The sequence below is a fragment of the Anser anser genome (genome assembly GCF_964211835.1).
Source record: "Anser anser genome assembly, contig: HAP1_SCAFFOLD_187, whole genome shotgun sequence".
In the NCBI taxonomy this organism is placed as follows: Eukaryota; Metazoa; Chordata; class Aves; order Anseriformes; family Anatidae; genus Anser; species Anser anser.
The window spans coordinates 1-69,288 of record NW_028154127.1 but is presented as its reverse complement, the minus strand read 5'-3'; the positions used below and the strand labels follow the sequence as shown (position 1 = coordinate 69,288).

General features: G+C 45.6%; 4 protein-coding genes across 9 annotated transcripts; 3 read left to right on the top strand and 1 right to left on the bottom strand.

Annotated features, from left to right (window-relative positions):
• The first annotated feature begins 28,091 nt into the window (after positions 1-28,091).
• On the top strand, positions 28,092-36,631 carry LOC310890756 (adhesion G-protein coupled receptor V1-like). Its single transcript, XM_083853085.1, has 5 exons — positions 28,092-28,937; positions 30,555-30,635; positions 31,959-32,098; positions 34,486-35,095; positions 36,042-36,631. Exons 2-5 carry the CDS (start codon positions 30,602-30,604, stop codon positions 36,272-36,274), a joined length of 1,017 nt encoding a protein of 338 aa, XP_083709211.1. The 5' UTR covers positions 28,092-28,937; positions 30,555-30,601; the 3' UTR covers positions 36,275-36,631.
• Positions 36,632-45,610: 8,979 nt separating this feature from the next.
• LOC310890761 (uncharacterized protein) lies at positions 45,611-52,160 on the top strand. Of its 2 annotated transcripts, none has more exons than XM_083853093.1 (8): positions 45,611-46,916; positions 47,795-49,538; positions 49,895-50,048; positions 50,245-50,501; positions 50,646-50,731; positions 50,908-51,032; positions 51,339-51,453; positions 51,685-52,160. In XM_083853093.1, exons 2-8 carry the CDS (start codon positions 48,912-48,914, stop codon positions 52,142-52,144), a joined length of 1,824 nt encoding a protein of 607 aa, XP_083709219.1. In that variant the 5' UTR covers positions 45,611-46,916; positions 47,795-48,911; the 3' UTR covers positions 52,145-52,160. The 2 variants fall into 2 exon arrangements, with proteins under 2 accessions (XP_083709219.1, XP_083709220.1); XM_083853094.1 differs by lacking the exon at positions 45,611-46,916 and having other exon boundaries at positions 49,083-49,216; positions 49,477-49,538.
• A 5,530-nt stretch (positions 52,161-57,690) lies between these two features.
• Positions 57,691-62,267, top strand: LOC310890760 (cellular tumor antigen p53-like). Of its 3 annotated transcripts, none has more exons than XM_083853091.1 (6): positions 57,691-57,845; positions 58,959-59,067; positions 59,162-59,213; positions 60,191-60,387; positions 61,222-61,408; positions 62,090-62,267. In XM_083853091.1, exons 4-6 carry the CDS (start codon positions 60,298-60,300, stop codon positions 62,158-62,160), a joined length of 348 nt encoding a protein of 115 aa, XP_083709217.1. In that variant the 5' UTR covers positions 57,691-57,845; positions 58,959-59,067; positions 59,162-59,213; positions 60,191-60,297; the 3' UTR covers positions 62,161-62,267. The 3 variants fall into 3 exon arrangements, with proteins under 3 accessions (XP_083709217.1, XP_083709216.1, XP_083709218.1); XM_083853090.1 differs by having other exon boundaries at positions 60,188-60,387; XM_083853092.1 differs by having other exon boundaries at positions 57,692-57,845; positions 60,188-60,387; positions 62,228-62,267.
• Positions 61,909-64,891, bottom strand: LOC310890759 (snRNA-activating protein complex subunit 2-like). Of its 3 annotated transcripts, none has more exons than XM_083853087.1 (4): positions 64,400-64,891; positions 63,536-63,601; positions 62,656-62,826; positions 61,909-62,118 (listed from the first exon to the last, which is right to left on the bottom strand). In XM_083853087.1, exons 1-4 carry the CDS (start codon positions 64,595-64,597, stop codon positions 61,924-61,926), a joined length of 630 nt encoding a protein of 209 aa, XP_083709213.1. In that variant the 5' UTR covers positions 64,598-64,891; the 3' UTR covers positions 61,909-61,923. The 3 variants fall into 3 exon arrangements, with proteins under 3 accessions (XP_083709213.1, XP_083709214.1, XP_083709215.1); XM_083853088.1 differs by lacking the exon at positions 61,909-62,118 and adding an exon at positions 62,202-62,585 and having other exon boundaries at positions 64,400-64,667; XM_083853089.1 differs by lacking the exon at positions 61,909-62,118 and adding an exon at positions 62,202-62,325 and having other exon boundaries at positions 64,400-64,658.
• Positions 64,892-69,288: the final 4,397 nt, after the last annotated feature.

Genomic DNA, 69,288 nt, shown 5'->3' with positions numbered 1-69,288 from the left:
TGATATGTGTCTGAAGAAATAGTGGGCCCTTGTTTCAGACTGTGTATGGGTTCTTTGACTGGAGATCAATGTAAGAAACCATTTTGCATTTATTATCTAATGACTTAACTGTTTATATTTTCATGAAAATTCTGTATGCTATTTAGAAAGTTCTTTCAGTTTTGATCTTTTTTATAGCTCTTGGTTTTAACACTTTTTTTTTCGGAAAAATAATATTTAGTAAGATAATGGGAAAAACTAAAGTGAGAACTAAAAAGCAATGCAGAACTTTTTCTGTCAGAAAAAACATTTATAACTTGGGTGTCACTGTAGAATTAGACTTGCAGTTTATTTGTTTGATCTGCATGTTCAATATTCCTTGATAATTAGATACTTCTGTCAGCTCATAGCCCCCAGAATATCCCAGTGTGACTATTATTGCAGTCTTCTGCTAATGAGAATGCAGTGGGGTTTCTGAAGCACAGTGTTCTGGTCTCCCTTCTCATCTAGTGGAGGATTTTAGGATAACAGGCTGTAAGGGCCCTCAGGTGATACTATTATCTGCATGTGAACACTGTTCAGAAAACTTAAATTAGTTTATAATCAGGAGTCTTTTCCCTCTTTGAGTTACTAACAAGAGTGTCTTGGCTATATCGTCTGTCCTGCTTCCCACAGCTCAGTTACATAAGTAAATACAGAAATACCACCACACGTGCTCTTGTATTACCTCCTATTTGTCTAAGGTACATTTTCCACTTTTACTGAAAACATACTACAGTGGTCTGCCAGCACCAGCTTCCACACTGAACATCTACTACTTACATAGTCCTTACCTTATGCAGAAGAAGTATTTTTATTCTGTACAGGAAGCGTAGGCTAGCTCTTAGATATCCACAACAGATATCCACAGTGATTCCACATTAGCAAACAATAGGCAAGAAGCTCCTCACGCTGTTGTTGATCACTAGAAGATCCCATTTCAGAAAACATGGTTTTCGAACATCTTTATGGCACACAGGGAAGATGTTATTCCTTTGCGGGATTGGCTTGCTTGATTAAAAGGTGGCTGGTTAATGCATGTAGTTCAGAACTAGTTATTTTATTCTACCTTGGCTACTCATTACATTAAAAAGGCAATCCTTTTCAGAATAAAAACAGAGACTATTGCAAGCAGTTCTCCGCTTTCTTTCTGTGGGAGAAACTGGTTTGTCTCAAGGAATTTTTTTAGAGTCTCTGGCACAAAGGGGGAAACTAGGATTAGAAATGATGGTTCAAGTTTTGAGTGTAAGGTGGCCAAGAATGCAGAGTGGTATTGAGGTAAACAAGTAAGTAGATAGAAGTAAGCAGCATGAAAGGGTAACTTTTTTGATTCACGTGTGTGAAAGTACAGTTTTCTGCCATTTATCCTGAGTTACAACTGTAGGCTATACCTTGAAAATGGTGGCTGCAACAGGGATTGAACTGGCAGCTGAACAAATACAACCAGTGTTCTGCTTTTGCTGTGTATGGTGCAAGCCGTAGGCTCTGTTGATCATGAAGTGGATGGTGAAAAGTGTGCCAACAGTAAGCAGCTTTCCCACACTTGGCAGGGTCAGAGAGTGAACCGAGGAACAGGTGGTCTGTCCTGGAAAAAGAAGTAAGCAAGGAGGAGATAGAATCTGAACTTTTCTCTAGACCTTGGTAGCATCCCTCACTTCAACTAATTAGCAGAAGCCAAGAATGAAATGACTGCAGAGATCATCCTTTCAGTACTAGACATGACTCTTCAAATTAGGGTTGAAGGATACTGGCAGGGTTACGTGTACGCCCGTGCTATTGCTTTCAGCCTGGTTGGTATTTTGTGGACAAATAGAAGATTTCAGTTTCCGAGGCTGGCAGCCAGCACCTCACAGCAGTAGTGAATGAGCATGAAAACAAAGACGCACTGTGCTGTAGATGTGCTTGTACTGTTCCGTAAATTGTAGCATAAGTCAGCGAGAAAAGAAAGCATGTAAGAACTTTAATGAAACTACAGACATAGACATATGTTCATAAGCATTCAATGTATTGCAATTATTAATAGCACGGGTAAAATAATCAAAATAATTAGTTCTAACAAGGATGTATTATTTACGGCTTAGTGGTATTGTCAAGGCAGTTCAATTTTAAATAAGCTTTAAGTGCATCCATAACTATATTTTTTCCAAGCCATTAAAAACAATGTTATCCTTTCTTGCTTTATGCTCTCTATACTTAGACCACAGATATTAAAACTAGCTCTGAATTTTGTCCACAAACTGGAGGAAAATGTATAACATGAAAAATATGATTCCAAAGAACACAGATGAGTAATGATGAGTAATGAAGGAGCAAGAGAGTCTTGTATCTGCTGAAGCTTCTTTATATTTTCTTTTTTTAGGAGCAGATTCAGGTTGAATGCCTGCCCTATCTGAATAGGCCTGAATTGAGACCAAGCATAAATAAAACCAGATGTCTGTAGTGAAATCTATGTGAGAAAGGAAAGACCTTGGTCTTCTTGATGAATGTAGGTGGAACAGGCCATGGAAATTGTGTGTGTGCTTTGTGAGAGCATATATGCATACTAGGGCTGTTCATTTTACCTGGTAAGCACAAACAGAAATCAGTTTTTTTTAAATCTGATTGCTGTTTTTTCCTTCTACACAACGTAATCTCTCACTGGCAGTTATCAGCCCCCCAGTTAAGGTGCAGACAGCTATCAGTTTGGCACCTGGCACAACCAGAGGGCCAGAACCTGCAGGGTATGTGGGCTGGGGACGTGGCCTGTGTTTGTGCTCATGAGTGAGTGGTGGTGAGACTGAGAACTTGGAGACTTTGGGATCTGGGGATAAATCACTTTTATTTTGTGGAAGTGATAATCAACAAACAGACAACTGTTTAGGCAGTCCTTATGCTCCAGCATTTTTTGAGTCTTAACTCATGGAAGTTAGGATGCCAGAACAGATCCATATGCATATGTTACGACATAAATCTCATTTACTATATATAATAAACTGAAGCAACGTTATTTGAAGATTTTTATTGTTCTAGTGATTTCTGTGATGGGATACAGATTTCCATAGGCTGACATTCTGTCATCAGTTTATGTGGAAAATGATTAGACCTATGAGTTATGAAGTAATTTTTTGAAAATTACAAATGTAAAATACAGACTTGACTATTTCACTGTGAAATATCTGGCAGTTTTTAAACATTTTTGGGTTTTAGAGGTTGCTACATGTCAAAAAGTTAGAAAAGCATAGGAGGGCCATTTAAATCACTGTGTAGTGTTGATGGACAGGGCTTAAGGGTTTATGTGTTGTGGGTTACTCACTGCCATACTGCTTAATGGAGCTAGGATTTTCTCCTTACTTGGTAATTCCCTTTGGTTAGTGTCTGTTTCAAAACCATATCTATCTTACTTATGTAAATTTTCATAGAATCACAGAATAGCTTGGGTTGGAAGGGACCTTAAAGATCATCAGTTTCCAACCCCAGTGCCATGGGCAGGGATGCCACCCATTAGATCAGGTCGGCCCACAGCCTAGTCCAACCTGGCCTTGAAAACCTCCAGGGATGCCTCAAGGGTTTGATCAGACTGCGTTTTAACGGGGAAAAAGTCATTTGAAAATAGTAGAATGTTGAAATGAGTGCGCTGGACACCTACTGCTTGTTTTCATTACTTCTCAAAATAACAACATATCTCTCCTGCTATGACTCAGAAAAATTAAAATAGCCTCAAAAATCAAATAAATGATGGATTAAACCTGGAGAGAAGGTGTTTCCTCTGATGAGAGGCACTATGGAAAGTCTAATGTGGCAAATCCTACTTTAATGCAGTTCTTTAGAGCTAGAGCCTGCCTCTAATTAAATCAGTAGATAATCCTGAAAAAATTGAAGAGGGGGTGAACACTGAATGCAAGCAAATTGAGTAATGTTCCACAAGCAATTTCACTTCCCCCTTTTTGAGATACCCTGATAGAAAAGAAAGTCTTTTAGAGAAGTGTGGTTTAATAATGACAGCCATGTAGATTCACAGTGGAAATTAAGTTTCTCATGTGTCTTTCAGAACACTCAGGTTCTGCAGAAATTCCAGATTTTGTCAAAAGTTATTAACTTCAAAGCTATTTTTCATTTATTTATTTAATTATTTTGTGGTTCTAGTTAGTTCTTAACATTGAAATTCTCATGGTACCTTAAACTTAGTCAAAACTCTAATTTCTCCTATTTTCTTGTACTGCATGTTTAAAAAAGTGTAAGAAACATTTTGAAGCTCCTGTCAGTTGTCCTAATTCATCTGTAGTTCTTGCTACATAATAATTATGATTTTTTTTACTGAAAGAATTTCCCTAATGATCAGTCATTTCACATTAGTCTTGTTGTATAAGAAATGCTTTACACACTTTGAGGTTGTATTTCTTTTGGCAGCATCATAAGCATTGCCAGGGTTTACTGTCTGTGACGATATGAAACTTCATGTCCATACATAGCCATTTTACAGGAAAAAACAAGCTGAGGATAAAAACAGGGAAGTGGCTTTCCCAGTGATTGGTATCACCTTATTCCTGGTCAAGAGTTCTTTTCACTAGCTGGAGGAGCTGCTGGCCACGGTTAAGCCACCATGTCAAAGCAGCTGTTTTAACTTTTATTGCTGCTTCTGAATAGCCCTCTTTGTCCTGTTTCCATACTGCTGTCAGAGGAACACCTAAAGAGCTGGTTTCACATACCACGAGGAGTGAAACGGGACTGAACTGGACCCGTGTAGTGTCAGGCAGTCTGGGAGCATCTCCTCCGTGGTGTAAGGGTGGTATATGAACGCCCCTCTGTTCTTCGAGGTTGGAAGTGCACGTGGCAGGGGATGGGGCTGGTGTCCTGGCAGCTCTCTGGTGGCACGGACCCTGTGTCCAGCCCCGTAGCTCCTCCGGGTCGATCTGAGCTGGCTGCTGGAAGTATTATGCAGCTATTTGCTGAACGCTTCACCTTGCCTGGTTTAGCCCTGTATGGACTTAGGTTTAGCACATGAAGAGTACACTGAACCGAAAAGCAAGCATTTGGATTAAAAGGATAAAAGTTTGCAGGATGTGAGTATGATAATTGCATTACAATGTAATTGTTCAAAACAATAGAATTGGGATTTTTTTTTTTTTATTATTCCTAGAAAAAAGTAAACCTGTGAGAATACTTTACAACAAACATTTTGGATTTAAATTTAAAATGTACTTTCCTAATTTATCTTTGTTCTCTTAATTCTTCTTTTTTTTTTCAATACTATTTTTTAAAAATTTCTTGTTAGGGATATGCATTCTATGTTATGAAAAGTTACATGTATATGCCTTAGAGTATAGATATAAAGAATACTACTGAGTGCACCATTCTTCGAATCACAGAATGGCTCAGGTTGGAAGGGACCTTAAAGATCATCCACTTCCAACCCCTCTGCCATGGGCAGGGATGGCACCTACTAGATCAGGTTGGCCACAGCCTCATCCAACCTGGTCTTGAATACCTCCAGGGATGGGGCAGCCACAGCTTCGTTCATTCATTGTTTGCTTAACAGCATCTTGGAGCTGGAAACCTAAACCTAGCTGCTTCTATTAAGTTTCTGCATAGGATGTTTTATGACTTTTTGGAGAAGTAACTAACATTACTGTGCCAGGGCAGTGATAGCGGTCTGACCACTCATGATATCAGCCAGAGAAAAAAAATGACCAGATAATAAATAAATAAACAAACAAACAAACAAATAAGTAAATAAATAAAAGGATCCAGGTGTTCAAGATGGGGTTTGTATGGAGAAACCACCTGAACAATGTTCTTTTTTACCAGTTGATGGACTGAATTTTACTGGTTGCTTCCTGACCTGAAAGCTGTCTAGGTTTAATACATATCAAAAGCTCACTTGATATAGTGATTCATTTTTATTTTCTGTTGTAAATTATTTTACTAACAGCTTAGCGATATAATTAAATTTTAGCATTACCAACTCTGGAATCTTCTCCTTGATCTTTTCATTGTGTTAATATTTTGCTGTTTTTTGAATGCTTTTGCATGTTTCTGAGGGAAGGGAGAATGTCTCAATATATACCTAGCTTCAGTGAATATCAATAACAAATTTCAATTAATTCAGACTTCCTATTCGAAAGAACGTCTGTGAATGTATTTACTTCTCAGAATTTAGAGTGAACTCTTGTCTGTATTGAATTCCAAATTTAAATTATTTTTGAGATTAGTGGAGCCCAATTATCACCTTACAAACACTGTTTTAATCTGTTTTTGGTGCTTTGATAGACGATACAGTTTTTGTATTTAATGTATTTTTGATTAAGAAAGCCAAAATACATGATTACTATTGCAGAATAATGCTGCCCTTTTGACTGACTTCATGTGGCAGTTTTGTTATAAATGCTTGGTTGAAACTTGATTTAATTTTTTAACCTTTTGATTAGCAAATACCTTTTCCTTTCCCCTTTTTCTTTTTTTTTTTTTGTCCCTTTATTTCCTTGTCCCCTCTTTTTCCCCTTTTTCTCCTTCTGCTTCTCTTTCTTATATTTGTATTTATGTTATACATGTATATATACTACTTTGGTAATCTGATTAACTAAAAAATTGTTGTAAATGAGGTTTGCTGTGATTTTGTGCCTAATTACTTTTCCTTGTGTACCCATCAGTACTCTTTCTGTGCTTATCTGTTTTTATCATTACTTTGTCAGACTGATGAAACACCATATCACAGAGGCACGTAGATGTATTTCCCTAATAAAGGGTTATAATCGTGGATGGCTGCTGCAGTTGTGATCACGCAGTCAGTAATCAAGCTCTTTGAGGAGGGCTTGGTAGGGAACACCTTGAGTGGCTCTTGACATGCTGAATTGGTCATGGGGTCACTCCTCCTAAGTGGGAACTGCCCACTTGCTGGCCTTTGTCAACAGGAAAATGCCAAGCAAGCAGGGTTCCCATAAAAAGAACATTATAAACTTTTGGAAAGTAAAAAGAAAGCCTTCTTTTTTTTCTTTTTCTTTTTTTTTTTTTTGTCCCTTTTGTTAGTTTTTTGTTCTTTTATAAGATGGGTAGTATTGAAATTTTAGTAAGTGGCACTTTCATTACTTTCTACATCCTCTTTTTTTTTTTTTTTTTTCCTCTGTGTTGACAGGGTAGAGACAGAAAGGTTTGTCGTGTTCTTTGGGTAAGTGCGGTGAACTGTTTTCTGTCCTCAGTGAATCAATGCTTTGTTTTAGAAGTGGTTGGTTTGGACAGAAACTGTCTTTATCATTTCTTTCCCCCCCAAGAATCACGTCTCTGCATCTCTTCAGACAACGCATGCTTCCCCTTTGGTGTTCCGTTTGATGGCATGGGGTTCTTGCTTGAAGGCATTTCTTTATGTAGGATCTGTGAATGATGAAAGTTATGAATGCATGGCTCAGTGTTTGATATTTGAGTGTTTCATGGAATAATGAATTAATTGTTTTAAACTGCTACAAATACAGTTTGCCCCAACTAAATGGCTGAACTGATTAGAGTTACAGAGTAATTTTCTCTAGTCAAAGACAAGGAAAGTTATCTTGATTTAGACTAACATGCATATAATTTATATAACACAGGTTATTTTTTCTACCGACTTTTTTTTTTTTTTTAAACATGTAACAAACATGAGCACGTTACTCTATTAAATAGGTATTACCTATTTTGCATCCTGTACCCTGTCCTGTAGACTGTGCTACAACAACGCTAAGTTGTTTTTGTGTGTGTAGGTTCCAGTTACTTAAAACGTGCTTCTGGACACAGTTCTGGGCCTGATTTCAAAAACTGGATATAATAGATCACATTTCTTCATGAAATAGTGTTTGATAAAGTCTAGGTTGTAGCACAGTGAAAGCACAAAAATATGTACAGTATGCAGGACCACGATTTCATTGAAAAATACAATACTGACAGGAAACGTGAAAGATGCAAAGGAATCTAAGTACCTAAAACTACATGTAATAAATCATATGCAGACCATCAATCTGAAGGTGTATTCTTGATGCATCCTGCAATAGTGCTTCTCTGGAATTTTTAATATAAGAAATTTAAAATGATGAAAATTACTGCTTCTGAGGAAAGGCAAGCAAGTAATATGCAAGGTTCATTACTGTTATCAGATACTGCCCATTCCTGTCACAGAGTACGATCAAGATGGTGTAGGAGAAGCCCAGAGAGAGAAATCCTTTACTGAGAGGAATCTGAAGTATGCGTATTTGGTCAACGTACTTCATTCTTGCACCATTCAGCATGTGCTTTAAAGGAGTAATGAGAAAGGGGAATGAGTCTGAGCTACTGAGAGCAGGTCCAACATTTTGTAGAGTCAGACAGGGATCCTACAGGTAGTCTCCACATCTACAGAAGGCAGGCTAACACAGAGCTGAGGATGAAATCCATGGTATCGAGGGTCAAATTTCTGCCTCTTTATGTCAGTAGTAAACTTTGACAAACAAAGCAATAATGGAAATTTATGCTTTTCAGTGTAATCTCAGCATAGGTGATTTTGGAATTTCCTTTATACCTTGATCCAAGTACAAAGTAGTTCTGAATTTAACTAACTTTTTTTTTTTTTTTTTCCTGGCACTATTCTGTTTCTTTTCCTGTGTGTTGTGTGCATGTGTTATCAAAAACAGACAAACAAACAACAGAGTTACTAGCTATAAAAAGCTAATCAGAAACAAACAAACAAAAAGTTACTTCAGAGGCAATTATTTATTTTATTTATTTATTTATTTATTTTTTACGAATGGATAAAACATTCTGATGTTGTATCATTCTTAACTTGTTTTAATCCTTGTAGGTAACTGTTGGCTTTCATAATTTATTCATAAAATTTGTCAATATCCTGATCTCCTCTGTATGGATTTGCTAAACAGAGTTGCAAGTTGAAAAAAACCTCTTACCTTCCTTTCTCAGGGTCAGTGTGGAAAATCAGATACTGAAATACGGGTTTACTACTTGTGAAATTACAATTTTGGAAAACGATGATCCTGGAGGAGTGTTCGAATTTTCTTCCTCTTCCAGAGGTCCCTACAGCATCAAGGTAGCTATCCGAGTAACGTCACTTAAACATTACAGACGACTTAGTTCTAACAGAGTGCTAGAAAAAGATTAATTTTATTTTTTTGCAGGAAGGGGAGTCTGTTGAGCTGCAGATTGTTCGCACTAGAGGAAGCCTCATCAGACAGTTTCTGCGCTACACTGTAGAACCAAGAGATAATAATGAGTTTTATGGAAGCACAGGAATTCTGGAGTTTAAGCCTGGTGAAAGAGAGATCATAATTACTCTACTGACAAGGATGGATGGGATTCCAGAGGTAAGAATTAATATTTTTCTCTCTTTAAATTGCATTCACATACATATTTGTTTGTCACTTACTAAAATATAGATGGTTTCACCTGTAAATACCAGCAATTTTTCTGTAACATTTGAAGGCTTTCTTTTTCTTAAGTGTGAGAAATAGATAGAGGAGGAGTGACTGAAAGGCCTATAAGATAGTCAAGCACCATATGAAAGCACTTTATATCAATACAAATCAGGTCTTGTCAGTCTTGCCTGAATATTCATTTCTCTGATATCTCTATTGTTTTGTAATCCCAGAAATCTGCACAATTTGAGGCATGTGTCTGTTGCTTTTCTCTTTGCTTTCTGCTTTTCTGTAGCTTGTTCCCTTTCCTGTGCATCAGCCATCCTGGATTCCATCAGGAAGTTTGCAAGGGTTTGATTTTACCACATTTATGTTAACATAAATTTTAGCTGCTGTGATTCAGCATTTTTTGCTGCCTTTACATGCACATTCCTATGCTGTATTTTGCATAAGCAGTTAGTTGTGTTTGTCTGATCCTGCTAATGAGCTGATCTAGGAGTAAGATGTCAGAAAGCCAGCTTTACAAAACATAAAGGTTTTAGGAAGGTTAATAATCTTTTTGTAGGGCCAGGTGGTCATCAGTCATGGATTGAAGGAGGGATGGAGGACCATATGATGAGGAAATCAGGGGATCACAGCAACTCCAACTTCAATTGCATAGGCTGCTGTAGAAATTCAGGTTTCTTTTCCCTACATACTCCAAAGAAAGGAGACATAAGAAGTCTGAACTCCACTACAGAAGCCAGGAACATAAGTTAATCTAGTAAAACTTAGGCACTAAAACAGCGGGTTATTTAATAGTTCCATTCCCAGTTTTTACTAGTTCATCAGCAGGCTGAGATAAAAGTATTTCCCTGCTTACAGCAGTATTATTAGACTAGGTAAGTCATCCTGCTGAAATGCTCAGGCAAAAACATACGAATTGTAGTGTCAGGACTAAAAAATAAGGAGGTCCTTTTATACTCTTCTATCTCCAAGAGTGGCCAAAAGCCACATACATGAGCAGGACATATATAATCACTTTCCTCCAGAATGCCATCCCAGCCTCCAATGGTGGGCAGTCCAAGGATGTCTGGAGTAATGGATGGTATCTTTGGGTGCCTTCAGATTTTCTTTCTGTTAATTGAAGCAGTTACGCTTTGAACGCAGGTAAGGTTTTAGCATCCATGACATTCTGTAGTACTGAACACCATTGTTTAATTGAATTGTATGTGAAGAACCAGTTCATGTGTGTTTCTTTACTGCTAACCACCAGCCAGTTTCACTGAGTTCTCCCCAGTGTAGAGTAATGCTGTTTTCTAGATAGATAAATGCAATATTTTTTTCTAATGTTCTCTGATACTTTTTTGAAAGTACCATGTCCCATTAGATTAATAAAGCCAGTTGATCAATTCTTTCTAAATTAGCATGCTGTCCATGGTTTAAAAATCTTTGCTTTACCTGTTACAAAGCCAGGAATCTTAAGAAGTCTTGGAGGAAAGAAAATTTACATTTCAGAGTGTGTTACAAACATTACTTGTGAAATTATGCGATTCTAAATTAAGTACACAAAATAAGTCCTTGCTTATAATAATAATAGACTTTTGGAGAAACTGATGCTTTTAGAGATAGAAAGTTCTCACAATTTCCTTTATTTGATAGCATTATACAAACGTTTATTGCATGTAGAATGTGTGTGATTTCATTTTAAGTTTGTATCCCTTTCTGCCTGATGGGGGACTGTGGACTATAGACCATTTTGTTTTTGATGTGGATGTTGAATATGTATTTTTGTTCTGACTGAGTTTCCCTCTTCTAGCTGGATGAGCTATATTCTGTGGTACTTAGTGGCTACAGTGAAATGCCAGGCAAGTTGGGGAATGCCACAATGGTCAATATAACCATTTTGAAGAATGATGATCCGCATGGTATCATTCAGTTTCTACCTTACGAACTAACAGTAACAATAAGTGAAAGCAAAGGAGAAGTCATCCATACCGGTAATTCCTTTTTATTAGAGTTACTTCTTTATCTGCTGTCTGCTTCTGCAAGTCTTATTTTCCCTGTTCTAGGATAACAGAAGTCTAGGAGACTTCTTACTAAAATCTCCACTCAGGACTTTACAGATTGGTACAATGCCAAGCAAGATGAGCAGCGGAGAGTGAAGTGGAGAAGTATGGGTGTGGAAAAACAGAGGGATTAACTGAGTAAAAAGGATTGCTAGAGAATTTTCCAGACAGGAGGGATGGAGTACTGATGTATGTGCAAAGTGCAACGTGGAGGTAGTAGCTCTGTTGGTGGAGAATGAAGAATGGGGTGTTATATAAGAGAAACATAGAGTTAAATCTTCCTATGGGTGATTTTAATTGATCTATTCAGTTATCAATTACTTTTACAGGCAAGAATTAACATGTGAAATTAAAGCAGTTTGCACTGCTTTAGTAATCTGTCTTTGTGTGTCCTTTTCTGTAGCACTCCAACATGTTACTGGTTTCATAAGAAGTGAAATTGGTTATTATTGTATTTCCTTTTTCTCAGTTTCAGATGTTTCAGATGTTCCTTTTTGATTTCTGTTGCTCTGAATATGCACACTGACTCTGTTTATGTTTTTTAGCTGTTTACAGAGTTGTAAGAAATCAAGGAAACTATGGAAATGTTAGTGTGTCTTGGGTTGTTGATCCAGCATGTACCAATGACGTCTATCCAGAGCAAGGGACTATTTTATTTGATAATCTGGAGTTTTCAAAAAATATCACCATTTACTCACTGCCAGATGAGGTAAACACTTTTACAGTGTTTTGGGGTGAGAATATGGGACAAAGAGTAAGTACTAAAACATTAGAGTATAAGGAGAAAAAAGGAATGTGTGTTTCTCAAGAGCCTAATAACTTGTAGGAAATATCAAAATACTTGGGTAGAACTGAGATAATGTCTGCAAATCATAGAGAAATTTCAGAAGCTGTGCATACCTCTAAACAAAAAAGGTAGAAGCTGAGAGTAATTGTACTGTGGTAAAGTTATAGGAAAGTTTGACTGAAACTCGTATCTTGATAACTGGAATCCTAATTTCAATCCTAATCCTATATGCTGATAAATTTGAAGTAATATAAGAAAGATTACACCTAATGATAAATAAATAAAGCTGTAAAAAAAACTACATGTATCAGAAACATAAAACTGGAAGGTAACTTTTGGGTCATCTGTGCAAGATAAAGAGGAAGGGACTTACTTACAAAAACTGTAGATGGATGATAATTTCTGTATAACTGTATGAATTATCATCCCTCTTGAGACACATAAGGACTGACAAATAAAAACAACACTCAGAAATCTCTGGCTTATTAATCCCCCTAACTTTTCATTTTAAATTCTTCAGTGTTTTGTATGCTAGAAATTAATGTCTTAATACTTTCAGGTGCCTGAAGAGGAGGAAGTATTCACCATCAGTTTATTCAATGCTACCGGTGGAGCCAGGCTGGGCAATGTAACCACTGCAATTTTACAAATAACAAAGAATGATGATCCCATTTATTTTGCAGGTTAGATATTATTGTTTATAAATGTGGAATACATACACTACCTAAAACGGATTTTTTTCACAAACCAGATCATTGCGAAATCGTAATCCCAAAAGAGCAAGTGGAAAAGCTCCCCAAACTTTTTTTTTTTTTTGTATTTAATTTATATTTGTTTCCTTCAGAACCTTCCCATTTTTTTGTGTGTGTCATTTTTCTCTTTGTTGATGTTGAGATCAGTTAGGAGGCAAGGTACAAAATATTCTCTCGTACCTGAATTATTTCCTACCTTTATCACATACATCTTATTGTTTCATTGAAGAGGAAGACCCTACTAGAGAGAATTAAGAAAACAGAGCAAATGCAAGCAACTCAGGCTTGAACTCAGACAGATTTGTTGCTTTTGTATTTTCAGAACCTGTGACAGTGAGTGTTCAAGAAGGAAGTGTTGCAAACTTTACAGTCCTAAGGAATGGATCTGCTGATGTCGCTGTTGTTGTCCAGTATATTACTGTTAATGGAGATGCAACAGCTGAAGAGGGAGACTTTGTTCCCAGTGGAAAGAACAGTGTCATTTTGTTTGATGTTGGAGAAAGGGAGCAGAATTTATCTGTGTATATCAACGATGATGATACCCCTGAAACTGATGAAACATTTTATATTATCCTTTTCAATTCTACAGGTAAGTCTTCCTTTTTTTTTTTTTTTTTTTTGCTGGCAATTTCTTAGTATCTTGGTCTTATCATAAAGCAATATTTAAATGCCAAGAATTATACGAATAATGTTTGCTTCAAGATTTTTATACAATAAATGCATACTGTGTTTGAATTTTCATCCTTAATTATTTTATTGGAAACAAAAATCAAATGATAGAGTTGATACTTTGCCTGCAAAAACAACTGGAGTGAAAGTCCCTTTTCAAATATAAATGCTCCAAATTAGATGGACTTCAATACAAAAACACAAAGCAAAAAAAAAAAAAAACAAAATTTAGTACCCAACAGTCTTAGGAAAAGAGGTATTCTTTTAGTTATTTTTTTCATGCTCCAGAGTGTATTACAAAACTACATGATTTTTGTAAAAACAAACAGAACTGCCATATTTTGGAGGAAGGGTATGTAATTGCTCTATTTTATTAGTAGCGAAAAGTATGCATACATTTTTTTCACTCTGAGACTATAGTTTTAAAAGGCTTAATTTGCAGAAAAATATATGTCACAATTTACCCAGGGGACCACCTCTAAAGAAAGGATTTATTACCTTAGAAATAACGTATTTTTGTTTATTTATTTATTTTTCAAAGTTTACACTTAAAAAGGAATGACCAAAATTATTCAGCCCATTCCTCACGTTTTTGAAATACATATCTTTTAGAATAAATTATCACTGTTATGTAATATACATGAGAAAATAAAAGTGAAGTATAAGAAATTCATAATTTTTCCAGAGCCCTAAGTATTTAATAAAGACCCTCCCCACACCTAGCTCCAACAAAACTCATGGTGTTGTGGGAGAGTCATTTGCAATTGTGTTATCAAATTTTAATTTACTGCCCTTCATTTTTTACTGTTCTCTAGTTGAGAGGTAATAACAGGCTCTGAATCTGCTGCAAATCTTTGCAATGCAAAGCAAAGCTGTATTGAATCAGCCATTGAAACCTGAGGGGCTGTAATTTAATAAAGCAAAGAAAGATGATGGCAATTAACCATCAGACTATACCTTCAGATTGTGTGACACGTTCTCAAAGTAAAATACCTACCAGGTATTCAATTCAAGATTAGGAAACCTAAAATTAGATTTCTTCATCTGTAAGCACGCTAAGCATCTTAGTTCTCATTACAGTCTCTGATGGTCTTAGTCTTTAGCAGTCGATAAGACTGAAGTGATTGAGGTCATGCTACAGTGGACACCCTGCGGCTGGCCTGTGAGTTTCTCACAAGGCAGCATTGATCTTGAGTTGAATCCTTCCCTGAACATTGGTAGCAGGCAGCCAGAGGTTGACAGGGAAAGCAGTAATTTGAGTATAAGGCAGCTAAGCTATTTCCCAAGGTCGGCTGGTATTCACTGTAGTACCCAGGTCTCTTATAAAATATCAGACTAGGGAAAGGATTAGACAAAACCATTCTTCTTCCTTCATAAGTTTTCTCTTTTGTTGTCTCTTTCTACTTTAATAACTTTCTTCAGGATCTACTGGTAGCTCCCAATACTACCCCATTGGGAACATATCATGGCTTTTCTCCTAGCACATGGGGAATGGGTATCCATAGCCTCCTTTTTCCTCTAAAATGAGCATCATATAGTTTTACAGCCATTCTAGAATCACTAAGAATAAAGAATATTTCTATACATATTCCTGAAAGCAAAAGTTGGTTTTCTTTCTATGATTGGTTACATACAGTGGCCTTGACTGTTCTGAAATTTTTTTGGGGACTGTTGTTCCTGAGAGAAAATACAAATAGAGGTATATGAAGTTAGAGGAATAAGCACATTGTTTAACGTGGAACAAAATTTAGTCGGACACTTTCAAAGAAGACAAAAAATGGGGTGGGTGTGGACACATTATGTTCATCTATGGACAATGCAATGGAGTTAGAATTAACATCCCTTAATATTTACCTGTACTAATATGCACACTGAAAGCCTGCTAGCTTCCCATCTACATAATAAGAATCTTATGTTTCTTCCTTTTAGATATTCTTTGATATGGGAGTGAATAAACTCTTAGACATTGCTCATAGCTTGTATTTAGTTTAAATGCAATACTTTTCTTCTAGGTCTAAAGAAGGTCGGGGCTCTCTGAATACCTTACTCTTTTATTCTGTACCTCTGAATATCTTATTCTTTTGACTTGTCCAGATGATCAAACAGAAAATGTTACCTCACATAACAACTACATGCAAGGATACTGTGTAGTAAGAATCACATCTTCTCAGTTCATGTCATTTTTCCTGAAAATCTTACGTCTTGCTCTCTGGATGGTACACTACTTAAATACTTTTACTCTGATTTGCCTGCTGCTGAATACCTCAAATTCTGTTTTTCACTGACTTTTATAATTGTCCTTTTCTTTGTATAAAAGCAATTGTAGTGAGTAGAAAACATAATTGGATTTAGAGTTACCTACATTTCTGATTCCAATTTTAATAATAATAATTGTCCTCTTTTTTAGGAGATACAGTTATCTTTAAGGCTGGAATGGCAACAGTTATTATTGAAGCAAATGATGATCCTAATGGAATTTTCTCTTTGGAACCTTTAGAGAAGCCAGTTGAAGAAGGCAAAAGTAACATTTTTTGGTAAGTAACGTTTAAAGAATATCTTTGCACTCTTTTGGAACTGGTGTATGTGGTACTTTATAAATAGCACTTTGATTAAATCAAATGCACAAGTGTGCATTGATAGAAGTGCACTATAGAAAAACAGTTTTACAAAATTTTGGATTAAATGATTTGTAATGTGTTGAAGACATCACCTGTAATACTATGGAGTACACAGTAAATATTAAAAAGTGCACAGAAGCTCATGTTGAAATGTAACTAAATAAGACTTCAGCATTGATGTTCTGTTATAATCTCAGGAACCTGTAGATACAGAAAAATCTCAATGATTGAGCACAATATAACCTAGGCTGACAGAAAAAGAAAAAAAACCACTCAACAAATAGCTAAATAAAACTGTGTGGCACTAGGTGGCTTTTTGTACCCATCTTTGAAATTTTCAACTGCAAACTACTGTATTCTTTCTTTCTGTTTTTGTATTTTTTTTTTTTCTTTTATCTGTTAATTACAGATTGAAATCTATACTTAAAGTCCGGATGTGACACTCTTCATTAGTCTGACCTTTGAAAGTATTTTCCTTTGTGCCACCATGATATATTGAAGAATTAGCAGGGTTAAAAATTGAATGCACTTGGCATCTCGCCTTGTTACATTCATTTCATAAATTTACTATGGGGTTTTAATTGGATGAAAAAATGATTTTTCGTTAAGAAATCTTGAGACAGGCTGTAAAGAGAAGTTAGGTCACAATAAATGCGATAGTGCAAATAGTTAGGGAAGAGGTTCTTCTTGCATTTAAAAAATCATCCTTTTTTTTTTGTCTGTTTGTTTTAAAGCCTTGAAGCAGATGCTTATGGCTGTGAATTGGTTCTTTATGCTTGTGTCAATACATCTGAAATATGAATAGTCTCAAGAAAAGAGGATATTAAGTTCATTGTGTGTTTGTTGTTGTGCTGTTCACTGTTTTGGGCTTTGTTGTTTTTTTGTCCTTTATAGTCTAATCTGCAGGATAATTTTTGTGGATTTGGTGGTGTTAAGAATATTGTTTTGATGTAAACATGCTTATATACAGGTGCTTTATGGAATTATAGGATACCAAGATCTCCAACATCTGAGGAACCTGCTCAGTCATCATTGATAAAATATATTTACTAGGGATCTGTCTCTTCCATACTGTCACTACTTTGACAGTTGTGTAGCATATAAAAAAGTGGTCAAAGTAGCATGTAACCAAACCACCGAAAACACAGAGGTTTTAATGAGGTAATTGGAGTTAGTGCAGCAGCGCTACACAGCTGGGATAGAGCACCCTGGTTAACGCCACAGAAGAAAAACCTTTGGAAGCAGAAACAACATAAATGTGTTGCTGTGGCTGGACTAGTTTAGCTGAACTAATTCTTCAACCTGATATAATCTATTTATAAGGCATTTTATGTCACCGTGCAAACCGACAGAAGCAAACTTCCTGTATGTAAGCGCACTCTTAATAAAGGCACTGTATGGGTCACTTTTTATTTGTAGTGCCTTTTTGAAATTAGTGTAATTGTGTTAGCAGATAGTTACCAAAAAAAAAAAAATCTTTTCATTTACTACGTTCTTAATCACAAATAACAGTAGATTTCTGAAAGCCGTAGAATGTAATTCTAATTTAATACAAGTGTAAGAAAAAGTTTAAGTAGACTTGATGACTGAAAGGAGAAACGTTTGTGGTTAAATGTAGATGATTCTCTTTCCTGTCTAAGAGTGTCCAAGTATATTAATTTTTAATGTTAACTTTCTGAACTATTACGCATTCATATTTATTATTATAAATTGGAATTACAAGACACAGTGATGTGTAGCTTCACAGTAGTATTCTGCATGGACCTGCGTATGCTACTTCTGTTTTCTAAAGTACGTATTCCGGGAGTAGAATTGTACTGCAAAAGTGGTTGCCTTTAAAAGGAAGGCTTCATGGAACAGTTGTAGTATATTAGCATTTTACTTTATATTACATAGTATATTACTTCTTACTGTAAGGAAGATTACAGTAAAAGGAGTCTCCACATTTTCCTTTTCTACTCAACGCTGATGCATGCCTGCCAGGACTCTCATTCTTTCTGTATCACTGAACAGGATTTTGAGACACAGAGGACACTTCGGCAATGTTTCTTTGACCTGGCAGTTGTTTGATAATAACTCTGCACTGAAGCCAGGAGAAGAATTCTATGAAACTTATGGGACTGTGTGCTTCATGGATGGTGAAAGGTCGAAGTCAATAACACTACGTGCCATTTCAGATAGAATTCCTGAATTCAATGAATTTTACATTCTAAAGTTGGTGAATGCTTCAGGTATTGTCTTCCATATCACCATTTCCTTCATATCTGGTAGAAAAGAGTTATGTTTAATCAATCAAAAAGAAACCAACACTAGAAAGAGCATTGCTCTGAATCATGTCTTGATATCCTATGCTTTTCTGGTAAGGTTTTAGGTCTTATTTTTCATTTAATCTTGATTTCCATATATAGAGAGTTACTCAGTTCCCGAATTACTGTTAAACACATTTTGGTGATCTGAACTTTAAAAGGGATGCCTCTTGGTTTTTGAAATTAAACTTCTTAAAGTTCAGAAGTTTCATTTCAAAAACCAAGAGTTCTGAATTTCAGATACATAGATCTCCATGCACAAAATATAAAACAAAGATACTAACAAAGAAATAACAAAGGTATTAAAGGTTATGTGTGTCTACCATAATAGAGGTTGCTTTTTTGTTTGTTTGTTTCCCTAGAGGAGGTAAAATACTTGTAGTTACCACTTCACATGACTTAAATTACAACTTTAAATTGCTACTGGACACATTTCCTAATCTGGATTAATTCCACTTTAGTACTATTCATGGTCTTCTGTGCTCTGATACAAGTGAAAATGTGTGTTGGCCTTTCCTGTAAGTGAAGTCCATACGGATGTACAAAAGATTTCCTGCTTATAACAGGTAGATCACTGTACACTTTGAACACGGAGATTCTCCATTCACAACATGATCTTCATATCATGAATTCTTACTGTGCAAAGATAGATGACTAACACCAGGACTGGGCAGCAGTTTTAACACACAACTGGTTACTGTTTCTGCAAGGTGTATGTACTTCTGTATCAGAGGCAACAGGCAAGATTTTGCCATTCTCTATTCCTGTAAGTCTTTGAGCAATACAAGAATTGAATTTGGCCCCCATGCTTATCAAACGAATCAAAGGTAACCTACCTTATTGGCTAATTAAGAAAAGATGGACCTTGTCATGTTTCACCTGAAAGACATCTGTGTGTTTTACAGCTGAAAAATAGCATGTGGGTTTGTTTTCTACTGAAATTACATCAGCACAGTGTTTTAAGAATAATACAATTAACCTATGTAATTTTCAAGTTAGATCATTTGCTATAAGTCCAGAGGATCTTAAAGGAGGGTTTGAGGTTTTTTTAGAAACTTGTTTTATTAAAAAAAAAAAAAAAGTACTTTGAAACTTTTTTCTGAGTGTGTTGTTTAATCATTAACTTTTACTCTAACTTCTATTACGCAGGTGGGTCTCCTGGTCCTGGTGGTCAGTTATCTGAAACCAGTCCTACTGTAACTGTCATGATCCCTTTCAATGATGACCCTTTTGGAGTGTTTGTTATAGATCCAGAGAGCCAGGACAGAGAGATAGTGGAAGATACTCTTTCTGAAGATGACCTTTCCTATATTACGGACTTCACCATCTGGAGACAGCAAGGCACCTTTGGTGTTGTCCGACTAGGTTGGGAAATACTGTCTAGTACCTTCCAAGCTGGACTGCCATCAATGGTAGATTTCTTGTTGCTTGGATCATTCCCAAGCTCAGTACAATCACAGCCCCACATGAGGCGCCATCACAGTGGAACAGACGCTCTGTATTTCAGTGGAAAAGAGGATGCATTTGGCATTATCGGTCCTGAATACCCATAACAATGGAAATAATGCAGTAACCAATTTTACATTTTCAGCTTGGTTAATTCCTAATGTCAGTACAGATGGCTATATAGTTGAAAAGGATAACGATAATGGGACTTTATATTATGGTGTGAAAATTCAGACAAATGATTCTCATGTTTCTGTAGTGCTTCATTATACAGCATTAGGGTCCAATATGACATACATGGCTAAAACATCAGTCATGAAATACCTGGATGAGAATACTTGGCTTCACGTTCTGATTACTCTGGATGAAAGTATAATTGAATTTTACGTTGATGGAATTCTAGTTCTGGGAGGAATGAAGAGTCTAAAAGGAGAAGCAATTCTTGATGGTGAGCCTTTGCTATTTTTCTCCATATATAAAGCTCTGAAATGCATAGTCTAGCCACTTCAAAGGTGGAAGAAATACACTGAAATGATTATATCTGTTAAGTTAATTGAAAGGAATGGATAAGAATTCTTTGAGGATTTTCAGAAAGCCTATGGAAATTGTGTGAATGTTCTAAAAAATTCAAACTGCTGCGATGTTGAGTGAGAGTAGAGGACTATTAATTGTATGGTGTACTATTTTATTTCTGCTTTTAAAATTCCAGGTTGAAGTTTAAGAAATCAAATTTTCCATTTGTAAAAAGAATAGTACTTCTGCAATTAGTAATTTCCATCACACTTGCAGTACTGTAGCTAAGCTGAGAGGCTGAGAGGGTTTTTTTTTTTCCCTCCCTCGGTTTCTAGAACAAATATATGTGAAATGCAATTATGCTTTTATTGCTAGAAGGATATGTCTGTGCTGTAAATTTTCTTTATTAGTGGGGATGGCGTGTGTCTGGGGATAATGCAATAGTAAGGCAAGTATGTCATCTCTCTCCGTTGAATGTTGGGTAATACACAGTGGTGTGCATAGCAGCCCAGTTTTTCTCAGCATCCTCCACTTTGTGCCCTGGGACTTTTATCAGTTCCTGTGGTTGCTCATCTCTACAACTGCCACTCAGTGTCATATGTATGACAATACACTGAAGAGCACAGCTTTTTTTGTTTGTTTGTTTTCTTTCGTTTTCTGAAAGGCAACTGAAAACAGCTGATGTGTGTGTTTTAGCACAAGAGCATAGCATGGCACAGAATAGGATAGAGTAGGAATGAATATGAGGCAGCTGTGATCCTATAGTTTGGAGACAGAGAAATATAAATGCTGTTGTAAAAAGAGTTTGGAATTTGCATGGAATTACAGTGTGGTGGATGAAATGGATGTCCAGAAGGGTTAATGCAGTAATCATGAGTATCATCAGAATGGATCAGCTGCCCTAGCAGAGGGAAACAAAGTAGGATTTGTTCAGCAAAACAAGGGCTAAAAGGGGTTGCAGTTCTGCTCTGAAAATCTGTGGAGGAAAGAGGGAGCCTCAAGTCTCTAAGACTTATAAAAATGAGGGATGATGATAATGTGCTGCTAGAACTAATAGGATGAAAAACTTGGACAGCATAGGATGGAATTGTTTGGCCTGTGAGGACTTACCTGTAACATTGAGATGAGGCTCAAGGAACCTCCTGATTTTGGATCTCAAGATCAATATGATTCCTCATCCAGGGACAATGAACAGTTTACCATTGGTTTTTAAGAAAAACAGGTAGTCAGTTGCTGACTGTTTCATACAAATACAATAACATGAGAAAAAATTATAATTTCCTTCTCAGGTCCAGGAATAGTAAGAATTGGAGCAGGAATCAACGGCAGCAGTAGGTACACAGGGTTAATGCAGGATGTAAGGCTTTATGAGCGTAAGTTGACACGAGCAGAGATCTATGAACTTCATGCAACTCCTGCAAAAAGTGATGTCCACCCTGTCTCTGGGTATTTGGAGTATTGGCAAGGAGAGACCAATAAATCATTCATCGTGTCTGCAAAGGATGACAAAGAGGAAGAAGGAGAAGAATTATTCATACTAAAGCTCATTTCTGTGCGTGGTGGAGCTCGAATTTCACAAGAAAACACCACAGCAAGATTAAGAATACAGAAAAGTGATAATGCTAATGGTTTATTTGGCTTCACTGGAGCATGTATCCCTGAGGTAAGGTGGTCATAATGGAAATTGTAGGTGATATTTCAGGCACAGAAAGCTAAATGGCAGGACCAAGTGACCTGAACAAACCCTAGATTTTGCAGTGTTTGCTTTTGTGGTTAAGCAAAGTTTTCCTAGGATTTGGAGATGCATATGTTCTGTTAATACAACCTCAGTTCCACTGGGATTTACTATATAATTTTAAAAAACTAAAGAAAAAAATGGTTAAGAAAATTTAGTTTACTATATAAACTGAAGACTAAGGCTTAATTTTTTTTTTCTAGAAAAATATTTTACCTTCACTTCTGTTACATTTGAGTTACCAGTTAAAATGTAAGATTTAATTCTCTGGTTTTTTTTTGAGAATGGATTATTGCAAAGATTTTTATTTTAGTTTTCTGTGTCACATGATGTGTTTGAGATAATTTTACTAGAGATCATGCAATGACAAAGTGTTATGGATTTTTCCACCTTCATTTGCTGTCATAAACTAAGTTATAATTTGCATATGTTTGATGTCAGTTGGTTGATTTAGTAGTGGGTTTTTTTGTTGTTTTAGTTTTAACAGATGAAATCTTTTTTCAGTGGTATCCATTCTATATGCAGAGTGTAAACTTGCTACTTTTTGAGGAGGCTTGAAATAAACATAAATCATTCTTTACTTCTTTAATCAATTATAAGGGGGAATAACATGATAGCTATCTCTACTGGTATTGGATTATTTTGTGGAAAAAAAAATTTAATATAGTTTTCATTTGGGAACTCTTATGAGCTTTAATTACATTCTTTTTTAATCAAAGTGCTTATGATGTTTTTAAAATAACTGTCTTGCCTGAGTGATACTAGTTTTCAGTTTGGTTCAGTTTGCTTATTGTGTGCCTACCATATGCTATGATAATAGATTCCTTCAGGTTCAAGTACCTCTGATACGCTGTGATGCCACAGATCATCAGCCAACCATGAAGAAAAAAAATAATTATATGGCACGGTAATTGTTTTGCACCTATCATATGTCCATTTCACCAGGGAAGTATTAGAGCTCTTAGTGGTGATGCAGGAACACAGCATTTTTTTACCAGTAGTTTAACTGTGCATATCTGTCTACTAGGCAGCTGAAGTCACACACAGTATCTATGCTTTCTTACAAAGCAGCCCTGAAATTTATCTAATGCATAAGATAGCTTTAACCTTTCCAATAACTTTCAGATAAAATTATTTTCTATGTTAATTTTATGAACGTTATTTTCTAAAATAGAAGGTCAGTACCAATTAAAGCTTCATTCCAGAGACGTGAAGTTGTCGCTGCAGAAGTCATGTTATCTGTGAAGATACAGAATTGTAAGGAGGACAGTAGAAGAGAAAAATCTGTTTTTCTGAATGATGATGGTATAGTTTATTTCTATCCATAGTGTGTCTGGTTAGAGAAAGTGCTGATCCAAATCTTTCTTTAAATTATTGCTAAGGAAAATTACAATATTGACGTTATTATAAAGCAATAGTTTCATTTGCTTTCGACAGGTACATTTCAAGCATATTGATTCTGTCTCTGACGCATAGTTTTAGGAAAGGGGTTGTGTCCAGGACGAACTGCAGTGTATTGTTATTTGTTACCTTAATAGTCCTCAGGGAGGCATCAGACTTTTGCAGATTCCACTAGGATTGTTCTGATTGGCATCAAGGTCAGTTTCAGCTTCCTAACACTCCAAAAGAGCTGAAAGTAACATGACAGCAATTTTTTACTTGAACATTTGTCTGGCATTAAATATTTTCGTGTTATTTAATGAAATTGCCTTGATTTACTTTGACAGTAATAAACGTTCCAAATTTTTGCTTTCTTCCAGACTGCTGATGAAGGTTCCACTATATCCTGTGTTGTGGAGCGTACAAGGGGAGCCCTAGACTATGTGTATATAAAGTACATTATCTCACAGGTTGATTCCACTGGCATTAATTACTCTGTTACCGATTTTTCTAATAGCAGTGGCACTATCACATTCGTTCCTTGGCAGAGATCAGAGGTAAACCCTACCTTCCTATTAACAATTCATCCTGTCCTTTACAAACCTCCTGGAAAATACCTTCTGAGGGTGCTTGGCTGGTTTGCATACTAGAGAGTGTTTACTTCACATGGCTTTTCTTATTATTATTTTTTATTTTGTTATTTTATGTTGTTATTTTTTTGTTATATATATATTTTCTTTCTTTCTTTTTTTCCATCCCTGACAACAAGAAAGTGTTATTTGTAGCTCTGTGTATATGTCAGTTCAAAAGTCACCATGTGTGCATGTACATATTAGATATATGTACATATACATAAAAAATATTAACTGTATTTATGTGTATGTGTACATATACTTTAAAAAGTGTAGATAGTCCATGTACTTTCGAAATTGGAAAATGATCAGGTTTGATCTGAGTGTTGTAACTCAAATTTATGTCCACAACAATTAAATAGGCAATAGTAAGATTCATTGCTGTTCTTGCACTCAAGGCTATCCAGGTTCTGTCTCCTTTTAAATTCAAAATCAGAAACAGGAGATTAAAGGTGTTCTTGTAACAATAGCTGTTTTTGAGTCTCCCTGAAATGATTACTGTCTGCTTTAATCTATTCCTCTGCATAAAGTGTGCGAGCAACTGGAACATAAGGAAATTATTCAATATTCTGGCCTTAGAGACACCTGAAATTGGTAATCAGAATTGCATCTCTGAGTTGGGGGAGAGAAAGAGAAATGATACATAAGGGAAGCTTTAGCTGCTTCTGAGAAAGCTTTCTAAAAGTCTTACGAAATTCCTTATCTGAATTAGTTTAAAAAAAAAAGAAAAAGAAAAAAGAAATACCAGGATACCAGGATACACTGAAGAGTAGGAATTCAAAGCTACAGAGGCCCACAATTAAAAAATTATGTGGGCAGACTGGAGGTCCAAAAGAGGGCCAGAAAGATGATCAAAGAGCTGGAGAACCTGTCCTCTAAGGAAAGACTCAAGGGGTTAGATCTTTTCACCCTTTAGAAGGGGACTTTGATCCCATTATTACAGTACCTAAAGGGCAGCTCCAGAGTTGACAGAGGCTCTCTCTTCTCAAGAAACCACAGGAGAAGACAGAGGGCAAAGAGTACAAAGATAGAGTGGGAGAGGTTTTGTCTTGAAATTTTTTACAACTACTGGAACGACTTCCTTAGGGACAGGGTCGGGTTGTCCCGACCTCAGCATCTGGGCCAGGGCAATCCCAAGCACAAACACAGGCTGGGCAGAGAAAGCACTGAGAGCACCCCTTGGGGGGGGAAGGACCTGGGCGTGGTGGTTGATGAGAAGCTCGACATGAGCCGGCAATGTGTGCTTGCAGCCCAGAAAGCCACCCGTACCCTGGGCTGCACCAACAGCAGCGTGGGCAGCAGGGCGAGGGAGGGGGCGAAGGAGGAAATTCTTCCCTCAGAGGGCGGTGAGGCCCAGGCCCAGGCTGCCCAGAGGAGCTGCGGCTGCCCCATCCCTGGCAGAGCCCAAGGCCAGGCTGGATGGGGCTGAGGGCAGCCTGGGCTGGGGGGAGGTGTCCCTGCCCATGGCAGGGGGTGGCGCTGGGTGGGCTTTAAGGTCCCTTCCAGCCCAAACCAATGTATGGTTCTATGGTAGAATTCCCATCACCAGGGGTGCTTAAGATGCAGTTGAACATGGTGCTGGATTATTTCATCTATTTTTTTTTTTTCCATGAAACATTGAACTTCATCTTTTGATGTCCCATCCAACGTGGGCTGTCCTATGATTAAAATTCTGTGGTAATAAACAGCGTGTGCTAGAAATAGAAATAAAAATAATCTGTTTCAATGAATTCAATCCTGATGTACAGCACAGAATTGTTAAATTTATTTGAAGAAGTGGTGCGGGACCACAGTACTGTAGAAACAACATACACTTTCTATTATTGTTTGTATAATAAGGATGAATTGTGAGTAGAAAATACCATCCTCAGTTTCACTTATATCAGGCTGCAGAAGTCAATGTGGACTCAAATTCGCTGAAGTCATTTGCAGGGATCCCAGTGACTTCACTAGAACTGTGAATCTGGATAATGTGATGACTGGCAAAAGCGTGTGGTATCTGAAAATAGTTCATTCATGTTATAATAGTTTGTTCATTCAGCTTTATTTCTCTGTGAAATGATATTACTGCATTTCATACAATCATATATAGCAGAAATTTCCAAAGCTTTTCTAGCATGGCAACATAGACGAGGCCCACATTACTCTATCTAGTGGCAGAAAATGGCTGATGTAGGCTCTTGCTACACAGCTTACTGGTCCAATTTACTGCATACATACAGAGGAGCTAATGTGCATGGCTCTAAGAAACGGGCTGGTAGCAAGCTGCTCTTCAGGTGGGATATCCTAAGGGACTTTCAACTGACATTTGTAATCTACTCATTACCATGCCTCTAAATATGATCAGCTACTTAAATGTTTTCTATATGTTTGTCCGACCATATCGAAACATAAAGAAAGATGGAATTTTCTGAAGTGAATGTGTTAGCGTGTTTAGAGCAAGGTTATGTTAGTAAATCGTATGATCTGCAGGTCAAAGTGTCAGGTGGTATAATAAGCTCAATTTATTTGCTCTCTAAATTGGATTAATCACTGTAATGTCTCTTCATAAGCATAATTTCAAAAAGATTTTAAAATTTATCAGATATTTCATGTTCAGTACATGGAAATTAAACTCTGCTTTTGTGAAGATATACAAAACCAACCAAACAAGTATTTATTATCACTTATTTATGTAGTTTGAAACAATTCAGAAAATATGCCTTCCATTTCCAGTAGCTTGGAAGCATTGTTTTTGGAAAGCATATTCTAGACATAAAATGTTATCTTAGAAATTAGTTGAATTTATGTGGAGAGCAAAAATAGTGTCCTTTGCTTTCAGAACTATACAGCAGATACAGCTGACTGACTAATCAAAGAATGTTGCATGGTTTGATTTCTCCATGATTTGGTCCTTCTCTAGGTGTTAAATTTGCATGTTATTGATGATGACATTCCGGAGTTAAATGAATATTTCCGTGTGACATTAGTCTCTGCAGTGTCTGGAGATGGGAAACTAGGTTCAACTCCTACCAGTGGAGCAAGTATAGATCCAGAAAAGGAAACTACTGATATCAGCATCAAAGCCAGTGACCACCCATACGGTAACAATGATGGGAATTATACAGCTTTGTTTCAGATTATTGTGTAGTTCTTTCCAGTCAGATGAAAACTTTGCTTGGTTGTAATAGTTGAGGAAGCAATCTCATATATTCCACTTTATCTAACTTGAATTAATTCATTGTTTATATACATGAATGAATACTGAATTAGTTTTCTTTTATAATTTTACAAAAAGGCCTCAAATCTTCCCTGACCAAACAAGCAATGATTCTCTTGTGAGGGCAAATAAAGGCTCTGCATGTAGTTGATCCTGTCCAGGTTTTTCATCAAATGAGAATTCCTGACAATGAGAGTCATTTCTCCATATGTCTTGTACCAGTAAATACGCAAAACCGTGGCCTGTGAGGCTCTTTTGGGAAGAGAAGGTTTTATTATTGTGCTGTGCCTTTTATCAAGACTGACAAGAATATCAGTGAGAGAGGGTAAGGCACACAGCACATCTCTGGAAATAGTGTGATTGAGGCTTAAGGGTATACTGGTATATGTGGTTTTTAATTTCAGAACCATCACAAGATATGTTATCAATCACTTTATTTAAATTGTTTATCATCTTTAAAATTTGTTATGAAAAGCCATGTAAGTAGTAATTCTTGTCTTCCAGGTCTGCTCCAGTTCTCTGTGGGGCCACCTCCTCAGCCAGGTGATAAAATGATTCTTCCAGCCTCTTCTGTGCCCCATATTACTATTAAAGAAGAAGCTGGACACGTCAGATTACTGGTAGTTCGTGCACAAGGCCTTCTTGGAACAGTTCTGGTGGAATACAGAACAGTGCCAGTCACAGCTTTCAGTCCCAAAGATTATCAGGTATGGCAACTGCCAAGGTGGTATAATTGTTTTGGAATTAATTAGAGTTATTTATCGTGGAGATAGCTTTCAGTTTGACTGCTCTAGCCCAGCTATGATTCTTTCACAGAAAGACTACTTTACAAGGTGATGTGGCAAATGGATATGTAATATTCACTTAAAAATATACATCATGTGACTTCTCCATTCTTTTCTCTGCAGTAAGTTGCATTGTCTAGGAAAAGCCTCTGGTTTTGAACTTTTTTTTTTTTTCTTAACAGAGTTTCCAGTGTAGCAATTTGTGAGTTTTGCTGTTGTTACAGACCATATTATTCAAGTGCATGTACAGGTTAACATTATGCTTGTACATACTGGGATTTGTATATGCCTAGCAAAATAACCTGCGTGTATCTGCACTTGCTTGTCCAACTGATCATTTGTGCAGAAAAATAAGAAAAATGTACATGAATGCAGATGCTCACCAGTATGTCAACTTAGATGTCTTCTTCTTTTTTTTTTTCTTTTGTAAAACAGATTTTTCAGATTTTTTTTTAAAGCTTAAGTGAGGAAAAGTAGATGTTTTGAAAAAGACAAAATGAAGGTTCTGTTTCTTTTTTTTACATGGATGAAAACATTAGACTTGAACAAAAATATGAAGAGCTCTTATATTGCAGGCTGTTGTGGGTACACTGGAATTTCAGCCAGGAGAAAGATACAAGTACATTACTGTTAACATCACTGATAATACTATTCCTGAATTAGAAAAAACGTTTAAAGTGGAGCTGTTGAACCCAGAGGGAGGAGGTAAGGCACATATATCAGTCCCTTAGTTGTATTTTCATGACCTCTACTCGTTCATAAAAATCTTGTCTTTCTTGGCATTATTTTCTATGTTATTTCTGAAAACAAACAAAAAGCACCTCTACATCCCCACCCCCATACAGCTGTCTTTTTTCGTAGGGAAGAACTGTTCCTCAGTTCTTTTCTTAATCCTTGGTGGAAACAACCAGATCCCATAGCAAGTATATTATTACCATGTATTAGGGAAAGTGTATCACTGCCATCTGTTAGGTCATCTAAAGGCAATTGCTGCTTTTCACTTTGTATAACTTCATGGTTGGTAATGAGAACTAAAATAATGCAAAAATATATTAGCAATATGTTGCATTTCAAAAATATGGAATATTTATAAAATATTTAAGGCTAAACAGTCAAAGTGTTGTGTTTTTGTTTGTTTGTTTTGGTTTTTTTTTGTTTTGTTTTGTTTTTTCTTCCACATGAGTGAAATCAGAAGAACTGCAATACATAGGTCAAATGGATTATAGCAGTAATAGGCTGTGGATGTTGAGGGCCATAGGGAGTTTGCTGAGCTGTAGCTGCAGAGGTAGCTCGTAGATAACTGTCTGTAAGAACAAGACAAACACTTGAAAGAATTATTGGTTTGAAGGGCTAGTCTGAAGGGACGGCAAAGCATAGTGGTGCTGCCACATAAACCCCTGAATACCTTACAGATTTTTTTTTCCATTTGAGAAAAATTTTAACGGAGATTGTAAAGCTTGTTGGAGGGAAAAGTAATTAGAAACACTGACAGCCATAAATTGATTTTTTTTTTTTAAACTGATGTTATTTTTTTAAACAATTCAGAAATTGCAAGTGTGGTCCCTTCTGGGAGGATGTATCAGATTTCCTTGAATTAATCCAGCTCTCTGCTATGATTGTATGTGTCTATGGTGCAACATGGTCTCAGTGATTCTTTTGGTAAAGTCTTGAGACTTTTCACGTATTTTGTCTTTTTGGTTGAATAGTTGTTTTGTTAAAAGGAGTCAAACTTTTCTCTTTCAAATTGTTGTGACAGAAAATTTACAACTAACTTTAGTAATCCAGTAACTATATAGCCTTTTTAAAATGAGCCTTCTTTTTGGCCTTTCCAACACAAACACAAAGCTTATGAAGTCCCCATTAGTTAAGTTTTCTGCAGATTTTCCCAACATTTTCACTTTGTGAGAAAATATTAGAATAAGGAGCTTGAGGGACTTTATCGTCTCCCCTACCTTTTTTTTTTTTTTTTTTTTCAATTTAGATTCCTCCATGACAAGCCTCAGTTAGGAGTGAGAAAGGGGAAATACAAAATGGGGACACAAAGAGGGAAAGAGAGGAAAGATAAACTATGTGTATGTGTTTTCTTTCATTCTGACTTCCCATTGCTATTTCCAATGTCATAAATTAAGTAAGAGGTGGCATATGTAAATATTTCAGTCTTTATTAGAACTCCTGTACACTTTCAGAAGCAAAGTTGATACCTTCCTAGAGTGCTTCCCTCTTTTTTTCCTGTTGTCCAGAATAGTTTAAATTTCTCTTTGCTTGCGCTCTGATTTATAAATGTATATATGTGTATATATCTGTATGTCTGTCATCTTAAAGTTGCTGAGCTCTTTAGAAATGATGGCAGTGGTAGTGGTGATGGGAACATGGATTTCTTCCTTCCAACTGTCCATCAGCATGGTAAGCATTTTGGATTAATCTTTATTTCTTTATGCTAACTGTAATATCCCTCATGAACTACACTACTGACACAGTTTATCATAGTGTTATTTTGCTTGTGGTTTGAGATATATCATAGAGTCCTGTCAAAACATTCTTTCCCATTTTAAAAAAGGCTTAATTTCAACAACAGTCAATACTAACCGTAATACAGAAAATAACAGCTTCTCTATCTTCAAAGCTGTATTTTTATAGAACACAATGTAGTTATTCCAGAAGTAGTTAGAAAAATTAGCTTTGTTTGTAAATTTTGTAAAATTTTCTGGAGAGCAAAGAGGAGAGAAACTTTTTAAATTTAAGGTAATTTAAAAATTACCTGACTGTGTGTTTTGATACTTTCTTTTGCCACTTGCTTTATGCTTTGATCTCTGCATCTCAAAAATACTCTTAATAAAAAGTGGTGTTAGCTCTTTTTTTTCTAAAAGAATGCTTTGATTATTTTTCATTTTTGAAGTCTATTTTTGTCACAACATACAGAAAACAAAGATAATTTAATCTTGAGAAAATTAAAAACATACAATATGCAGAAATAAGATGAAAACAAAAGCACCTACTATGAGGGAAACGCTAATGATGGCGGATTTTGAATTAAACCCTAGAGACCTGAAAATATTGTGTTAGCACCCATTATCGAAATCAAATAATTTATTCCACAGTGACAGCCTGATTTTCTGTTTTATTTGAAAATACAAAGGAGTTCAGTTTGAACCTGAGAGTAAGTCTGTGGTTTAACCACTTTTTGGAACTTCCTGGGAAGTGTTGTTTCCTCTTCTGTGTTTCCAGATTTTTTTTAAAATGACAGGCTCTTTCTCTTTCTAAGCAGCAAGTTATCTCACACAAGATGATCATTACAGTAGTAGAATTTCCTGGACTAGCTTTTTCTTTGTTCCAGCTTCAGTTAAAATAGTACCTGCTTTTGTCCTGTCTGCACTGCTTACACTGTGTTTTACCACGTAACTCTCCCCTACCCTAAATTCTAGTTCATTTTCCTTAATTAGACAAGTAATTTTATTTTTGATCCTCTCTTAAAATATTTGCATTTTATATGTTGCTTTGGAGTGTTGTTCCATAGAAGGGCTGCCAGGACTGCATTATTGAAAGTGAGTTCCTTATCCATGTGGATAATTATTCCACATTTAAAACAAAAAAAAAACACACCACAAAATGCAAAACAGCAGAAATATTCCAGTTATGCTTTTCTGTGTGCTTTTTGTAACAAACTTCCTTAGCTTTTAAGAAAAGATGGTATAAAAAAATAACTCATTTTGGCACTTGCACTTACAGCCAGCTTGGGAATTGCATCCCACATCGTTGTGACTATTGAGGCTTCTGATGATGCTCATGGCGTCTTTGAGTTCAGTACTGAGTCACTCTCGGTAAATGGAACTGAGCCTGAAGATGGAGATAGCAATATTATGTTGCAGGTTAGAAAGTTTTGGGTCTCATATTGCTATGCAATCCTCTTTTATGTCTATTTTACAGAGCATTCTGCAATATTTTTATAATAGGTCTACAGCATTTTAACTTAACTTTATCATGTACATTTGTCTTGACATTTTATACTTCACTTTCTAAAGTGTATCTTTCAGCTTAAAACTAAAATGTTTTATATAAGTTTAAATTTACTTCTACTTGTTTACATTTGAGGTATGAATATTTTAAAGTAAGTGCTGATGACACAACAAATACAGCAAAGCTAAGATGATAAAGATTACACTGTTTTTAAAATTAGTTTATTTTTAACTCATCATGTCAATGACTTTGCACTGTATATAATGGAGGGGCTGGATTGTGTGCAGCTTGCAGTTGGCAATGACATGCTTAAGATCCTCCGGGTAAGGATTAAGGGACATGGAAATAAGTTATAACAATAAGATGAAGTTGTTGTGGGAGTCTGCTATAGACCACCCAGCCAGGAGGACAACATTGCCAAATTATTCTATAATGAACTAAGGGATATCTCTAGGTCATCTGCCCTTGTCCCTGTGGGTGACTTCAACTTCCCAGATGTTAGCTGGGAATACCATACAGCCAATACAAACAGGTACTGGAAATTCCTGAGGCACGTTAACAATAACTTGTTGGTACAGTTACTCTGGAAGCTGACTAAGAAAGGTGCCCTCCAGATTTGTTGCTTGTAAACAGTGAGGGTCTTGTGGGTGAAGTGGTGATTGGAGGCTGTCCTGGCCATAGTGACCATGAGATGGCTGAGTTTAAAATCTTTGGTAATAGGAGGAAAACTGCCAGCAAAAGTTCAGCCCTAGCTATGGAGACAGCAGACTTCAGACTACTCAGTGAACTAGTTTGTGAGGTCCCCTTGGAACCTGCTTTTGAAGGTATTGGAGTCCATCAGTGCTGGTTAGTTAAGTAACACCTCTTAAGAGCACAGGAACAGGCAATTCCAAAGAGTCAGAAGTTGAGCAAGCTGGGCAGAAGGCCAGCTTGGCTGAGCAGGGATCTTATTCTAGAATTTAGGCGAAAAAGGAAAATCTGTGGGCATTGGAAGCAAGGTCAGTTGAACAAGGACTACAGAGGTGATGTTCACTCAGAGTTGAAGCTGGCCAGTACTGTGGGGACAACAAAAAGTGCTTTTTTTAAAGTATGCTAACAGCAAAAGGAGGAGCAGAGAAAACATTGATCCATTACTTGTTGAGGTTGGTAACCTCACAAATAAGTACGCCAATAAAGCAGAGGTTAATGCCTTCTTTGCCTCTGTCTTTAACACCAATGATGGGCTCGGGGACACCCAAAGCTCTGAATTTCAGGACTGTGATGATGATAAACTCCCAGCCAACTTTGAACTTGTGCAGGATTTGCTGCTCCAGCTGGATGCATATAAGTCTATGGGGTCCAGTGGGATTAATCCCAAAGTACAGAAAGAGCTGGCTGATGTCATTGCAAGACCTCTCTCAATAATTTTTCAATAGTCTTGGAGTCTGGAGAGGTCACAGTTGACTGGAATTAAGTTAAACGAGGAAGTGCTGGATTCTGCACCTGGCAAGGGGCAATGCTGGCTGTACGGACAGGCCTGGGGACAAGAGGCTGAAGAGCAGCCCCATGGAAAGGGATCTGGGGGTTTTGCTTGACAGCAAGAGAAATATGAACCAGCAGTGTGCCTTAGCAGCCAAAATGGTCAACTGTGTTCTGGAGCATAAGGCACAGCAATGCTGGATGGTCAAGGGAAGGGATTGTCCTGCTCTGCTCTGTGCTGGTGAAGCCTCACCTCTAGCACTGTGTGTGCTACAATATATGAAGGACATAAACTATTAGAGAGCATCCAAAGGAGGGCTACTATGGTGGTGAAGGGTCTAGAGGGCAAGAAGTATGAGGAGCGGCTGAGGTCCCTGGGTTTGTTCAGCCCAGAGCAGAGCAGGCCGAGGGGAGGCCTCATGGCGGCCTGCAGCTCCCTCACGAGGGGAGCGGAGGGGCAGGCGCTGAGCTCTGCTCTCTGGGGACAGCGACAGGACCCGAGGGAACGGCATGGGGCTGGGACAGGGGAGGGTCAGGCTGGGGGTTAGGGAAAGGTTCTGCACCCAGAGGTGGTCGGGCACTGGGACAGGCTCCCCAGGGACATGGTCACAGCACTGAGCTGCCAGAGTTCAAGAAGCATTTGGACTACTCTGTCAGACATGCGATTTGATTTTGGGTGGTCCTGTGTGGAGTCAGGTGTTGGACCTGATAATCCCTGTGGATCTTTTGTAACTCAGGATATTCTGTGATTCTGTGACTTTGCTGTATGCCATTTTACACTTTTATGTTCTTCTTTCTTATAGTACAAAGAAATACATAAATCTTTGTGTTTTCCACTTAGGTTGTGAGAACTCATGGGGCCCTGTCTGAGGTGACTCTGTATTGGGTCATAGTCTGTGATCTTACAGAAGACCTGGTCTCTGCATATGGGAATGTAACATTTGATGTTGGCCAAGTGAGAGCAAATATTACCATACAAGTTTCTCCTGACAACGTGCCTGAACTGGATCAGGTGTTTTCAGTTTTGATCATCAATGTGTCCGGTGGTCGTCTTGGAAATCACACTAATGCAACATTAACAGTTTTAGCTAATGATGATCCATATGGACTGTTCATCTTTTCTGAGAGAAACAGACCAATAAAAGTTGAGGAAGAAACAAAAAATATCTCCCTGACAATAGTAAGGCTTGGTGGTCTTCTTGGTACAGTAGTGGTTACATACAGAACTTTAGGTGATGATGAAAAGTCACCCTTTCTTCCACCTGATGTTGTTAGAGCAATACAAGGAGAAGATTATATACCCATTACTGGTTATGTGATCTTCGCAGCCAATGAAAGCGAAGCCACAATATCTTTGCCTATTTTGGATGATTATGATCCTGAGAGGTCAGAATCTGTTTTTGTGGAGCTAAACAATACTGTTTTGATCGACAAAGTACAGGATCGGCCAAGTAAGTGTCTTTCATATGTAAACCAAAAGCTTAAATATGTAGGCTAATATTTATATTTAATAGGATAAAATGCAGCAATTGAAATTACAGTAAAATTTTACCTCTGCCTAACTCTGTATAGTTAAGAATCCTGTAAGTTATATGTCAGAGTATCTCACATTAAGTATGAAGATTCTGTGTGTCAGCATATATTTCCTTTACCACAAAATTTTGTCAGGGGTGGACATTTCTTTCTCCCTTCTGCATCTGCTTTATCCCAGGTGTTTTAGGCCAACTGTATTACTGTATTGGTTTTGTGTGCTAATACCTGCTCACCTGTTGTTTCTGTAAAGCACAATGATAGGAAATAAGCTAGTTGCACTTACTGAAAGCGAAAAAAGCCTTTTAAACATTAAGTGGTGTAGAATTGCAGCTTCATGCTGGCTTTTTAGCGTAGAGGATGTTTGCCCGATCAGATAAATTCAGGTCATTACAGCCTTATTTATGCTTAAGAGCTTCTTGGCATGCCTAATTTCCCTTCCCTCTCCCCCATGACTCTCCCACATTAATCTTGATTTTTAAGGGAAACACTACAAAAAATTCTACTGGGAAACTGAAAGGTTACTTATAGTTCATCATTGCTAGTGTAAAATTCTATTGTCCTATGGACAAATAAATAAGTAATTTTGCTAGTACCTCACCTCTTCAAAGAACTGGTGTTTTGTATGCTCCACAGCAGGGTAGAATAATAAGTTAGTAAGAATGTGGATTTTCTGACATAATATAATTCAAACATCAAAAATATGCTTGTGCAGTTTGTAGTTATATTTTGTCCAAATCTAAAATGAAAATTTTATTGAAAGCTAGTAGTGGCCATCCACTAAACTCAGGTGTATGTATATGAACAGTATAGCCATATATAGGAGGCATTTCAGGCTTGCTCTAAGAGGTTTTTTTTATATTTCAGTTGTAAATTCTCCTCGTCTTGGATCAGTGGGTGAGACTATAGCTCATGTAATTATCAATGCCAATGATGATGCTTTTGGAACACTTCAGCTTTCAGCTTCAGCTGTGCGAGTTGCTGAAAATTATGTTGGACCAATCATTAACGTGACCAGAACTGGGGGAATTTTTGCAGATGTTTCTGTGAAATTCAAAGCTATGCCAATAACTGCAACAGCTGGTAAGAAATCAAAATAGCAGAAATACACATTCTGTGTTAAACCAGAAAGAGCATACTGTATGCTTCGAGCAACCAAAGCAAGCAAGTGTGTATTGAATGCAGTCTAGTAAAACAAGTAGAAAAAATACCAAAGTGTGAGATACTTACTGAGTGTACTTAGGAGACAGGAATTCAGGTCCTATAGAAGAGACCTTACATCAAATTTAAAAAAACTCAGAGATATCATCACTGAAGAATCTAGCAAGAAAACTAAGGAAAGGAATTGGCTGTTTGTTTCCCTGGTGGCCACTCACTTTCTCAAAAAAATAAAATAAAATAAAAAATCCTGTAGTAGTATATATAGCTAGTACTTAGTCCTTTGTACATATTTCAACCTACCATACATGGCTTATTTGAGTTTCTTGGAGGGAAATTGAGAGCTGGTGACTCCTCTGTGAAACAGACAAATGTTAAGCACAATTCAAGAAGACTTTTACTTTGCAAATGAAAGGTAAAGCTCTCAGGTGATCCCTGAAAAGCTCCACGAGGGAAGGAGTGACCTTATGTCCTTTAGTAAAATCTCCTTTGAAAAAGGTACTTCTGTTTCATTTTATCTCTTGGAAAGCCAGACAACTATCAGAAATCAAATATAGAAATGTCACAGTTGTGTGATCTTCTCAATGGAAGATAATAATGGACCTTTTGTAATTGCTTCTTGGACTGACAGTGTAAACTCTGTTTTGGCCAAGATGAGATTTATTTTCATCCATCCAGATATCTAAAAGGCACTAGGAAATAAACAATTGTATTTTCTGGGTATGAAGATAAAGAAAAAAAAAACACAAAAAAACACACCAACATATGAACACAAGGGAATGCAAAAAGAACAGATAAATATTAGTGCTGATAAACATTAGTGATGTTTCATAATGAACCAGAATGCCTTAATATTCTTCTGTGTTTTGATTGTTTTGTTATTTTTTCATGTACAAATCTAGGTGAGGACTACAGTGTAGCCTCATCAGATGTTGTCTTACTAGAAGGAGAAACAAGTAAAGCTGTGCCAATTTATATAATTAATGATATCAATCCTGAAGTTGAGGAGTCCTTTTATGTTCAGCTGCTGAATCAAACGACAGGAGGAGCCTTGCTTGGATCTTTGACGAGGGCAGTCATAACCATTGAGGCTTCTGATGACCCGTTTGGATCCTTTGGTAAATGAGTCTTATTTGCATATTTTCTCTTGTCCAGTAGCAATCTGCTGATTTGTGGGTGAGTTATTACTGGGCAATGGAATAAAAATTTTCAGAATACAAAAAGGGAAGTCTGGATGAACACAGTAAAGGACAAAATAAGATAAACTAAATTAAAACGTGTAAGTAAGGGCAAATGGTGCCCTTATATAGCGAAATTGAAGCATTCAGTCAACTTATATATCAAGATTTTGTGAGACGAAGGTGGATTTTGGAGTCTCCTAATGGGGATGGATTTTAATTTAATTTGTATTTTTTTATCTATTCTAAATGTTGCATTTCTGCAATAGCTTGAAGCTTAAGTTTACATGCCAAAACCTGTTTAGATAGTGCAGTGTCATTGTTTTACAAAATAATCAGGCAAAGCAGGTTTAAATATCTGGGGAAATTGGAAAGTACAAATATGACTTAAATTGCATTCTTGTATGTTCTGGTTGTTAGTTATTGTAGTTTTTCTTCTTTCTATCATTATCAGTAAAATGGATTGTGGACACTTTCCAAAAATAGTTTCATTACACAGGTTTTGAGAAAAAAATGGTAATTTCAAAAATTTAATGACATTTTAGAAATTTATCTTTTCTATTTATTTTTTCTATTTCAGTATTTCTGGTGTATGTTTTCCAGCCATTTTATTTGACTTACTCTTTCTCCCTTTAGTACCCTACTTTATTTCAGTTATTCCATTTTATCAGCAAAATGTAAAGGAAATTGACAAAAGTAAATAATTCCACATGGATAATTCATTAACTTCATTCTTAACAACTAAAGATTTTATACAAGAAAGACTTATATTTGAAACAATTTAGATGGAATATGTTGACACATTTTTTCCATACGTGACATAAAAAATGATAAAAAATTTCCTCACTGGGAAAAATTACCTTCTGACCGTCTTCTAAAAACTTAGATCATGGCTAGCCTTGAACAATGGATACGTTGGAATAAACTCTTGGGTGGGGGCTGAATTTTCATGCCAATTTTATTTGCAGATAAAATGATACTGAAAGTTCAATTTGAAGTTTAAACCTGATTAACATTTTTTTAATTGTGCAAATGAATGCAATCAAGTGAAATAAAATATATAATTCAGTAACTAGGATGGTGTTTTTATTTTAAATATTACTGTTAATGAAATACACCTCTTTGTGCTGCACTTCAGTGTTCCAGATGACCGAATTTACTGTGGAGGAGCCTGAATCTGGATCAGTACCCATAAATCTGCCAGTAATCCGCAATGCTGGGACACTTGGTAACGTTACTGTTGAGTGGGTTGCTACCATTGGTGGACACCCTGCTGATGAGGACTTGCAGGTTGCCTCAGGCAATATTACTTTTGCCCCTGGGGAAGCCTTTCAGATGCTACTATTGGAAATCCTGGCTGATGATGTTCCAGAAATAGAAGAAGTAAGTCAAGCACTTACATCTTCCTTGAAGATGGTATTAATTTTGACTTGTTCTAGAAATATGTATGATGGAAAACAAGAAATGTTCCGGCAGGAAGGTGCTATAATTTCATGTTATACTTTGCTTGTAATTATTGTTAGAAAAACCACAAATTGTCTAGCTGCATTACTTCTTTTTCTTTTCTTCTCTTTGAGATTGTCCGTGTAGAATTAACTCAGGCCTCCAATGGTGGTGCTATTGGGTTAGATGGCGTGGCAAGTATTATAATACCTGCCAATGATAATCCTTATGGCACAGTTTTCTTTCATCAATCCTTATATCGAGTTCAGGAGCCACTAGAAAGAAATTTGCTGGCAAACATAACAGTCAGGCGAAGGTTTGTATAATGTTTGCTTTATTTGTAATTACTATTTATTCTTCACTTTTGTTTCCACTATAATGTCAAATTTCATGCTCCTCTCATAAAAATATGTGCATCAATTCTTTGATCTGCCATCTCAATGTATTTTCATTTCAAACACATTGTTTTTGAAGTAGATGTCTGTGTATTACATAAATTACTTAAACGTAGTATACATTGAAATGCACAATGTAAACTCAGCGTACACAGTGTACTATTCATTTTGTCCGTTTAATCATCAAATCATTTAAACCTGCATGGTAGCCTGTTCCTGTGATTTGAACAGGAGGACAAAATGGCCAGCCCTTACAGGATGAAAATAAGAGAAGGAAAACAGGTTTTATGCATGTGATCCTAGAGGAAGGATGATAAGTCTGGGTGTCACCGGCTTTTTCTTCCTTGCAAGTAAGGAGAGCTGCCAAGTCCTGAAGAAGACTAAGTTAACTCCTAGAACCAAATGTTTACAAATATGCATTCTTAACAGACTACTACCTAAGCTATAAATAATCAAACTTGCTATCCACAAAAAAATAAGATAACTCAGTTATTCTGGTACTAGTTTCAAAGGGAATGCATTTTGATGTGTTATTTGGAATTTTTCAGCAATTCAGAAAGGGTCAGTTGATTTTGTTCACTTCTATTATTAACCCAGAAACATGTAGAATATTAGACATCCTTTGTCAACTAACAGAACTTTATTTTATTATAATGTCTTTTAGTGAGGGAAGATTTGGTCAGCTGCAGATTTTCTACAGCACTTCTGAGACTGACGTTGTAGCTCTTGCTGTGGAGCAAGGTCAGGATATCCTGGCCTACTACGAGCCTCCTGTACAAGGAATTCCTGACAAACCATCCAAGACCAGAGTGAATGTGTCAGCAGCAAGTGACCCTGTGTATTCCTGTGCAGCTCAGTGCCTAAAAGAACAAGCATGTTCAGCCTTTACATTTTCCAGTGCCTCAGGGATTCCTCTCTGCCTTTGGCTGACGTCAGATATCAGCCCATTAACTAACAACACTTCAGGGTTCCGGACCTGATTTTCCGGGAAAATCCCCAAATTTGAGGATTTTTGAGGAAATTTCCCCAAACTTAGTGTTTTCTTTGAGGAGGGGGCCCCAAAACGGGGTCGCAAGCAGCGGTTTTGGGGGAATTTCCCTTGATTTTGGGACTTTTGGGGGGATTTCCCCAAATATGGGGGGTTTCAGTGGGGGTGGGGGGTCTCAAACGTGGGTAACAAAGTGCAGGTTTTGGGCGATTTCCCCCCAAAAAGTTTGGTTTTTTTTAAGGGGGTGTCCCCGTGCCCCCCCCCCCCCCCAGCATCACAAGCAGCAGCTTTTTGGGGCATTTCCCCCAAATTCGGGGCTTTTGGTGGGTCCCTGATTGGAGGGGGGGGGGGGGGGGGAAGAGGTTTTTGGGGGGAATTCCCTGAAATTTTAGTGGTTTTTTCGGGGGGGGTGTGGGGTCCCAAAACGGGTCACAAGCAGCAGCTTTTGGGGCCGTTTCCCCGGATTTTGGGGCCGTGCCCCGGATTTTGGGGCCGTTTCCCTGGATTTTGGGGCTTTTTTTTTTGGGGGGGGGGGATTTACCTAAATTCTTTTTTGGGGGGGCTCATTTGAGGACTCCCCCCCCCCCCTTATTGGGGGGGGCGCTCATTTGGTGCCCCCCTTCTGGTTCTTTTTTGGGGGGGGGGAGGGCTCACATATGGCCCCCTATTTTGGGGCTAAAATACCCCCCCCGGGTGTTTAAGGGAGGGGGGGGCCCAGAATCCCCCCCCCAAATTATTTAGGGTGCGGGTTGGGGTCCCAAAAATCTGCCCCCAATGATTTAGGGTGGGGGGGGGGTCCTCAAAATCCCCCCCCAAATCATTTGGGGTGGGAGGGGCCCTACAATGCCCCCCCCCAAGGCCATAAAGGTAAGGGGGGGGCCCCAAAATGCCCCCCCCAAATCATTCAGGGTGGGGGTGGGGACCCCAAAATGCCCCCCCCCCAGGGTGTTTTAGGTAAAGGGGGGTCCCAAAATGCCCCCCCCAAATCGTTTGGGTGTGGGGGGGGAGTCCCAAACAGTGGGATTTAGGGGATTTCCCCCAAAATTTGGGGTCGGGGGGGGCGCAGGGGTAAGAAATGTATTTTTTTAGGGGATTTTCCTCTAAATTTTAAGGGGGGGGGGGGCAAAACTGCGGGTTTTGGGGGATTTCTCCCCAAAATAAGGGTTGTTTTTTTTGGGGGGGGGGGTAACTGGGGTCACAAATGGGTTTGGGGGAGTTTTCCCCAAATTTGGGGTTTTGAGGGGTCCCAGCAGCAGCTTCGGGGGGATTTCACCCCAAAATGGGGGGGGGGCACAAATAGCAGCTTTGGGGGATTCCCCCCCAAATTTGGGGGTCTTTTGGGGGGGGGTCCTAAAAGTGACCTCACGGGGAGGGATTTTGGGGGGGATTTTCACCCAAAATTTGGGGTCTGGGGGGGGGAATCCTACAGGCACACCACAAGTTTTGGGGGAAATTTGGGGGTTTTGCTGGGGGGGGGGGGGGGGGTCCCAAAAGGAATCGCAAGAAGCGGCGGGTTTTGGGGAAATTTCCCCCGATTTTGGGACTTTTGGGGGGATTTCCCCAAATTTGGGGGGTTTCGGTGGGGGGGGGGGGTCTCAAACGTGGGTAACAAAGTGCACGTTTTGGGCGATTTCCCCCCAAAAGTTTTTGTTTTTCTTTTTAAGGGGGTGTCCCCGTGCCCCCCCCCCCCCTTTGCATCACAAGCAGCAGCTTTTTGGGGGCATTTCCCCGGATTTTGGGGCCGTTTCCCCGGATTTTGGGGCCGTTTCCCCGGATTTTGGGGCCGTTTCCCCAAATGTTGGGGCCGTTTCCCCAAATTTTGTTTTTATTTTTTTTGTTTGTTTGTTTTTGGGGGTGGGGATTTCCCTAAATTCTGTTTTTTGGGGGGGTCTCATTTGAGCCCCCCCCCCCCTTACTGGGGGGCGCTCATTTGGTGTCCCCTTTCCGGTTCTTTCGGGGGGGGGGGGTCTCACATATGGCCCCCCCTCCAATTTTGGGAGGGAGGGGTCACATTTGAGCCCCCCCCTCAAATTTCTTTGGGGGGGGGCTCATTTGGGACCCACCGTCAATTTATTTTGGGGGGGGGGAGCTCTTTTGGTGCCCCCCCTCCATATTTTCAGGGGGGTGGGGGTCATTTGGGGCCCCCCCTTAAATATTTTATGGGGGGGGGGTCTTGAGGCCCCCCCCTCAGATTTTCGGGGGGGTCTCATTTGGGGCCCCTCCCCTCCATATTTTGGGGGGGAAGGCGTGTTCATTGGGTTCCCCCCCTCAAGATTTTTATGGTGGGGGGGCCTCAGTTGGGACCCCCCTCTCTTTATTTTGGGGGGGGCCTCTCACTTGCCCCCCCCTTTTTTTTCGGGGGGGGGCGCCCTCAGTCGGGCTCCTCGTCGCCGCCCCCCTCCCCCAGGCGCCGCAGCTCGGTGCTGGCCTTGTCCTCGCCGCCCCCCCCCGGCAGCAGCAGCAGGGGGGGGGTCCCGGGGGGGCCGCCCCCCCCCTCGCTGAAGGGGCGCCCCCGCGTCTCGGGCAGCCGCAGGAAGGTGAAGAGGGCGAAGCCCCCCAGCAGCGCCCCGAAGAACAGGAACACGAAGGGGCCCAGCGCCCGCTGGGGGGGGATTTGGGGGGGGGGCGTTGGGGGGGGGCCTTGGGGTGCGGGGGCCCCCCCCGGGGCGTTTGGCCCCCAGAGAGGGGCTTCCCCCCCCCGTAACCCCCAAATTGTCCCCTGTTGCCCTCCGTCCCATTGTCTGCCCCCCATTACTGACCCCCCCACCCCAAAACCCCCCCATTGCCCCCCCACCCCATAACCCCCCCATTATTGCCCCCCCATTGCCCCCCCACCCCGTAACCCCCCCATTATTGTCCCCCTGTTGCCCCCCCACCTCAATTGCCCCCTTAAATGTCCCCCCATTGCCCCCCCACCCCGTAACCCCCCTATTGCCCCCATTACTGACCCCCCCACCCCAACCCCCCCATTATTGCCCCCCCATTGCCTCTCCAATTATTGCCCCCCCCTCAGTTACCCCCTTAAATGTCCCATTATTGCCCCCCCATAACCACCCCCCCATTATTGTCCGCCATTGCCCCCCCGACCCCATAACCCCATAACCCCAAATTCCCCCCCCCCCCCGGTCTCCTTTGGGTGCCCCCCCCAAATTCCCCCCCCTCTCTTTTGGGTCCCCGCCCCCCCTTTTTGGGTGCCCCCCCCCGCCCATTTGGGTGCCCCCCCCCCCCAAATCCCCCCCCCTTTTGTGCCTCCCCCAAGTGATCCCACCACCACAACGGGGGGGGGGGGGCACAAGGAGGGCAGCGCCCCCCCCCGCCTCGTCTGTGCCCCCCCCGCCTCGTCTGTGCCCCCCCGCCTCGTCTGTGCCCCCCCCAAATTTTTGGGGGGGTGGGGGCTGTTTTCGGGGCCCCCCACCCCAAAAAAACCACGGTGGGGTCCGGGAGGGAGCGGCGTTTATGTACAGGCGGGGGGGGGGCAGAAGTGGGGGGGCCCCCCCGGGAGAACGAGGCACTTGGGTGGGGGGGGGGGACCCCAAAATGCCCCCCCGACGTCATTTGGGGTGGGGGGAGCCCTAAAATGCCCCCCCCGAGGTGCTTAAGGTAAGGGGGGGACCCCAAAATGCCCCCCCCAATGATTTAGGGTCGGGGGGGGGCTCAAAATGCCCCCCCCAGGGTGTTTAAGGGAAGGGGGGACCCCAGAATCCCCCCCCCAAATTATTTAGGGTGGGGGTGGGGGTCCCAAAAATCTGCCCCCAATGATTTAGCGGGGGGGGGGGGGGTCCTCAAAATCCCCCCCCAAATCATTTGGGGTGGGAGGGCCCTACAATGCCCCCCCCCACCCCGCAGGCCCTAAAGGTAAGGGGGGCACCCCAAAATGCCCCCCCCAAATCATTCACTTGGGGGGGGGTCTCAAAATGCCCCCCCCCAGGGTGTTTAAGGGAAGGGGGCACCCCAGAATCCCCCCCCCCCCCAAATTATTTAGGGTGTGGGTGGGGGTCCCAAAAATCTGCCCCCAATGATTTGGGGGGGGGGGGTCCTCAAAATGCCCCCCCGAAATCATTTGGGGTGGGAGGGGCCCTACAATGCCCCCCCCCAAGGCCCTAAAGGTAAGGGGGGGACCCCAAAATGCTCCCCCCAGGGTGTTTTAGGTAAGGGGGGGGCCCCAAAAAGGGGCCTCAAGCAGCGGTTTTGGGGGAATTTCCCTCGATTTTGGGACTTTTGGGGAGATTTCCCAAAATTTGGGGGGTTTCGGTGTGGGGGGGGTCTCAAACGTGGGTAACAAAGTGCAGGTTTTGGGCGATTTCCCCCCAAAAGTTTATGGTTTTTTCTTTTTGGGGGGTGTCCCCGTGCCCCCCCCCCCCTTTGCGTCACAAGCAGCAGCTTTTGGGGGCATTTCCCCAAATTTGGGGCTTTTGGGGGGTCCCTGATTGGAGGCGGGGGGGGGGGAAGAGGTTTTTGGGGGGAATTCCCTGAACTTTTAGTGTTTTTTTTCGGGGGGGGGGGGCGGTGTCCCTAAGCGGGTCACAAGCAGCAGCTTTTGGGGCCGTTTCCCCGGATTTTGGGGCCGTTTCCCCGGATTTTGGGGCTTTTTTTTGGGGGGGGGGATTTCCCTAAATTCTTTTTTAGGGGGGCTCATTTGAGGACTCCCCCCCCCCCCTTTTGGGTGCCCCCCCCCAAATTCCCCACCCCCCTTTTGGGTGCCCCCCCCCCCAAATTCCCCCCCCCCGCCTCGTCTGTGCCCCCCCCCCAAATTTTTTGGGGGGTGGGGGCTGTTTTCGGGGCCCCCCCACCCCAAAAAAACCCACGGTGGGGTCCGGGAGGGAGCGGCGTTTATGTACAGGCGGGGGGGGGCAGAAGTGGGGGGGCCCCCCCGGGAGAACGAGGCACTTGGGTGGGGGGGGGCCCCAAAATGCCCCCCCCAAATCATTTAGGGTGGGGGGGGGTCCCTAATATCGTCCCACGATGATTTAGGGTGAGGGGGGGGCCCCAAAATGCCCCCCCCAGGGTGTTTTAGGTAAGGGGGGGCCCTAAAATGCCCCCCCCCAAATCGTTTAGGGTGGGGGGGGGTCCCAAACAGCGGGATTTAGGGGATTTCCCCCAAAATTTGGGGTCGGGGGGGCGCAGGGGTAAGAAATGTATTTTTTTTTAGGGGATTTTCCCCCAAATTTTAAGGGGGGGGGGCAAAACTGCGGGTTTTGGGGGATTTCTCCCCAAAATAAGGTTTTGTTTTTTTTGGGGGGGGGGGTAACTGGGGTCACAAATGGGTTTGGGGGAGTTTTCCCCAAATTTGGGGTTTTGCGGGGTCCCAGCAGCAGCTTCGGGGGGATTTCACCCCAAAATGGGGGGGGGGGGCACAAATAGCAGCTTTGGGGGATTCCCCCCCAAATTTGGGGGTCTCGGGGGGGGTCCCCAAAAGTGACGTCACGGGGAGGGATTTGGGGGATTTTCACCCAAAATTTGGGGTCTGGGGGGGGGGAATCCTACAGGCACACCACAAGCAGCGTTTTTCGGGGAAATTCCCCAAATTTGGGGATTTTTGAGGAAATTTCCCCAAACTTAGTGTTTTCTTTGAGGAGGGGGCCCCAAAACGGGGTCTCAAGCAGCGGTTTTGGGGGAAATTCCCCAAATTTGGGGGTTTTGCTGGGGGGGGGTCCCCGAAAAGGGGCCACAAGCAGTGGTTTTGGGGGAATTTCCCCCGATTTTGGGACTTTTGGGGAGATTTCCCCAAATTTGGGGGGTTTCAGTGTGGGGGGCGTCTCAAACGTGGGTAACAAAGTGCAGGTTTTGGGCGATTTCCCCCCAAAACGTTTTGGTTTTTTTTTAAGGGGGTGTCCCCGTGCCCCCCCCCCCTTTGTGTCACAAGCAGCAGCTTTTTGGGGCCGTTTCCCCCAAATTTGGGGCTTTTTGGGGAAATTTCCCCAAACTTAGTGTTTTCTTTGAGGAGGGGGCCCCAAAATGGGGTCACAAGCGGTGGGTTTTGGGGGAATTTCCCCCAAAACTTGTGGTGTGCCTGTAGGATTCCCCCCCCCAGCAGCTTCCTCAGAAGGGCAGAGGCCCACCACAGGGCAAATCTGCAGGCGGAGGCCAAGCAGGAGACCTGGGCCGAGCAAAGGCAGCCAAAGGCTGGAGGTTCGGAGGGGAAGGAGCAGAGAAATTTCTCTGTGAAGCGAAAATGCTGAAGACAGCTGCAGGAAGGCGTTCCCACCCACGAGAGGCCACCACGCTGACAGTCCCTGTCATAACCGTACTATCGCCAGCGAGCTCGGAGGCCAGCCTCCCCGAGGCACCCACCTACAACGTCTTTAAACTACAGCCACCGAGAGGCGAGGCAGCGCAGCTGCTAAAATCGAGGCCCGAGTCTCTCTGGTCGCTGATGAAAGAACCTCAGAAGAAGGTGCTGTCAGCACACAGCACAAAGAGCCCCCAGCCGCTGCCACCGCTGTGCGAAGCGCCCGTGTCACTGCAGCCCCATCCACCAAAGGGCAGACCAGGGATCACCAGGACGGAGAGGCCCTGGCCACACTGATCAGGGCTTGCAGTGCCCTGAGGAGAGATCGTTCCTCTGGAGGTGGCCGGACAGGTATGGGATTCGAAGAACCATAGGAGCATTTAGGTTGGAAAAGACCTCTGACTGTTGATCAAGTGTTGATCGGAGTTGATCAAGTCCAACCGTGAACCTAGCACTGCCAAGTCTGCCACTAAACGATGTCTGTAAGCAGCAGATCCCCACATCTTTTGAATACCTCCAGTGATGGCGACTCAGCAACATCCCCGGGCCCCTGTTCCAATGCCCTACAAGGCTTTCAGTGAAGAAATGTTTCCTAATATCCAACCTTAACCTCCCCTGGTGCAACTTGAGGCCATTTCCTTGGCCTGTTGCTTGTTGTGTGGGAGAAGAGACCGATCCCTACCCTGCTCCAACCTCCTTTGAGGCGGTGGCAGGGAGAAGCTGTAGGTTCACATTTGAGTCACTGCTGGGTGCTGTCTCCTTGTAGGAAGGCAGAGTTTTGGGGGCAGTGGGGGCTGTTGGGAGCCCCCTCGGTGCTGGTCGATGGAATGGCTGCGTTCCCTGCAGCCGTTAGACACAAGTCCCTCCTTTTGCAGTGCTGTCCTCCCTTCTGCTGACACGCAGACACACCAGGCCACGTCTCCTGTCAGCGCGGGGAAGGCCTAACAAAGCAGGAGGCTGCTCACGGCCAGAGGGGAGAGGGTTTGTCTGCAGCTGGGTGCTGCTTTGGAGGCGTGTTGGGAAGAGAAGGGCTTTTTGGGTGGGCCTGGCAGAGCTTAGGAGCAAAACCCTGCTGCTGGCCGGGGTCTGGTGAAGGGGTAAAGAGAGGGAGGGAAATGGCGGCCCTGCCCTCGCTGTTGTGGCCTGAAGCCATGCCCGGGGTCTGCGTGGGGGCAAAGAGCTCCAAAAAGTGGCAGTGCTGACTCAGAGGCGTTTCTCTTGTTTTCCAGAGATCCATCAGTCTTTGGACCACAAGGAGCGAGATGGAGGAAAACATGAGGAATGTTTTGTGAAAGATGGCTGAGTTCTCATTTGTTCACAATGCGGTCTCACCGGTATCAGCATGAAGCTTTCCATCTGGGCTGTGGCTCTGCAATCGGCCCAAGCCGTGCTGGAAGCGGGGCCATGTCAGGGACATTCCCCTGGGACATTTTTGCTCTGCGGGATCTTTTTCATGGCCTCTCCGGGAAGGAACCCCCCTTGTTGGCAGCGGCAGACGGGGAGCAGAGACCGCCTGAGCTTCCACCCTAAGGGAGAAGGGAAGGCAGGCGAGCAAGGCAGAGCCGAGCTGAGCTGGGCCAGGGTTTCCCCTCCAGCCTGGAGGAGTTCCAGGTGCTGGTTCTTCCTCCATTTCCCCTCCTCAGGCCGTGTCCCGGCGGCCATGCCGGGGGACTCCATCTCCCAGCGAGCCGCAGGGCCGTGAGCAGGGGCACTGGTGCTGAGGGCGCCGCCCAGCCGCCATGCGGGGGGCCTGCAGAAACAGGGGAGCCTTTTGGCTCCAGTGACCGGCCTCCAGCTGGATTTAACCCCATTCACCGCGACTCTTTGGGCCCAGTTTTTAACCCAACGAAGCGTACACCCGTCCAGGCCTCGAGCAGCCATTTTCTCCAGGAGAATGCTGTGGGAAATGGGGTCAAAAGCCCTACTGAAGGCTAGGTATTTCCTAGCAGACATCTGGTGAGTTCAAGCCCCCCAGACCTCAGCGGTTTCACTGTGATAGAAGTAGCTCCGTATGCACGGCACCAGACCACTGAGCTGGCTGCGGTATTCGTGCTCATCCCAAAACCAGTCCTACCCATCACACAGCAACCCCACGTCAAGTGAGGTGGCCCAAAACAGAGAGGTATGGCAGTGTTATTGTGCCCGTAGCTATGATAATTACTCCTTGACCAGCTTAAACAATGCACGTGGAGATCCACAGAAGGACAAAGCCACCCAAAGCGCACTTCTCCACCCACCATCGCACCCTTTTGTATTAACAGGACGCGTCTTTAAGTCGTCAGAGTTTATCTGAGAAAGATCCAGGGGCCTTGAAACATCTTGAACCACAATCACAAAACACCTGGTATGGACTGGGGTGTGCCGGTGCCTTACGACCCAAGTCTCCCTGGTCAGCCGGCCGCTGGTGGCCGTGTCACAGCAGAGCGGTGGCCGTGTCACAGTGGCTCTGTGACACGGCCTGGCTGGCTGGGGTATAAAAGGGGACGTGGGCGCCTGTCCTGCACTCTGGATTGTTCAGAGGACGAGTGCAGAGATGAGCATGAACGCGACCTCTGCCAAGGCGAGGAAATCCTCCTGCATGAAGTCGACCCGGATAGCACTCTGGGACAGCATGCAGCGCAGGTGCCTGATGCCCAACGTCACCGCCAAAGGTACAGGCACCCCCAGCACCGCGGGAGTGTCGTCGTGAACCACATCTGGGGCTTTCCTTGGGCGAGACCCAGTGCTGGAGCCATCCCGGGGTGTCTCCGTTGGGGCTTTTCATCTGCCACCGAACCCCGGGTCTGGGGGTGCTGGAGCTGTGGGACCACCAGACCCAGCATGACCAGGCACCAAACCCCGGGTCTGGGGGTGCTGCTGGAGGTGTGGGGCCACCAGACACCCTGTGACCAGGTTTTCCTTTGCCTTCCAGAGCAAACAGACGTCTGGAATACGGTGGCCGGCTACGTGCTGCAGCAGCTCCTGCAATGCAAGGTGGGTCGGCGCCGCGTCCAACTTCTCTGCTTGGAGAAGTGTGGAGTCCCCACAGCCCGGGGCCGCAGACTGCAGCGACTCTTCCCCTCCCCGGAAAGTTGGAAACTCACCCCAAAAGTCCCCACCGAGGGACTGACAGGCACCACACAAGCGCGGTATCACTTGTGGTAGGTGCTGTCATTTCTCAGGGCTGATCCCAGCCATTGGAAGCCCCTGGGTCCCCTCAAGCTGCTTATGCCTTGGCTCCAGCAGAGCATTTTCGGAAGGGCAAGGGGAGGGAGAGGACTGGGATGGGGCCACCTCCAGCTCTTCCTCCGGCCGGTCCTCACCCTTCGGCCCTTCTCTTCCACGCGCAGGGCGTCCGAATTCCCACTCTCGGCTCCTTCGACATAATCCAGAAACGGATCCAAGCTGGGGACACGGCTGTGATTTTGCAGTGGCCGGTGTTTCACCTGGCCACCAACCTGATAAACACGCACCACCTCGTGGATAGCAAGGGCAGCCTGCCAGGTAAGGCGGTGGATGAAACCTTGCTGGCTGCACGGCCGGGGCACACGGGGCATCGCCTCCGTGCTCAAAAGCCGGGTCCATGGAGCCAGCCCAAAGCTGGGGCAATCTGGGTGATGGCTGCAATGAGCAGCGCGTGGGGAAGATGCGTGAAGGGTCGCTGGGTGACCGACACCATCCCCTCCGTGTGATTTTCCAGCCCATAAGAAGCTGGAGCCCCTGAGACGTGCCAAGGTGGCGGCGGACGCCTGCGTGTCCTGGCAGAAGGCCGAGAGCTGCATCCGAGGCACCATGTCCCTCATCTCCCAGTGCCTGCGGGAGGGGGAGAACATCGCCCTCGTCCTGAGGGACGTGGGGGTGCTCCTCATCGAAGGCACTGGGGTGGAGATGAAGTTCTACTATGACTTCCTCGAGATGCTGTGTGGGAAGGAGGACCTTCAGAACGCCGTTTTGAAGGTGAGGGCTTTCTTTTGGTCCGGGCAATCCAAAGGTGGTGTCTGAATGGCTCGGGCCAGGCCAAAGTGACGGTCCTGCCCGCTCTGGGGTCTTGGGATCCCCACCACCAGGGATGTCCTCACACCTCCGTGCTCCCCCCTGCAGGTCCCGCAGCTGATGGACACCGTGGTGTCCCGGCTGGCAGTCGTGGCCTCCCTGACGTCCTCTGGCCGCGTCGTCATCTTTCCCGAGTGAGTATGTTTGCCGACTTGGCTGCTCGATGCAGCTGCTCAGCTCCAGTTCGGTGCTGTTTGGCCAAAAACAGCCTCCATGGAATGTGAAAACGTGCCCATGAGCAGGCGATGATGGAGAGCAGAAAGGGCTGCTGGTGCTGAAGGGCACACCAGGGTCTTCTCCTTGCGTGCAGGTTCGACGTGGAGTTGCTGCCCAAATCATCATCCAGGAAACCCACCAAGGCCTCAGGAAAACTCCCCGGGGAGGAGAAGAAAAAGAAAGATGGAGTCTTGCCACCTCTCAGCCAGGGCAAGAAAGGTAAAGCCGCGGCCGGCTCCTTCCCGTGGCACGGGCAGCCAAATTCTGCGACCCAGTGGGCTCATGTCCTGGTGAGGGTGCTCCAATGCCCCAGCTTGACCCAAAGCTTCTGCCCGCCAGCTGGGCACAGCCTTTTGTCCTGATATCTTGGTGGCTTCCCCAAAACCGAGCCCTGGGATGGGAAGTGGCCAAGGTGCCTGTGCGTGGGTAGGGCAGGAGGATGGGGATCCGAGACCCCGTGCACCCCCCTGGGAACGATGTCAGCAGCAGCAGCACCCCACTTCTGACCACATCCGTCCTTTCCAGCCTCAGCGGGATTGCTCGACCTGCCTTTCACTGTGCGCTCGAGTATCCCCAAATACGAGATCCCACGGCTGAAGGAAACAAAAGCAGCGGAGAACGGGAAGAAGTCTGGGATCAGGTGAGGCCGGAGGCTCACAGCCGGAGCTCTACGCGGTTGTTTTCTTCCCAGCGGGGAGCCCCTTGCCCAGCCCCAAACACTCCGGGCTGGGGCTGCCCCGCAGTGCTGAAGGCAGCACCCGGAGGGGTGGGATGGGGCCAGTGCCGTGCAAGCAGGCGCACGTCTTGTGGGTGCAGGATGCGGCCCCAACGCCATCGTGTGCTCAGGCAGATTTTTTTGATGTGTTTTCAGCCAGCTGCCAGTGATCCCGGGGCTGCCTCCTGCCAAAAACCAGCCTTTGGCCAGCCAAGGCAAGCGCAAACTCACAACCAGAAGCGAAACACCAGGGACGAGCCAAGCGCAGGCAGCGACACCTCAGGGGGTCACAGGAGAGGAGCGAGGAGTGGAGCAAGTCCTCCGTGGTGGTGGACTGCCAACAATTCCCACAAAGACAAGCTACAGGAAGCTGTCTCACCCTTTGAGACCCCTGACTGTGAAGAAAGTCCCCCAAATCATCATATCATCACCATCGAGCTCCGAGGAGAGCCTGCCCCTGAGGCCCCACTATAACACCTCCCTGCTGATGCCCACCCTGGACAGTACATCCAGGACAATGGTACCCGAACCATCCAGAGCAAGGCGCCTGGGGCCGCAGAGGCCCCATGCACAGTCTGAGATCCCGGAGCTTTGGAAGCGTCACCTCAAAAAGTAAAAGCGAAAACGATTGGTGTGTGTGTCCTTGTCAGGTGCTGTCTCCTTGTAGGCAGGCAGAGTTACTGGTGGAGGTTAAACAAAGGGATGTGCACCTCCACGCACGCTCTTCCTCTTATGGAGGATGTCATGTCCAGACGCTCTGAACACAGGGGCAGCTTTCAGCAGAAATCACTGGTCAGGGCCCAAACCATTCTCTTTAGGTCACAAAACCCTATATTCAGGGCCCCAAACCCTCTCTTGAGGGCCCAAACCCTTCCCTTGAGGGCCCAAACCCGTCTCTTCAGGGCCTAAACCCTTCTCTTTAGGGTCCAAACCCTTCTTTTGAGGGCCCAAACCCTTTTCTTTAGGGCCCAAACCCTTCTTTTGAGGGCCCAAACCCTTCTTTTGAGGGCCCAAACCCCTTTCTTTAGGGACCAAAACCCTTCTCTTTAGGGACCAAAACTCTCTCTTTAGGGACCAAACCCCTCTCTTTAGGGTCCAAACCCCTCTCTTGAGGGCCCAAACCCCTCGCTTTAGTAACCAAACCCCTCTCTTTAGGTCCCAAACCCCTCTCTATAGGGCCCAAACCCTTCTCTTTAGGGGCTAGGCCCTCTCTTAAGGCCCCAAACCACTATCTTCAGGCACCAAAACCCCCTCTTTAGGCCCGAAACCGCTCTCTTTAGGGCCCAAACCCCTTTCTGTAGGGCCCAAACCCATTTCTTCAGGCCCCAAACCCCTTTCTTTAGGACCCAAACCCTTCACTTTAGGGCCCAAATCCCTCTCTTTAGGGCCCCAAACCCCCTCTTTAGGGCCCAAACCCCTCTCTTTAGAGCCCAACCCCCCCACTTAAGGACCCAAACCCCTCACTTCAGGGCCCAAACACTTCTCTTTGGGGCCCAAACCCCTCTCTTTACGGCCCAGACCCCTTTCTTTAGGGCCCAAACCCTTCCCTTTAGGGCCCAAACACTTCTCTTTAGGCCCCAAACTGCTCTCTTTAGGGCCCACACCTCTTTCTTTAGGACCCAGACCCCTTTCTTTAGGACCCAAACCCTTTTCTTTAAGTTCCAAACCCCATTCTTTAGGACCCAGATCCCCTTCTTTAGGGCCCAAACCCTACTCTTTAGGGGCTAGCCCCGCCCTTAAGGCTGCAAACCACTCTCTTTGGGGCCCAAACCCTTCGCGTTAGGGCCCCAAACCCTTTAGGGCCCAAACCCCTCTCTTTAGGGCACAAACCCCTCACTTTAGGGCGCAAACTGCTCTCTTTAGGGCCCAAACCCCACTCTTTAGGGACCAAACCCCACTCTTTAGGCCCCAAAAGGCTCTCTTTAGGCCACAAACTGCTCTCTTTAGGGCCCAAACCCCTTTCTTTAGGGCCCAAAACCTTCAGGGCCGAAACCATTCTCTTTATGGCCGAAACCCTTCTCTTTAGGGCCCAAACCCCTCTCTTTAGGCCCAAACCGCTCTCTTTAGGGCCCAAACCCTTTTCTTTAGCTACAAACCCTTCTCTTTAGGGTCCAAACCGCTCTCTTCAGGGCCCAAACCGCTCTCTTCAGGGCCCAAACCGCTCTCTTTAGGGCCCAAACTCCTCCCTTGAGGACCCAAACCCTTCTCTTTAGGGCCCAAACCCCACTCTTTAGGACCCAGATCCCCTTCTTTAGGGCCCAAACCCCTCTCTTTAGGACCCAAACTGCTATCTTTAGGGCCCACACCTCTTTCTTTAGGGCCCAAACCCCCTTCTTTAGGGCCCAAACCCTTCTCTTTAGGGACCAAACCCCACTCTTTAGGACCCAGATCCCCTTCTTTAGGGCCCAAACCCTTCTCTTTAGGGGCTAGCCCCTCTCTTAAGGCTGCAAACCACTCTCTTTAGGGCCCAAACCCCACTCTTTAGGGCCCAAACCCCACTCTTTAGGGCCCAAACCCCACTCTTTAGGGCCCAAACCCCACTCTTTAGGAACCAAAACTCTCTCTTTAGGTCACAAACTGCTCTCTTTAGGGCCCACACCTCTTTCTTTAGGGCCCGCACCTCTTTTTTTAGGGCCCGCACCTCTTTTTTTAGGGCCCAAACCCTTCTCTTTAGGGACCAAACCCCACTCTTTAGGACCCAGATCCCCTTCTTTAGGGCCCAAACCCTTCTCTTTAGGGGCTAGCCCCTCTCTTAAGGCTGCAAACCAATCTCTTTGGGGCCCAAACCCTTCGCTTTTGGGCCCCAAACTCTCTCTTTAGGGCCCAAACCCTTCAGGGCCCAAATCCCTCTTTTTAGGGCCCAAACCACTCTCTTTAGGGAGCAAACCGCTCTCTTTAGGGCCCAAACCCTTTTCTTTAGGTCCCAAACCCTTTTCTTTAGGTCCAAACCCTTCTCTTTAGGTCCAAACCCATCTCTTTAGGGCCCAAACCCCTCTCTTTAGGGCCCAAACCGCTCTCTTTAAGGCCCAAACTGCTCTCTTTAGGGCCCAAAGCCCTTCACTTTAGGGCCCAAACCCCTCACTTTAGGGCCCAAACCCTTCTCTTTAGGGCCCAAACCCCTCTCTTTAGGACCGAAACCCTTCTCTTTAGGGCCCAAACCCCTCTCTTTTGGACCGAAACCGTTCTCTCTTTAGGGCCCAAACTGCTCTCTTTAGGGCCCAAACCCTTTTCTTTAGGCCCAAACCCTTCTCTTTAGGGCCCAAACCCGTTTCATTAGGTCCAAACCCTTGTCTTTAGGCCCCAAACCCCTCTCTTTAGGAACCAAACCCTACTCTTTAGGGACCAAAGCATTCTCTTTAGGCCCCAAAATGCTCTCTTTAGGCCACAAACTGCTCTATTTAGGGCCCAAACCCCTTTCATTAGGGCCCAAACCCTTCAGGGCCGAAACCCTTCTCGTTAGGGCCCAAACCCCTCACGTTAGGGCCCAAACCCTTCTCTTTAGGGCCCAAACACTTCTCTTTGGGGCCCTGACCCCTCTCTTTAGGGCCCTGACCCCTTTCTTTATGGACCAAACCCTTCTCTTTAGGGCCCAAACACTTCTCTCTAGGGCGCAAACCCTTCTCTTTAGGGCCCAAACTGCTCTCTTCAGGGCCCACACTTCTTTTTTAGGGCCCAAACCCTTCTCTTTACGGACCAAACCCCTCTCTTTAGGGCCCAAACCCTTCAGGTCCAAAACCCTTCTCTTTAGGGCACAAACTCTTCTCTTTAGGCCCAAACCCCTCTTTTTAGGGCCCAAACCCCACTCTTTAGGCCCCAAAAGGCTCTCTTTAGGCCACAAACTGCTCTCTTTAGGGCCCAAACCCCTTTCTTTAGGGCCCAAAACCTTCAGGGCCGAAACCATTCTCTTTATGGCCGAAACCCTTCTCTTTAGGGCCCAAACCCCTCTCTTTAGGCCCAAACCGCTCTCTTTAGGGCCCAAACCCTTTTCTTTAGCTACAAACCCTTCTCTTTAGGGTCCAAACCGCTCTCTTCAGGGCCCAAACCGCTCTCTTCAGGGCCCAAACCGCTCTCTTTAGGGCCCAAACTCCTCCCTTGAGGACCCAAACCCTTCTCTTTAGGGCCCAAACCCCACTCTTTAGGACCCAGATCCCCTTCTTTAGGGCCCAAACCCCTCTCTTTAGGACCCAAACTGCTATCTTTAGGGCCCACACCTCTTTCTTTAGGGCCCAAACCCCCTTCTTTAGGGCCCAAACCCTTCTCTTTAGGGACCAAACCCCACTCTTTAGGACCCAGATCCCCTTCTTTAGGGCCCAAACCCTTCTCTTTAGGGGCTAGCCCCTCTCTTAAGGCTGCAAACCACTCTCTTTAGGGCCCAAACCCCACTCTTTAGGGCCCAAACCCTTCTCTTTAGGGCCCAAACACTTCTCTTTGGGGCCCTGACCCCTCTCTTTAGGGCCCTGACCCCTTTCTTTATGGACCAAACCCTTCTCTTTAGGGCCCAAACACTTCTCTCTAGGGCGCAAACCCTTCTCTTTAGGGCCCAAACTGCTCTCTTCAGGGCCCACACTTCTTTTTTAGGGCCCAAACCCTTCTCTTTACGGACCAAACCCCTCTCTTTAGGGCCCAAACCCTTCAGGTCCAAAACCCTTCTCTTTAGGGCACAAACTCTTCTCTTTAGGCCCAAACCCCTCTTTTTAGGGCCCAAACCGCTCTAAACCCTTTTCTTTAGGTCCAAACCCTTCTCTTTAGGGCCCAAACCCTTCTCTTTAGGGCCCAAACCCTTTTTGTTAGGTCCAAACCCTTTTCGTTAGGTCCAAACCCTTCTCTTTTGGGCCTGAAACCCTTCTCTTTCAGGCCAAACCCTTTTCTTTAGGTCCAAACCCTTCTCTCTAGGCCACAAACCCCTCTCTTTAGGGCCCAAACCCCTCACTTTAGGGCCCAAACACTTCTCTTTGGGGCCCAAACCCCTCTCTTTAGGGCCCAGACCCCTTTCTTTATGGACCAAACCCTTCTCTTTAGGGCCCAAACCCCTCTCTTTAGGGCCCAAACCCCTCTCTTTAGGGCCCAGACCCCTTTCTTTACGGACCAAACCCTTCTCTTTAGGGCCCAAAGACTTCTCTCTAGGGCGCAAACCCCTCTCTTTAGGCCCCAAACTGCTCTCTTTAGGGCCCACACCTCTTTCTTTAGGGCCCAAACCCTTCTCTGTAGGGGCTAGGCCCTCTCTTAAGGCTGCAAACCAATCTCTTTGGGGCCCAAACCCTTCGCGTTAGGGCCCCAAACCCTCTCTTCAGGGCCCAAACCCTTTTCTTTAGGCCCAAACCCTTCTCTTTAGGTCCCAGAGCCTCATTTTTTGGTGCTGAATCTCCACAGGAAGCCCCAAGCCCTCCTTCAAGCAGAGACGGCCTTATTTGTAGGGTATAATGAGACCTCTGAGGGACGAAGGGCTCGTTGTCAGACCCTAATCCTCATTTCAGGGCCCCAAAGCATCACAGTGGGGTCCACACCCCCATTTTTTGGGGATCAGAGCTTTGGTTTGGGATTTCAAGGCTTCTCGTTGCACACCCACAGCTGCATTTTAAGGGCCCCAACCCTCATTTTTAGGACCCAAAGCCTCCTTTTAGGGTCCAGGCCCCATCTTAAGGGTCCAAGGCTCCCGGTTTGAGCATCCAAAGTTTGGGGGTTTGCATTGGGGTGACGTGGCAAGGGGGTGGCAGCGGGGGGCACCCCCAAATTGAAGGATAAGGGTGCCCCCTGTGCCCCCCAGAAGCCCCCAGACCCACCTACTGGTGTGACTGGTACAGGAAAAAGCTGAGTGAGGGGGACCCCAGTGCTCCCAGTACCCCCAACCCTCTGTACTGGTGTAGCTGGGATCCCAGACAGATGCATGTGGGGGACTCCCAGTTCCCTCCAGCAGTCCCTGAACCCCCTTACTGGTGGCACTGGGACACTGCACGGCCGGGTGAGGGGGACCCCAGCGCCCCCAGCACTTCCAGTACCCGCCAGTCCCCCCAGTGCTCCTTGTCCCCGCAGCGCGCCCAGTACCCCCCAGTGCTCCCAGTATCCCCCAACAGGGGTAGGGCCGACGAGGCAAATCCGGCCACGGGAGGGGGGGGGGCGGGTGTGTTCTTTCTGAGCCGTTATTAACGACTATTAATTAACAAGGGACACCCCCCCCCCCCAAACCCACTTGGTATCTCCCAGCCCTGCCCGGCCCTTTGCCCTCACCCAAGATGGCGGCGCGGCTTCAGCGCGCGGTGCCTGCTGGGCCGGGGGATTCCCCAGCGCGTGCAGCGGAGGCGGCGGAGCCGCGAACGGAGGTGGCGGGGGCCGGGGGGGCCCCGGGGGGGGCTCGGGGGGGGCCTGGGGGTTCACGGGGGGGTGTGGGCACGGGGGGGGCTCGGGGAACCTCGGGGCACCCCCGCTGGGGGGGTCCCGGGCGCGGGGGGCGCTGCAGGGGCCCGGTACTGAGCCCCCCCCCCCCCGGCCTGTGTTTTGGGGGGGGGGGGCGGGAGTGGGAGGGGGTCTTTGGGGAGGGGGGGGCGGGGGGGGCTCTGAGGGGCTGGGGGGTTGGGGGGACCCCCCCACAGCCCCCCCTGAAAGTTCTTTGGGGGTCCCTGGGCTTGGGCGGGGGGGTGCAGGGGTCCCTGTGGTGGTTGGGGGGGGCGCATGGGGGGGTGTTTTGGGGGGGGCAGCAGGGACCCTTTGGGGTCCTCACAGGTGGGGGGGGTCTGTATGGGGGGGTGTCTTTGGGGTCACCATGTGGGGGGGTCACTTTGTGGTCCCTGTAAGGGGAGTCACTTTGGGGTCCTTGTATGGGGGGGTCTCTTTGGGGTCCCTGTATTGGGGGGGGGTCCTTTTGGGGTCCCTGCTTGGGGGGGGAGTTTCTTTGGGGTCCCTGTAAGGGGGGGGTCTCTTTGGGGTCCCTGTATGGAGGGGGGTCTCTTTGGGGTCCCTCTATGGGGGGGTCTCTTTGGGGTCCCTGTATGGGGAGGGGCCCTTTTGGGGCCCCTGTATGGGGGCGTCTCTTTGGGGTCTCCTATATGGGGGGGGGGTCTCTTTGGGGTCTCTTTAGGGTCCCTGTATGGGGGAGTCTCTTTGGGGTCCCCATAAGGGGAGGGGTCCCCATGGGGTCCCTTTATGGGGGGGTCCTTTTGGGGTCCCTGTTTGGGGGAGGTCCCTGTCCAGCTGCTCCCATCCCTGCAGGGTTGGGGGGGCCCCATACTGGCAGGCCCCCCCCCATTTGTGCAGCCATAACTGGGAAGGGGGGGGCTTGAGGCTCCCCCCCCCGCCCCCATTTCCCCCCAAAGACCCAGGCGGCCCCCCCCAAGGCGATCTGGGTGCCCCCCCCCCATTACAGGGGACCCCCGGCTGGCCCCCCCCCAGTGACAGCACTGTCTCCCCTGTGTCCCCGTCCCCCCCCCCCCCCTTAGGGGACCCCAGAGCCTGGGTGCCCCCCCCGGGGACCGGCCCCATGGTGGAGGAGCTGGAGCCGCTGCTGGAGCCCCCCCTGACCGAAGTCTTCCTCGACCTCTGGAACATGTGAGTGCGGGGGGGGGGGGGGGGACAGGGACATGGGGGGGGGACAGGGACACGGGGGGGCGCCACCCGATGACCTTATTGCCCCCCCTTCCAGGCTCCCCGATAACATGCACTCGCTGTCCCCCCCCGACGATCCGCTGGCTGTGGTAAGGGGGGGGGGGGGGGGGGGAGGTTCCGGTGTCCCCAAGGGGGGGTCCTGGTGTCCCCAAAGGACCCCGTGGGTCCCCAAAGGACCCCAGCACCTGGGTGACCCCAACAGGGTTCTGGATTTCGAGGGATCCCCAAAAAGCAGCCGGGTCTGTGGGTGCTTCCCAAAAGGGGCCGTGGCCCCCAGCTGTCCCCAAAAGGGACCTGGGTGTCCCCAGAAAGGGACCCTGGCACCCAAAAGGGTCCTGGATGACCCCAAAAGGGACGTGGGTGTCCCCAAAATGGGATCCTGGCCCCCAGCTGTCCCCAAAAGGGACCTGGATGACCCCCACAGGGGACCTCGGTGTCCCCAAAAGGGACCTCGGTGTCCCCAGAGGGGACCCTGGTAGCCAGCTGTCCCCAAAAGGGACCTGGATGACCCCAAAAGGGGCTTGGATGTCCCCAGAAAGGGACCCTGGCACCCAGCTGTCCCCAAAAAGGGACCCTGGCACACAAAAGGGTCCTGAATGACCCCAAAAAGGGACCTGGATGTCCCCAAAAGGGACTTGGATAACCCCAAAAGGGACCTGGGTGTCCCCAAAAAGGGACCCTGACACCCAGCTGTACCGAAAAGGGTCCTGGGTGTCTCCAAAAGGGATCTGGTTGACCCCAAAAGGGACCTGAGCGTCCCCAGAAAGGACCTGGATGTCCCCAAAAAGGGACCCTGGCACCCAAAAGGTCGTGAATGACCCCAAAAAGGGGTTTCAGTGTCCCCATAAAGGGACCCTGGCACCCAGCTGTCCCAAAAAGGGACCTGGGTGTCCCCAGAAGGGTCCTGGATGACCCCAAAAAGGGGTTTCGGTGTCCCCAAAAAGGGACCCTGGCACCCAGAAGGGTCCTGAACGACCCCAAAAGGGACCCGAACGACCCCAAAAAGGGTCCACAAGGGCCCCTGCCATTCGGCTGCCCCCAAGGCCCCCCCCCCCCCCCCCAGCAGGACCTGTGCCCCCTGGAGCCGAGCGAGCCCCCCCCCCCGGGCTCCCCCCCGGTGCCGAGCCCCCCCCGGCGGCTCCCCCCGAGCCCCCCCGGGCGTCCCCGTCCCCCATGGTGCCGTCCACCGAGGACTACGGGGGCCACTACGACTTCCAGCTGGGCTTCCTGGAGGCCGGCACCGCCAAGTCCATCACCTGCACCGTACGTGGGCCGGGGGGGGGCGCGGGGGGGGGGACAATATTGGGGGGGGGGGGGTTATACGGGTTTGGGGGATCACCCAGGAGACCCCATAAAGGGGGTCCCGGTCAGCGGGAGGGGTGAAATGGAGAGGGAGGGGTATGGGATTGGGGGGTGGGGGGGGCTGGGGGGGGCTGGAGTTGTTTGGGGGGGGCACGGGGGGGGACAATATTTTTGGGGGGGGCTGGGGGTGGTTATATGGGGTTGGGGGGTCACCCAGGAAACCCCATAGAGGGGGTCCTGGTCAGCGGGAGGGGTGAAATGGGGAGGGAGGGGTATGGGATTGGGGGGCTGGGGGGGATGGAGTTGTTTTGGGGGGGGGCATGGGGGGGGACACAATATTTCGGGGGGGGGGCTATGGGGTTACCCAGGAAACCCCAAAAAGGGGTCCCGATCAGCAGGGGGGTCATTAATTGGCAGGGCCCCTATATGCCAGGGGGTTCTTATACACCTGGGGGGGGGGGGGTTCTCGGTTATTTGGGGGGGTCTCCATTATTTTGGGGGGGATCCTAGCTCTGGGTTCCCATATTTTTTGGGGGGGGGGGTCATTAATTGGCAGGGTCCCTATGTGTCAGGGGGTTCTTATACACTTTGGGGGGGGTTCTCCATTATTTGGGGGGGGGGCTCATTAATTGGCAGGGTCCCTATATGTCAGGGGGCTCTTATACGCCGGGGGGGGTTCTTGGTTATTTGGGGGGGGGGTCTCAGTTATTTAAGGGGGGGGTCCTAACAGGTTCTCGGGGGGGGGGGGCACGCCTCGGAGGGCTCCCTGGGGGTGACCCCGTGCCCCCCCCCCAGTACTCGCCGGTGCTGAACAAGCTGTACTGCCGGCTGGCCAAGCCCTGCCCGGTGCAGGTGCGGGTGGGGGCCGCGCCCCCCCCAGGGGCCGTGCTGCGCGCCGTGGCCGTCTACAAGAAGTCGGAGCACGTGGCCGAGGTGGTGCGGCGCTGCCCCCACCACGAGCGCAACGGGGAGGGCACCGACGGTGAGAGGGGGGGGCACGGGGGGGTTGGGGGGGCTTTGGGGTTTTGGGGGGGGACAGGGGTATGGGGGGGGTTGGGGGGGGGGCAAGGGTATGGGGGGAGATGGGTTTGGGGTGGCGCTGCCCCCACCACGAGCGCAATGGGGAGGGCGCCGACAGTGAGCGGGGGGGGGGCACGGGGGGCCATGGGGTCATGGGGGGGCATGGGGTATGGGGGGGTTTGGGGGGGGTGTCAGGGGTTTGGGGTGGCGCTGCCACCACCATGAGCGCAATGGGGAGGGCACTGATGGTGGGGGGGGCATTGGGGGGGGTTGGGGGGGATTTGGGGGGGTCAGGAGTATGGGGGGAGTTGAGTTTGGGGGGGTCCTTGGTGGGGGGGGGCATGGGGGAATTGGGTTTGGGTGGGATTGGGGGGGGTCCTTGGGGAAACGGGGGGCTGGGGACATGACGGGAGTTGGGCTTGGGGGTGATTGGGGGGGGCCTCGGGGGGGAATGGGGGGGGCATAGGGGAATTGGGATTAGGGGGGTCCTTGGTGGGGGGGGGGGCATGGGGGAATTGGGTTTGGGTGGGACTGGGGGGGGTCCTTGGGGAAACAGGGGGCTGGGGGCATGGGGGGAGTTGGGCTTGGGGGTGATTGGGGGGGGCCTTCTCTCTCCAAAGAAATATTCCTTCTGTCCCTGCAGCACCCAGAGGGTCGGGGCAGGGACTGCGGCTGGGGGATAGAGAGGGAGACAGGCAGGGGGGACGGAGGTGAGGTGCAAGGAGCAGAGGCAGAAGGGACTAACTCCACGCAAATAAAAGAAACTGGCTTTCATTTCAAGGAATACAATAAAGCACAGAGGGGACCTCGTAAAGCAGAAATGTCTCTGGGCTATGGCTCATTTTATCTCCTTGGGATTCAGCACAAGGTTGCGTCCCGCTGCGGGAAGTGATGAAAGAAAGGAGACTGCAAAAACCCTTTCCACACCCTGGGCAGCTTTGCCATGCCGGCAGAAATGTCCTTAATGTGCTTTCAAGCAATTTTATTTTTTTTTGCTGCAACTTGGTAATTTATGAAAATAGGAAATGGGGAAGGGGGGTTGAAAAGGCTAAGGGTGAAGGGTAAAACCCGTCGCTGATGCTCCTCCACAGCAGCCACTGGGAAAACACGTTTGGTCTCCACCTCCCTACCTGCAAACCCTACAAAAATACCATTGACCCACACCCAAAATAGGAGGAGCAGGTGGGGTCTCAAGGGGTTTCCACTCACCACCAGTGTGTTGACACGAGGCAGGACCTCAACAAAGTGAGATAACGAAAAATCCCCAGCACCCAATTTCACCACTGGGTTGTTATGGGGAGGGGGAATGAGGCTGAGGGTCTCCCAGACAGTCACACCTGTGGGACCCCAAATCCAGCCGTGCCCCCAGCAGCTCAGCCCCTGTTTAAGGAGACCCCAGAGGAGTTACCTTCCTCGGAGACCATCTGGCGATGTTAAGGCCCCCCCCCCCCCCCCCAGATTACTAAGACTCCCCCTCCCCAAGCCATTAAGGACCCTCCCTTTTAACCCCATTTTATCCCCCAATTTAACCCCCCCCACTTTACCCCCACCCCCCCATTTTACCCCCGGTCCCCCCCCCCCAATTTACCCCCAGCCCCCCCCATTTTAACCCCAGCCCCCCCCATTTTAACCCCCCTTTAACCCCAACCCCCCAAATTTTCCCCCAACCCCCCCAATTTACTCCCCCTTTACCCCCAACCCCCCATTTTACCCCCAGCCCCCCATTTTACCCCCCCCACTTTATCCCCAACCCCCCCCCCCCACTTTACCCTCACCCCCCTTGTCCCACCCCCCCCAATTTGGGCTCCCCCATTTAACCCCCCCCCTCATTTTACACCCAACCCCCCCACTTTACCCCACCCCCCCATTTTACCCCCGGTCCCCCCCCCCAATTTACCCCCAGCCCCCATTTAACCCCCCCATTTTACCCTCACCCCCCTAATTTGAAACCCCCAATTTACCCCTGAACCCCCCCAACTTACCCCTGAACCCCCCCAATTTACCCCCGACCTCCCCCAATCTACCCCCACCCCCCCATTTACCCCCACCCCCCCCACTTTTACCCCCCCCCATTTTTTACCCCCCCCACCTGCGAAAATGCCGCCGCCGCCTCCTCCACGCCCTCCGCCAGCATCTGTGCCAGCTCCAGCCACACCTGGAGGGGGGGGGAGGCGAAAACCCACAAATATGACCCCCCCGTGTCCCCCCCCCACCCAAAAAATCGTGTCCCCCCCCCCTGGGGCGGGGGGTCCTCACCCCCCCATCCCCATGTACCCCCCCATTTCCCCCCGGTGCACCCCCAGACCCCCCCCCATCCCATTGTACCCCCCCCATTGCCCCCCCCATGTACCTTGGGGTACGCAGGGACCCAGGACCCCCCCGGGGACCCCCCCCAAGCCCCCTCCCCGAGGAATTGGGGACCCAGGACCCCTTCCAACCCCCCCCCAAGGACCCCCCCGTGTTATTAAGGACCACCCCCCCCCCCCCACGGGCATATTAAGGGACCCCCCCCCCCCAAGCCATTAAGGACCCTCTCCAGGACTCCCCCCCCCCCTCCCCAAGCCCCCCCCCCTCCCCAAGCCCCCCCCCCCAGATTACTAAGGCCCCCCCCCAAGCCATTAAGGACCCTCCCCGGGACCCCTCCCAACACCCCCCCCCCCCCCAATAAATTAAGGACCCCCTCCGGGCATATTAAGGACCCCCCCCCCCAAAGCCATTAAGGACCCTCCCTGAGACCCCCCCAAGCATATTAAGGACCCCCCCCCGGGCATTAAGGCCCCCCCGGGATATTAAGGAACCCCTGGGATATTAAGGCCCCCCCCATGGATTTTAAGCCCCCCCCCCCGGGCCTTTAAGGACCCCCCGGGCCTTTAAGCCCCCCCCATGGACTTTAAGCCCCCCCGGGATATTAAGGAGCCCCCCCCCGGGCCATTAAGCCCCCCCCCGGGCCCACCTCGGCCTCGCTCCGCCGGGGGAGGCTCTCCCGCAGCGGCCGGGCCTGGAGCTCCGGGAGGCCGAGGGCGGCCTGGGCCCGCAGCGCCGCCAGCAGCGATCGCTTCTCCCGCAGCGACCAGGCCGCGGCCCGGGGCCTCCCCGCCGGGGCCTCGGCGAAGCGGGCCGGGACCAGGCGGGGCCGGGGGGGAGGCTTCATGGCGCGGGGAGATGGCGTCAGGGCGACGAAACGGGGTGGAAACGGGGGGAGCTGGGAGGGAACGGCCCGCCGGGGGGTGCTGGGAGATGTGGTTCGGGGGGGGAGGAGAAAGGGACAGCAGGTCTACCCAAAGGCTGCTGCTGGGAGGCTTCATTAGGGGCGTAATTAGGGTTACGTTTAGGGTAGTTTGGAGAAAGAGAAGGCGCAGGGTCCTGTTGCGTGTGGGGCTGTGTAAAGGCTCCCAAAGGGAGATCAGGTCTACCCAAAGGCTTGGGTTGGGAGGCTTAATTAGGGGCGTAATTAGGGTTACATTTAGGGTAGTTTGGAGAAAGAGAAGGCGCAGAGTCCTGTTGCGTGTGGGGCTGTGTAAAGGCTCCCAAAGGGAGCTCAGGTCTACCCAAAGGCTTGGGTTGGGAGGCTTAATTAGGGGTGTAATTAGGGTTAGGGTTAATATCCTGGGGGGGGGGTTGGGGGGGTCCCAGGGAGGATCCTTAATGGCTTGGGGGTGTGAGAAACGCTCCGTAGCCAACAACTTGGGCTCAGGCGAGGAGCTCAGCGAAGCAGGAATTTATTCGCGATCGCAGTGGCGGGCGCCCCACGAGCAGGAGCGCGCCTCCTGGTCCCCAAACCCAGTTTACATACTGTTTGGTGCCGGGACCCTCCCCAGTTTCCCCACTGAGTGGGCAATCCAGGCTCACAATCTGTCTGATGCTTCCCAGACAATGCCTGGCCTTCAGTTGCCGGCCTGTTTTTGGGATGGCAATGTTTTCTCCCCTTGTCTGCCTTGACTTAACACAGCGATTTCCACCTGATCGCTCTAAGGAGGCTGGGTGTCTGCATTTTAGGAGGTCACCTGCTGAGCTTTCTTATCACTGTAAGCACATCTCAATACCCCATTCCTTCCTTCTGTACCATGTAACACTGCAAAAACAACATTTCTATTCCCACAACTCCCCCCTTTTCTCTTTTTATAATTTGTTGATTTTTGCAAAATTTTTTTCTCTAAGGTGTAATTTGGTAGATGTCTTCCTCTTCTTCACTTTCTTTGCTTTCCATTTCCTCTAATATCATTATCTTATCTGAGCAGGGTGGTGGATCCACGGTCATTTGTTTCGAAAGTGCAGTTTCAATTAACCGTTGGACAAGTCCCCTTACACAGGGGATAATGCAACAACCAACGGCTGTCAAAACTCCTGCTACGACAATCAAGGACGTAAATACGGACACTACCATCCCTTTCCATTTACCAAACCAAGATTCCAACCATCCTGTGATGGAAGGGTCTGCTCCTGAGTTTTCTGCCAATTCACTGGCAAGGGTGGTAAGCCCTTGCAATGCTCTAGTTCCTGTGCCATCCGGGGCAGCATTGTTAGGGATAAAAGTACAACAACGGCTGCCCAGCATCACGCACACACCACCTTTCTCCGCAAGCATCATACCTAATGCTATTCTGTTTTCCCAAGCCATTTTGCTGGTGGCATCTAGTTGTTCAGCGATTCCCCTTATCGCATCTCTTGTATAGTTTATGAATCTCTGCTGATTATAATAGATATAATGAATCCAATCCACATTTTTATTAATTGTTACCCACCAGAACAGTGACTCAAACCCTGCAGCAATTTGATTCCTGGCTTTACATCAGGAACTCCTCTAGGCACCCCAATAGAATCTACGTACGCTCTATCATCAAATGATACTCCTAAGCTTCTTTTACTTCTTCTGGGTATTTGTGATGTTTCTCTTTCAAATGCCAGGGTGAAGGGTACAGCTAATTGAACAAGTGCACAAGTGCCTCCCCAGTTAGATGGCAGGATGGACCGTAAGATCTTCCCTCCGCAGTACCACCAGAGATCTGCCCTGGGGATGTCAAATCTTGAATATTTTCCCATCAAGTCCTCGGTAGCATTCAAGGTCCTCGTGCACAAGGCAAATTCTCCCAGATGCTGGTAGCACTCACACCCTGCCGTGAGAGGCAAGCTGTATGGTTACCTATAGCTGTGGAGAATGCAGGGGGAGCCCTGATATTGCTATCGTGCAAGGAAGGGAGCAGCAAAGAGAGAGACTTACAGGCCTCATTTCCCCAGGCAGGCTTTTCTGGGTACAATGCAATCGTACATCGCATCCCTCGGGAGTCCTCGGTCCACCCCAATGGGCAGGGCACCATCCGGGCTATCGGTCGTCCCGAGGCACAAGCATAGCAATCGCTGTGGTTGAGACTCTGGACAGCAGATTTGACCCATTCTATCCAGGCATTCACATCCCCATACCCTGTTTCAATCTCAAATGTTTGAACTGCCGCATTTCAAAGAGGGCCTCCTGTTTTCTCTCCTGTTTTCTCCTTGAGTTTCTCCCTTTCTCTGATGGCGATAGAGGATCGTTTCCATACAGCTATTCTCAATCTGGCTGTTGGGTCTCTACCAGTTATTTGTTCTCTCTGCTCAATTGTCCTTGGGCATTTAAATCTCCACAAGCTAACACCTCACAAGCATCAAACATGACTGATTGTGGTACATAACCCTCTGTCACATTCACCCATATTTTTATGGGGTATCCCGTCTTACTATTATCTGGTCATGCCTTTTCCAAGTTGCCAATTGACCAAGGCTTTCTCTGAGGCCTACAATCACTAAAAACAAAATTAATAATTGATTTTTCCCTGTCATTATTTTTAAACCTTAGGTTTCCAAATAATTATCAATACAAAGAATAAGATATACACTACTACCATAACAACCCCCCCTTGGGAACACTTCAATTCACTATAGGCCAGTCCTTTCTCTCAATCACAAGTCACGCTCATTAGTTACCTGTGAAAATAAAAGGTTAGTTTACAATCGCAAGCTCTTATCCCGCTCAGAGTCCACTATGAGATTTTTCTCTTCGATTTCAGCTTCCAACAAGTCTTCTGTAGGAACAGCTTCCCAGGTACTAGGGTCGACGGATGCCTTCACTCGAGTATAGTGAGTCCAACCTTTTTCTGCAGTTCCTATGGCTGTTTCAGTGGTTAGTAGTACTTGGAAGTGTCCTTCCCATTCGGGCCGGAGTTGATCCTTTCCAGGTCCGAATCAGGACCCAATTTCCCACGGGTCCTGAGAAATGACAAAGAAGAGGACAACCCCAGAATACAGTTCTTAAGAAAACTCTTGTTTCGAATTGTGGTATCTCATCCCTTCTGCCCAGATAGGGTAATCCGAACAGCATCTCATACGGTGAAATTCCTATATGTTTCTTGGTGCTGTTTGAACCTGTAGGAGTGCTAAAAGTAAACATTTTACCCAAGGAAGTTGGGTTTTTAACGCTAATTTAGTTAATTGCTTCTTTAATGTCTGGTTCATTCGCTTTGCCTTCCCAGAAGAGGAGGGGTGCCAGGGGGTGTGAAAAGCCCACTCAATCTCTAAGGCCTGCATTAACCCTTGCAGTACTTGTGAAGTGAAATTATTTCCTTGGTCTGAATCAATGTTTTCAGCTATCCCATATCTAGGGACTGTTTGCTCCGGTGATACCTTAGCCACCGTGTTTGCAGGGGCAGATACAGAGGGGAAAGCTTACACCCATCCAGTCACGTGGCCAATTAGGACAAACAAGTACTTAAATCTCCCTCCTTTAGGTAACTCAGTAAAGTCTACCTGTATACTTTGGAAAGGTCGAATCCCTGGCTCCCGTCCCCCTCTAGGTCAGTTACAAATGACCTTTTTATTTGCCTTTTGACATATGGTACATCCTCTGCATATTTGCTTCACTAAAGTGTATATTCCTACACAGACATACTTTCTTAGCACAACATCACACATTGCTTGCATCTCCCAATGACTCTCTTGATGTAAAACATCATATTTGCCTCATTGGTGCTTTATTCAGCATTTCTCTCCCATCAGGGAGTATCCATTTTCCCTCAGGCTTCGTGGCTCCCGATTCCTTAAAGAAATCTCTCTTAAAAACTTTTTAGTTCTTTCTTAGTTTTCAACAATTCCCTGAATCCTCTCTGGATTTATTCTCAGTTTTCCCTCAGACATTAGATGCCTTAAATACCTGACTTCTCTTTCTACGTATTGTAATTTATTTTTCAATGCTCCCAAGCCCTGCTTTCCCAGAAAGTTGAATAGCTTGTTAGTAGCTTCCTTCACAACTGTTTTCTCCTGTCCTGACAATAAACGATCATACACGTTTTGTAACAGAAATTCCTCCTTGGGAGGTTGGAATTGCTCCAAAATCTGTTCTAGAACTTTGCCCAAATTAGTCGGTGGCCCTGTAAACCCCTGAGGTAAAAATTCCATATGTATTGTTGCTTCCGCCCCCACTTCAGAGTCTTTCCAGTCAGAGGTGAATATATCTTTGCTCTCAGGGCCCGAGAGCACTCCATTAATACCACTGTTATTCCAGTCTACCAATTTACTATTTGAATGCCCAATTTCATCATCAAATCCCTTCCCAACAAGTTAGTCCCTGCCTTGGGTACATACAATAATTGCCCAGAGATCATTTTATCCCCTAGTCTCAGCTTGGTACCCCCCAAAGGTGGCACTGTTACCCCAGCCCCTTCTACCCCCATCACTCGTTAGGGTTTCATTAGTTAATTTAATCCCTGATACTTTACAGGCCAGCAATGACCTAGCTGCCCCTGTGTATTGTGTTTGATGGCGAGGTTCGGGAGGGGGCTGCAGTGGCAGCCCCCACGAGGAGAATCCAGAAAC

Bases quoted from the DNA above. Each gene is read 5' to 3' on its own strand.
- LOC310890756 (XM_083853085.1), top strand. From the start codon at position 30,602: ATGGATTTCTTCCTTCCAACTGTCCATCAGCATG. The intron at 30,636-31,958 runs GTAAGCATTTTG...TTGCACTTACAG, and splicing joins TCCAACTGTCCATCAGCATG to CCAGCTTGGGAATTGCATCC. The intron at 32,099-34,485 runs GTTAGAAAGTTT...TTTTCCACTTAG, and splicing joins ATAGCAATATTATGTTGCAG to GTTGTGAGAACTCATGGGGC.
- LOC310890761 (XM_083853093.1), top strand. From the start codon at position 48,912: ATGGACTGGGGTGTGCCGGTGCCTTACGACCCAAGTCTCCCTGGTCAG. The intron at 50,049-50,244 runs GTAAGGCGGTGG...GTGATTTTCCAG, and splicing joins TAGCAAGGGCAGCCTGCCAG to CCCATAAGAAGCTGGAGCCC. The intron at 51,033-51,338 runs GTAAAGCCGCGG...CGTCCTTTCCAG, and splicing joins TCTCAGCCAGGGCAAGAAAG to CCTCAGCGGGATTGCTCGAC.
- LOC310890760 (XM_083853091.1), top strand. From the start codon at position 60,298: ATGGTGCCGTCCACCGAGGACTACGGGGGCCACTACGACTTCCAGCTG. The intron at 60,388-61,221 runs GTACGTGGGCCG...CCCCCCCCCCAG, and splicing joins CCAAGTCCATCACCTGCACC to TACTCGCCGGTGCTGAACAA. The intron at 61,409-62,089 runs GTGAGAGGGGGG...CTGTCCCTGCAG, and splicing joins CAACGGGGAGGGCACCGACG to CACCCAGAGGGTCGGGGCAG.
- LOC310890759 (XM_083853087.1), bottom strand. From the start codon at position 64,597: ATGAAGCCTCCCCCCCGGCCCCGCCTGGTCCCGGCCCGCTTCGCCGAG. The intron at 63,602-64,399 runs GTGGGCCCGGGG...CCCCCCCTCCAG, and splicing joins CCCGGCGGAGCGAGGCCGAG to GTGTGGCTGGAGCTGGCACA. The intron at 62,119-62,655 runs GTGAGTGGAAAC...TCTATCCCCCAG, and splicing joins CTCGTGTCAACACACTGGTG to CCGCAGTCCCTGCCCCGACC.